Source organism: Gekko japonicus, unplaced genomic scaffold (genome assembly GCF_001447785.1).
Source record: "Gekko japonicus isolate JY-2015 unplaced genomic scaffold, Gekko_japonicus_V1.1 scaffold740, whole genome shotgun sequence".
NCBI lineage: Eukaryota > Metazoa > Chordata > Lepidosauria > Squamata > Gekkonidae > Gekko > Gekko japonicus.
Window position 1 is genome coordinate 650062 of NW_015172576.1, and position 62734 is coordinate 712795.

The window sequence follows — 62734 nt, forward strand, 5'->3', positions numbered from 1 at the left end:
TGCTATTTGAACTCTTGGACTATTTTGCAGCAACAGACTAACACAGCTACCTTGGGGAAGCTCCTGGATGGGGCTGGGAGTCCTTGCGGAGGCCACGTGGAGTAGCCTCGGCCAGGCAGAGGGGAAGGACGCCAACTTACCCTCCTGCTTCTTCCTCCTTCTGCAACAGAATGAGGCTGGAAGAAGGGGGCGGCCGAAAGAAGGGGCGGGGCTTCATCGTGTGCCCCGCCTCCCTGCACCTCACCCGGGGGAACTGCGATCCCCCGCGATCCCCCCCCCCCCGAAATGACCTCTGCATTATCTGATCTGGCTCCTCAGTGATGCAGTGGGCTGGGGAGGGGAGGGGAGTCGGCATGGGGGGGGATGGCCTTAATTGGTACCCCTGGCTGAGCTACCACTGATTGGATGGTAAGAATGTTTTGTGTATTGGAACTGTAAAAATCTGAGAATTCTCAGTATGATATTTGCCTATAAGTAGGGCAGGACTATATGTTCCAAGGCAAACATGGGGTTCTCGGCTTTGAGTTTGCCTAGTAAAGCTAATTCAGGGTGGAATTAGCAGACTGAAGGGGGGGGTTAGCCCTGTTTTCATCTCTGGTTCTCCTCTGCACAAGCATTCAGATTAGCTGGCAGACGCGCGTTTAGGAAAGGTGTTTGGAACTGTTATTCTGCCTCTCTGTTATTCTGCATCCTCAGATGTTAATTTCAAGCATCCAGAATAATCACCCGCAGGCAACAGAAGCAAACTCTTTAATCTGATGTGAGTGGTTCAAAGTGGCCCCAAAGGAGTTCGCACCAAGCCCTGTAACATATGGAAATGATCAGAGGATCATTTCTCATTCATCAGATTATCACACAGGTGTGTCAGGGGACTCTTGAAAGCGGTTTTAAAAATTGATTGCTGCTTTTCTCCTCTAGGGGGCACTCTTCCACAATGCTGGTGTTCTGAATATCCCTCTGCAGATTTGATTATTATTACCTGCTGTAATTCCATAAACGAAATTCAAAGGAGGATCCAACAGTAAAGAGCAGTAATTTTTTTTTAGTGATTTTCTGGAATCTTTCACCACTTTACTTAACGAAAAATGGGTCTGATAATAAAAAATCAGCCCCCCACAGCCATAAAGTGAACATATTGTCAATATGCCTTTATTTGATCGGTATGTGATTTTATTGTGTTTTGGGATGTTTTGATTATAGTTATTTATATTGCATTTTACATGTTGTATAAAGCTGTGAATGCCGTACAAAGAACAGTTGATCATAAAATTGGGTAGTCATTGGCATACCGACGTCAGTCATGGAAGTTCTCCCATTAGCTCTTGTGTTCTCATTCACTGCCATACCTAATTGTCATTGATGTGTCTATGGCTCATGTCTTTAAAAAAGCGTCAGCATTACCAGCCACCACAATATCTATCAACAACAGCTTCCATGGGTTAATTATATGCTGAATGAAGATATATTTCCTTTTGTTTGTCTTGAAGCTGATGGGAATCGGTTCAGTGGGATGACTGCCCAAATTTTAGCATTTCAAGAGAACAAAACACATTCTCTCTATTCAGTTCACACTGCTTATAATAATGTGAAATTCTGTTTAGGGATGCTCAAACACCTGCTGGTTTGGCTCACATCCTGTTTATCAGCTGCAAACAGGGAGCCAGTTTTTCAATGGACATTTCATCTATTTGTTGACCTGTTCATGGCTGTTCAGCCAGGTGCCTCACCATCTTCCATCTTAGCAGTGCAGTGTAGCACAGCTGGCTTCTTGTGCATGTGCATTCTCACACAGCCCGATTGAGTTCTACTTCCTCCTTTGGCTGCACCACTACTTATGTCTGCGGGACTAGACAGTGAAATTGGCTACAAATCTGTCCTGAATAAACATGGTGCCTTTTTAAAAGCCTACCATTTGGTATTTATCTAAGTAATCCTAAGCATCATTAATGGCTTTCGATCTATTTGGATCGTGCAATTTTGAAAGGAAAAAATGGATGCAAAACTGTTTGGGAGGCACTTGAGTAGTTTGGTACCAAAGAGACTGGGTGATCTTCACAGTCAAACATAATAAATTTGACTGACCACATTTGCAGCAAAATTTGCCATATCCCTATTTTATAACATTGTTATATTGTTCCCTTTGTTCCCAAGCCACAAATTCCTTAAAAAGCTTTTCCCCCCCCAATAAGGAAGATATTCCGCCTTCTCAATCATTTTAGATTCTCTTTTTAATGCCTTCTCTATTTCTCCTTCTGAAGGTGGGGACACATGCCCTGCATGCTGTATTGAAAATGTGGGAATACCATAAAGACGTCTAGTGGCATGATCATGTATGAGTGGGGGTTTCCTTGGTCACTGAAGTGGCACATTCAGGCAGTATTTCCACTACACAATTGAAAAACATGGCCCATATCAATGTTGGAATGTTCCACCACATATATATATTTTACCTAGGAGATTTGAGGCATTTGGTCCTGTTCACTTAGAAACAACCCTGAGGTGCATATTAAAATTCAGGAGACCTGGCCCAAATTAGGGATGGAATGTTCCACCTGGAGTTGGCAACTCCTAGTACTTTAGTATTTTTACAATAAGAGGTTCTATAACTTTAAAATTAAGCAGGATACTATCAGCTGCAATCAATGTGGCTTCATAAAGCTGTCCCAATAGGCCGGATACTTTGAGGCATGTTTGGTCCTATTCACATAGAAGCAACCCTAGAGGTGCATATTAAAACTTAGGAGACCTAGCGCATGAGTCAGTATATACTGGTGGGTTTATGGTCCATATATTATGCTATGTATTTATATTCTTTATTCTAAGGAGTTACTCTCTTTTACAGAGAAGTTGAATAGCATCATCCTGTTAAGAAACTGGTATGAGACTTCCTGTGTTGGTAAGATACAACAAAGCTAGTGGAGGTGATGGTATTCCAGCTGAGCTATTCAAAGTCTTAGAAGATGATGCTGTTAAAGTGCTGCACGCAATTTGCCAGCAAATTTGGAAAACGCAACAGTGGCCACAGGATTGGAAAAGGTCAGTATACATTCCAATCCCAAAGAAGGGCAATGCCAAGGAATGCTCAAACTATCGCACAATTGCACTCATATCACACGCTAGCAAGGTCATGCTCAAGATCCTACAAGCTAGGCTTCAACAGTACGTGGATAGAGAACTACCAGAAGTACAAGCTGGGTTTCGAAGAGGTAGAGGAACTAGAGATCAAATTGCCAACATTCGCTGGATTATGGAAAAAGCAAGAGAGTACCAGAAAAATATCTACTTCTGCTTCATTGACTATGCTAAAGCCTTTGACTGTGTGGATCACAACAAACTATGGCAGGTCCTTAAAGAGATGGGAGTACCAGACCACCTCACATGTCTCTTGAGAAACCTGTATAAGGGCCAAGAAGCGACAGTTAGAACCGGATATGGAACAACTGATTGGTTCAGCATAGGAAAAGGAGTACGACAAGGATGTATATTGTCACCTTGCTTATTTAATATATATGCAGAGTACATCATGCGAAATGCTGGCCTAGATGAATCACAAGCAGGAATTAAGATTGCGGGGGAAAAGATCAACAACCTCAGATATGCAGACGATACCACTCTAATGGCAGAAAGTGAAGAGGACCTAAAGAGCCTCTTGCTCAGAGTAAAAGAGGAGAGCGCAAAAGTGGGCTTGAAGCTCAACATCAAAAAAACTAAGATCATGGCATCCGGCCCCATCACTCCTTGGCAAATAGAAGGGGAAGTCGTGGAAGTAGTGACAGACTTCACGTTCCTGGGATCCCAGATCACCGCAGACTGTGACTGCAGCCATGAAATTAAAAGACGCCTGCTCCTTGGGAGGAAAGCGATGGCGAACCTAAACAGCATGATAAAAAGTAGAGACATCACCCTGCCAACAAAAGTCCGCATGGTCAAAGCAATGGTATTCCCAGTAGTCATGTATGGCTGCGAGAGTTGGACTATAAGGAAGGCCGAGCGCCGAAGAATAGATTCTTTTGAACTATGGTGCTGGAGAAGACTCTTGAGAGTCCCTTGGACTGCAAGAAGAACAAATCAGTCAATCCTCAAAGAAATCAACCCTGACTGTTCCCTGGAAGGCCAGATAATGAAACTGAAGCTCAAATACTTTGGCCACCAAATGAGAAGGGAGCACTCACTGGAGAAGACCCTGATGCTGGGAAAGATTGAAGGTCAAAGAAGACGGGGACGGCAAAGGATGAGATGGTTAGACAGTGTCAATCCTGAGGAAGGACCAGGAGTCTGAAACACTATAAACTACCTAGGAAAAGTGTTGGATATCTTCTCTGGACTTGACTGTTTCCCTTCATGGATTTTGTGGATTTTTCATTCCCATATGTAATATTTGTTACTGATATTGCTAATTACATGCTGCTTTTCACTTTATTGAAGTCTCTTTTTGTACATTTATACTTGCGGGTATTTCAGCTCACAGTTGTTTTGCATGCGCAGAACCACCAAGGCGAATCAATCCAACCCCTCCAACAAAAGACTTCCTTTTAAAAATTTGACCTGAAAATGGCCTCCGTGAGATCCCAAACTCATCTAAACTCTAAAACAAGAGACCGTTTAAATGCCGGTTTTCTAAACACGCTAGCGGAGCTCCGCCTCTGCACACACCGCCAATGCATTAAAAAATGGCAGGCGAAAAGCAGAAGCCTTGGGCAGCTTTTGAGCGGGGAGGGGGTTTAAACTGGTAGTGGCTTGACACCGGAGGAGCGATCACACAGGGGGAAAATGCGGCTTTAAACCGGAGAGCTGGTAACAAAATACTCCGGGTTAAAGCGGTTTTGAGCCGGAAACCAATGGCTGGGGATGGGAGGCAGATGTTGACTGTGTGATCGTGCATATAAAATCCGTTGCTGAAGCGTGACAACACCAGATCAAACAGTGCGTCTGAATGCACCTTCTCTCTCTCTCTCTCTCTCTCTCTCTCTCTCTCTCTCTCTCTCTGTCGCACACTTATGAAAATGTATTTGTTACAGTGTGATAAAAAAGGAACCTTTTTGGTTCAGACATATATGAAAAGCACACATTGTATGACCACAGTTTAATAGACACCAGCATACATCTGTACCACATCGCAGTGGGGGAGTACACCCATGTAGTGTTTGGGCATCTGTTCTCTACAGTTAAACATGACGGGTTTATGTATTCTGAATAAAACTCAGAGAGAAGCTCAGAACCTATTTGGATCCTTGTGGGATATGTTAACAGTCATTCAAATAAATCACAACACAGTTCAAAGTCTCAAACAGAGGTAAGAACATAAGAAGTGCCCTGCCGGATCAGACCAGTGATACATCTAGTCCAACATCCTGTCTCACACAGAGGCCAACCAGTTCCTCTGGACAGCCAGCAACAGGGCATAGAAGCTGAGACCTTCCCCTGATGTAGCCTGCTGGCTCTGGGATTCAGAGGTTTAGTGCCTCTGAACATGGAGGTTCACCTCAGTCACTAGTGGCTAGTAGCCACTGATAGACATATCCTCAGGGCTTTTTTTGGCGGGGGGAGGTGCTGTAATACTTAAGAGGGGAATGAAGTTTTTGATCTGTATACTGAAAACTCATGAACTTTTAAACATTTTTAAAAGAACTTTATCGAAGAGGTTCCGGAACTCCGTTCTGGCACATTCCCCCAGAAAAGAAGCCCTGCCTATCCTCCATGGATCTATCTAATCTCCTTTTAAAGCTGTTTATTCCTGCGGCTATCACTACGTCCTCTGGCAGTGAATTCCACATTTTAATCACTCTCTGTCATTTTGTATCCAGATTGTACAATTCTCTGTTTTGTTGTGATTCAGCAGGTCAGCAGGACACTTCTAGAAGGTACCTGCTTATTGGTGGAAACAGGTGAGGAAAGCCAGTGGTTCATCTAGTCCAGCATCCTGGTTCACCACAGTAGCAACCAGAAGGCCTACGCGTAGGACACAAAACACCTTATACATGACAAGACGAAACAAAACAGCAGCAATAGCAGCCCTGATAAAATTGGAAATCATCTTAACCCAATAAGATTATTAGAATTCAGAGCATGCCATGTTGCTCAGATTTGTACCAGGGCTCTTTTTGTAGAAAAAGCCCAGCAGGAACTCATTAGCATAATAGGCCCCCCCCAACAGCAGGAACTCATTAGCATATTAGGCCGCACCCCCATGTTACCAGAAGTGTGCTCATCCAGCCACACCCACCTTTTGCTTCTTATTCTGTTTACCTTGTTTGTTGTCAAAACCCAGGGCTTTTTTGCAGCAGGAACTCCTTTGCATGTTAGGCCACACACCCCTAATGTAGCCAAACCTAATGAGTTTCTAATGTTGGGTGTGGCCTATTATGCTAATGAGTCCCTGCTGGGCGTGGCCAACTTGGAAGCCAGCCGGAACTCCATTCCTGTGCGTTCCTGCCCCAAAATAGCCCTGATAAGTGCCTATACAAAAAGAATCAGTTTACTTTTTTGTGTTTCATGTGATGAAAAAGGACATCAGCCACATTTCACAGGGAGAATAATAAACATTTGATCTCAGTTTCAGAAGAGAAATAAACATTTGATCTCGGTCTGGAAGAGAAAATCAAGGGGCATTTACTAAAATATAGAACAATGTTCAAGTCCAGTGGCACCTTTAAGCCCAACAAAGTTTTATTCAAGGTATGAGCTTTCGTGTGCGAGCACACTTTCTCAGATACATGGAAATGGAAGTTAGCAGTCCATGCACATAGGCAGAGGGTCAACAGCAAATTAGCATACAACATAATGAAGATGTTTTAACAGATGCAAAGACCTGATTTGCTAATTTGTTATGGCATTATAGCCTGGTAAGGTCCCTGTCTTCCCCAAACCCCACCATCCTCAGGCACACACACACACCCAAATCTCTAGGATTTTTCCAACCTGGAGCTGGCAAGCCTAAGTCTTTGGTCTACCAGGAGGACTGCCAATCCTGGGTTGGGAAGTACCCGAAGATTTGCGGGAGTGGACAGCCTGGGGGAGGGAGCAGTGGGCCATAGAGTCTACCAGGGCTATTTTTTAAAAAGTAAGAGGAGCCGGACCTCTCAAGAGGGAAATGAAGTTTTCAGTCTGTATACTGAAAACTCATGAACTTTAAAACATTTTTAAAAGAATTTTGTTGAAGTGGTACTGGAACTCTGTTCCGGTGTGTTCCCCCAGAAAAAAAAAAGAAGCCCTGGAGTCTACCCTTCAAAGCTGCCATTTTCTTCAGGGAAACTGATCTCTGTCACCTGAAGATCAGTTCTAATTCCAGGAAACATTCAGGCCCCACCTGGAGGGTGACAACCTGGCCTACCAGGTGTGTGTTGTGGCCCGCTTGGTCTTTTGCCTCCCCACTATTTTTGCAGTCCCAGGCAGGTAGCAGTTAAAAAAAAAAAAAAAGCTTTATCCAGGGCGTAGATGGCCTGGATTTGGTTCAGGACAAATGCTGTTCAGGCTTCTTTTGCTAGATATGTTGTAAGACTGCCCTGACATTTATTATATATCTTAAAGGTGCTCAATTGAAGTATTATGTATTTCATTTTCTTGGTCCAGGCTTAGATGACTGTCTTACCCACTGGCACCTTTCTCTTTCCACAGCTCCCTTTTTACACAGAGTGGCACAATGTCAGCCATTTCACCTTCAAAATCAACGAACAGAGTATTTCACAAGGGGAGATATAAGTTACACTTTTAGCCAGAATACCAAGGGGAGAAGTCAGTGAGCAGGCAGTGAACCAAACTGGCCCTTAGCAGACATACAACACACATCCTAGCCAGTTTTGAAACTGGACCAGAATCCTTTTTAACGGTTAGGAAATCTAGCACAGGCTTCTTCCAGTTCTTCCTTTTAATCTGAATGGGTGTAGAATGTCATCTGAGATTAATACTCCAGTCCCAGGAAACCTGTTGGTCAGACACAATACTGCCTTTTGACTGCTGCACATTTTAGAAACAGATTCAGGTGGGTAGCCATGTTGGTCTGAAGCGGCAGAACAAAGCTTGAGCCCAGTGGCACCTTTAAGACCCGCAAAGTTTTATTCAAGGCATAAGCTTTCATGTCCATGCACACTTCTTCAGATATATGTAAGCATTTTTGGCCTGGGGACTGTATTGCTAATTTTAAAAAAATCAGGCAGTGGATATATCGCCACAAAATGTACTTGCACGCCCCTGACTTTCACCCTCTTTCATTTTTTTGCGCGCTCCCTCCCTCCCTCCCTCCCTCCCTCTCACTCTCTCTCTCTCTCTCTGACACGGAACCATGTACATAAATTCACTATCACTGTACATAGCACATGTACACTACAGACTCAACCTGGTTATTCCATGGAAATCTGAGAAATGTCATTCTCTGATGCGAGCAGACGAGGAGCTCTAATCAAAAATTCTCAACACTCTCCCCGAACTACAGTTCCCACAGTTCTTTGAGAGTGAACTGGTACATAACAGACACAAAGTGATTAGGATGCATGCCCCTGGCGATCACATTCATGCACACTAAAGTACAATATGCCTTCTTCAGCTTGCATTCCATAGAGTGCAACAGATAAGAATGTGGCTTGATGGAAAGTGGATGCATATGTTTTCTCATGGTGGTAGAGAAAATCTTGAAACATACAAGGCTAAGGTACAGCCAGTGAGCTTCATGGTCAAGTGGCGACTTAAATCTCATGACCTTACTTTATGGGAAGTGAAGAGTCATGGCTCAGAAGTAGAGCATCTGCTTTGCACGCAGAAGCTCCCAGGATCATTCCTTAGCATCTTCAGTTTAAAAAGGATCAGGTGGCAGGTCACATGACAGACTTCTTGCCCGAGAGCTGCTGCCAGCCAGAATAGACAACAGTGACCTTTACGGATCAAAGGTTTGACTCCGCATAAGGCAGCCTGGTGTGTTTACAGCCATAATTTTCATTCCAGAAGGCCTTTAAATTTTGTGTTATATTTATTTTCTGCTCCCCGTTTTTCCTGGTTATTGTGATGCTTGTTCATATTGATCTGATTGGGCCGTGATTTCTTAATGCATTTCTAGATAGGGTTTTATTGATTTTCTTTCTTTTTTGGTATTTTTGTGTATGTGTGTGTGCGTGTGCCCATGCCTGGAAGTCATGGCGGTCTCTGGCGATTCCTACTGGGGCATGGAGGACGTTCAGAAGAAGTGGCTTCCAAGATCTGCCTGGCTATCCAGGTCAGGGCAGGTTTTATTGATCTTCTGACTGAACCGCCTTACCAAATATAGGAATTTATCAGGCCATCACAGTCATCTTTGGGGGCTTTGCTTCATGTGCCCAGAGCTACATGAGTGGAAACTCAAGCAAAGGGCCTTTTCAGTCATTGCGCAACAACTGTGGAATCCCTCCCCCTGATAGATTAGTCTGTCCTCCTCTATCATTATCTTCTGCCAGCAGGTAAAGACTTTTTTCTTTCATTTGCTCTTCCCTTATTGATTCCCCCTTCCTATTTCATTTTTTTAAATTATTTTGTGGGGATTTTTTAAAAGTTGGTTTAAATGTTTCTCACTGTTCGCCAACTTGAGGTGGTATGGGGCTGTGGCCCAGTGGCAGAAAATCAGCTTGGCATGCAGAAGGTCCCAGGTTCAATCCCCAGTATTTCCAGGTAAAAATGATCACTGCAGGCTGTGGAAGGTCAGTAATTCAGCAGTTCAAGACCCGGGTGCCGCAAGACAAAGTGAGCTGCCGTCTCTAGTTCCAGCTCCTGCCAACCTAGCAGTTCGAAAGCAAGTAATTGCAAGTAGATAAATAGGTACCACTTCGGTGGGAAGGTAACAGTGTTCCGTGCGCCTTGGTGTTTAGTCATTCCGGCCACATGACCACGGAAACGTTTTCGGACAGCGCTGGCTCTTCGGCTTTGAAATGGAGATGAGCACCGCAACCCTAGAGTCGGATTTGACTGGCTTTTGAACAAGGGAACCTTTAAATTTTACTAGGAGGTGATATGAAAGAACTCTGCCTGAGACCCTGGAGAGCTGCTGCCAGTCTGAGTAGACAATACTGACTTGGATAGGCCGAGGGTCTGATTCAGTACAAGGTGTTCACGTGAGGATCCTAATCGGGTAGAAATGCGGGATAGAAATGTTTTAAATGAATTAATTACCTTAAATAAAGACAAATTAAATAACCAAGCCTGAGCCTCCTATACTCTAACACATACCCCAAAAGCGACTCAGTGATTTCAATAGGTCTCTTAAGGTGTGAGTCCAGATTCAGTCTGTTCTCAGAACTAAATACCAGCACGGATCTACAGCTATTAAGGAAACTGCTTCCTTACTGAAAGTGGAATTGGCACTGGGAGATGAAACGTGATTCCGTGGACGCCTTTCATTCTGTGCCCTGCTACGCACTGTTCCTAACTCTCTCGGCAGATTGTTAAATCACGACCTTAGCCTCCATCACTCTCGGTAGCTGAGACATATGGGAGAGAGCTCCCATTCAGTGGAAGTTGCAGCCAAATGATAGGGAGACTAAATGTCACTAAGGAAAAAGTGGAGGATATGTATAGACTGAAGAAATAACATTGCATAACAAAATGTATTTCCAAAAGAGAGAAAAGACTCTATGCAATACAACAGTCCCAGTGCCTTTCGGACACTCTCTTTCTCCGATATTTGCCCTTGATAAAACACTATCCCTGGGGGGGCGGTGTATTCTGAGGACATGTGGGCTCTTGAAACATTTTGTTAGTGCGCAGTGTGCATGTATGCACTAGCCTTCCTGTCTCCTGCACTAATCTCTTGAGTGGGAAGATATTCATCTAGGTGCTAATGCACATAACATATGCAAAAGGCGAGTGGACTTCTTCCCTTCCGTGCTTCTGTTAACGCCTTTCGGGAACACATGAGAAGGGTAAAATTAATGAGTAACGGGGGCGGGGTCCACTGACAGAAAGAAAATTGTAAGTAGAAACTTCCTGTACATTGGGGTGCAGGTAACAAAGGTCCAAATAGGACATAGTTGTAGAGGTGCTTCTCTATGCATTCCCTAACCCCCCCCCCAAAAAAAGTGCAACTGGGATAAACCCCCCCCAAAAAAACCTATTAATTGGAGCTTTAAAAGGTCCCCAAAGGGAAACCAAAACGATCAAGGGGCTGGAAAGACCTTCCCTATGCAGAAATGCTAAGGGGGTTGAGACTCTTCAGTTTAGAAAAAAACATGATAGAGTACTTAAGGTTATGGCGGCAACAGGGCTGAGGGAGTTCAAGCAGTTGAGTAAGTCTCTCACTGGTTGCGAGACTCTGGCTGGCAACACTAAGCAGGGTCCAGGGTGAAGGATTCAGGGTCCAAATCTGGGTGAGAAGGTAGGGCTGCCGCCCAGGTTGACGTGGAGTCTTGGTGCCCCTCCTGCGAGTCAGAGGAAGTTCCTGGAGGTATCTCACCTGCCTTCTTCTGCAGCGGTGTTAGGTGCCCAGCTGCCTCCTCCTCTGAGTCTCCATCCTCTTCATCTGATGAAGAGGAGTCTGTACACTGGTCCATGGCAAATAGTAGAGCTTGGAGCACCCAAGGAAGTTGATGGGCCATAGATTCAGGGCAGGCCAAAGGAAGTACTTCTTCACTAAATGAGTAACTGGCAATCCTAAACTGAGTTACATTCTTCTAAACCCAGTGACTTCATTGGGTTTATAAGGGTATAACCCTTTTTAGGATTGCAGTGTAAATCGTGGAATCCACTGTCGATGTAGCAGTGGTTGCTAGCAACTAGTGGCTTTAAAAGGGGGCAGGACGGATTCACAAAGGATACCTCCATCAATGGCTATCAATCCCTATCTCTAAACGCAACTCCCATGTTCAGAGGTAGTATACCTCTGAATACACATTGTTGGTGGAAAACAACGCAGGGGGAGGCTCTAGCCTTTGGAACTTTTATGGCATCTGGTTGGCCATGGTGGGGAACAACATGCTGGACTAGATGGACCAGTGATCTGATCTAGTGGGGCTCTTCTTTGGTTCTCCTCTAACTGACTATTTCAATGTGGGTTTTTTCCCCAAATGTGTTTGTATTGTAGCTTTTCTATAATAATGATAACCAGATCTGCTTCTCTAACTTTTTCTATAATAATGATAACCAGATCTGCTGTTAGATTACATTTTCTATTAAGGGTTCTTGATTATTATTTTTTTAAGTATGGTTTGTTCACAGCACATGCCAATGCAGGGCAGGCAGTCTAGTGCCAAGCCAAGAAATAGAACATGTGGAAGAGTCAGTGAATGCCTTCAATGATGTGTAACGGGGTGGGGATGGGGGTGGAAGAAATGATTCCCGGTGTGAGAACAGGGGTCTTAAAATTACCCTTATTTTCATCTCAAAAATGTTGGAGGTTATGCAGCATCAGGAAAGCCAAGTTGCGCAACCACAAAGGATTGATTGTGAAAGACAATAAGGATCTTGTTTGAAAGCAATAACAAAAACCACCAAGGAACTGTTGTGGTCTCTCAGTCTCCCCCTTCAGATATCCTGATTGTTCCTTTGACACTCATCCATCTCATCTTCTCCAGGCAGCAAAGGTCACCAGCGAGCAAATTCCTTCCATTGTGGTGGTGGTGGTTGTTGTGCGATTCTTGTTTGCGTTTGTTTGTGGCTGGAATCAGACCAAACAGAAGTTGGGACACTGAGGGACCGACAGGGTTGTCCAGGACTCCATGCTTTGCCATTGCAGAACACAGTGAGAAAGGTGGGCTTATAGATAAACAGGCCAAAACTTGTTGGAAGTGAAGAACTTTGCACTGTCTCTCAGCCTTGGACTTCAGAGGGGGGCAACCTACTGAAATTGTACATCAACTAAATATGAATCACATAACAGAATATCTCATAAAAAGCCACTAGACCATGCTCTGATAGCCTTCTTCAGTGGCCTAAAACCAAATCGTGCACACTTAAAACAAACTGTAAAAATTAAGGGCCAGGCAGGTTTGTAGTAATTCAGTATGAGGGTAGTCTCCATGTGAAAATCAGGCCTTGTAGATAATTCTGAGCCAATCCACAAAGAAGGCAGTGTCTCTCTCCAGTTATTCTATCTCTGTCCAAGAATCCATCAATTCCATGTGTTCTACCAGCCAAATTCAGAAGGCTTTTGCATCTGTTTAGAGAACAGTTTAAGGACTGGCTTGCTCCCAATATAAACACTGAATTGTAACAAGAGGCTGATAACTTGGAAGACAATAGGAATATTCCTGTCCTGAGGAAGACTTTGACGAAACGCGCTTATATCCGGGAGCACGTAGTAACATCATGAGGATGCAACATCATGAGGATGGACTTCTCTTTATAATATTATAAGGATGTACTTCTCTGTAAGGTGACATAAGATTTATATATGGAGTGTAAAATGTTTTAGTAGATGTGTTAGCCAGCATACCACAGTGTTTGTTTGTTTGTACCACCTGGAGGTTGGCAGCCCTAATTGGGACTATTTTAATTGGTGGGATCTCTTGTGCTTAGTCAACATCTCTCTCACAGGCACATCTGTCCCGTACTTTCTACTCCAGCTCCTCCCGCCACTGAGAACTCAAAACCAGACCAGATGCAAGGATTACTCTCAGATCAGAAGGCCACCGCCTGCTTCTGTGTGTGTAAATAATTTCATCTGGATTAGTAAATTTTACTACAGGATGAGAGTTATTTATGTAGACTTCTATTCTACCTTTGTCTTCAAAGGGACTCAAGGCAGACTACAAACTAAAGCCAAGAAGGAACCATCATGGTTTTTTTAAAGATAAAACACAATGCACACCATTTAAAATCATAACACCACAGATCCCTACTAGAAACCAGCTGCCTGCAGCAGCACAGGCCCAAAAACAATTGCCTGAAGAGATGGGCTTTGCCAAGCTGTCGGTGTAGGAGTTTTTCTCATATGAGCCAGCAAGTCGTTATACACACCTGAAAGGTGTCACAACTGAAAAAGCTCTAGACTGAGCAGTGGTTGATTTAACCTGCTCCAAAGGTATAATCTTCAAAATATCCTGCTCAGATGAGTGAAGCTGTTGTGAAAGGAGGGGCATGAGATCCAGTGTGGTGTAGTGGTTAAGAGCGGCAGACTCTTAATCAGGAGATCTGGGTCTGCTTCCCCACTCCTTCACATGAAGCCTGCTGGGTGACCTTGGGCCAGTCACAGTTCTCACTGAACTCTCTCAGCCCCACCTGCCTCACAAGGTGACTGTTATGGGTAAAGGGAGGGAAGGCGATTGTAAGCCGCTCTGAGACTCCGTAGGGCACAGAAAAGAAGGGTATAAAATCTACTCTTCTTCTTCATCTCAGGAGAGATGGTCATGGTGGTATGTGGCTCCCCAAAACCTGTTATACTTCAAAGGTCTTTCATGGGTTGGAAACCCACAACAACACCTTGAATACCAACACCTTGAATTTAACCTGGAAACTAGTAAGCAATCAATGATGGGAGTGTACAACAGTTGTGCAATAGCTGTATTCGGTTGTGGCTCTGATAATAAGTGCACTGCAGCGTTCGAGCTTCAGTTTCCAGACAGTCTTGACAGATAATCCCATACAGAGAATGCTGCCATCTCACCTTGAGGTTACTGTTACATGGGTCAGTGGGTCAGATCATGCTTATTAAAATTCCAATTGCACATGTGCATATTATATATCTCCCTGAAGGTACCAATTTCATTCTAGGGTTCTGAAAAGAATGTAATGAAATGCAGTCTTGTAATGGAGGAAACACGAATCACAGTCATGATCATTTAAATTCCACTGTCCTTGGAAGACACAGGGGCCTTTCAGTATTTAGGAGGGCTGTAAGGAGTTGAGCTCCTCGAGATTGTCTTCTTATTTGTATTCTTGAATTCACTGCAATCTCTTTGGGATACTAAACACAACTCTTTGGCTGCAGGCTTCTCATTTTCAAGGATGTGCCAAAGAATCTCAATAAAATTAGTGAACATTTTCAGGTGGAATCTCTGTGAAACCAATCTCTCCACGGAGCTCGATAACAGCTCGAATTGAAAGCCTGAATTGTAGCTCTGATATTTAGAGACTCTTCGGGAGACACTTTCACCAAGTCGGCACGAACTAGATAAAGGGAGGAAAACCTTCTTGGTACAATCCAGTTCCTCCGCCATCATTTTTTTGATGGGCTTCAGGGAGTGTGTGAATCTGCCAAGTTCAAGCTCCCCATGTTCCCAGGCAGTGCGCCAGCAAGATGATTACATTCCTCCATGTGAAAGTGCTACAGTGAAGATAATTTTATATTGGATTTCCTTTTTATCTTGATCCATTTTCAGATGTCTTTCCCTCAGCAGGCTTATGAGACTGTAAAGCAAAAAATAAATATAAAAAATTCTGAGGTCACTCCAATATTTGCTGAATTATAACACCTGCCGGGGGGGACGGGACCCTTTCCTTTTTCTCCCTCCTCAGCCTCCTCCTGATGTCAGTGAACAAATTTGTTTTTGAACTGTGCTGTGTGCTAGCATTTTCTCCCCCGTCTGTCAAATTTGAACACAAAGATCTCTTGCAACTGCTTTGCAGTGGATCATGAAGACTAATATCAGTGGATCATGAAGACTTGGTGCTGGGGGGAGGTCAACAGTGGGAGGGCTTCTAGTGTCCTGGCCCCACTGGTGGACCTCCTGATGGCACTGGTATTTCTGACCACTGTGTGACACAGAGTGTTGGACTGGATGGGCCTTTGGCCTGATCCAACATTGGCGTCTCTTATGTTCTTATGTTCTTATGATATCAATAGTACTATCTGCCAGGCTAGGCATGCCTGCTCTTGCTTCCATATGGGAACCCTACCACTCTTTACAACCCCAAAATACTTGGTTAGCCATACAGTTCCACGATACAGGCAAGCAATTATGCTCACAAGATTAAATGCGCTACTGTCTGCAATCTCTGGAGGCTGTATATTAGGTACACCATTTTCAGATAGATAGTGCGGTTGTGGTTTAGGGAATCATAGACACTGTGAAGTGTGTTTTACTTGAATGTCCATGGTATAAGGAGGCTAGAGAGAAATGGACTGAGCCACTTACGCCCCAGTGAAACGAGCCTCCCCCAGACATTTTAGTTACTAAAATTTTACTGGATCCTAAACCAGCAAATACATTTTTTTCACCTAAATTCCTTGTTCAGGCCATGAGAGTTTGGGCAGCTCCTGACAAGACACTTTCTCTAACATACTATAGCCTGTCCTTTCTGGCTCGAATTCTACCTTTCTTTCTTTTATTCTTAGCTATGATAGATTGATGCTACTCAAGACCTGTAGGTCAGAGGAGGAAAGAAAGAAAGAAAGAAAGAAAGAAAGAAAGAAAGAAAGAAAGAAAGAAAGAAAGAAAGAAAGAAAGAAAGAAAGAAAAGATTTTCAATGACAGCAAAGCTGAGATGTCATGGTAGCTCCACTCCAAAAGCAACCTTGGAATAGCAAAAGATTGTCAATGAAGCAATGTTCAGTCAGAACCTGGTAGGCCCATGATCCTTTGCAGTGCCGCAAAGAGGCTGGACACAACAGTCACTCGTTCATTTATTCTACTGTAACTTAGCAATACATTTTCAACAGTATGATTCAGATTTGTAGTAATTCTGGAGCCCTAGACAAAAGTCAAGGATGCCCACTCCTTATGTCACCCAGCTAGGGTTGCCAACTCCTATTTGGGAAATTCCTGGAGTTTCAAGGGAAAGGGGACAGCAGAGTTGGGGGGGGGAGCTCCTTGGCGATGTGATTCCATACATTCCACCCTCCAAAGATCAGTTGTAATTCCAGGAGATCTCCAGGCCCTGTTTATTGTTGTCTTTTCTAGCACTGGCTTGTTCCCTGTAGGCCTATAATCAGATGTTGCTCCATTACGGTTATCTCCATGGCCCGAGTCTGCCCCCCTGTCACCAGATGCTATGTAAAGATGTCTTTTTGAACCCTCAGAACAAACTTTGAGTCCGGTGGCACCTTTAAGACCTCTGTTCTGCTGCTTCAGGCCAACACCACTACCCACCTGAATATTTTTGAATCCTGTGACACTTCTCATAAGTGCCTGCCTGGACATAATGGCATCCATATAGAGCAGATGGCAGACGCAAAGGAAAACATTTCTTCTAGCTCTTCAGTGTACATCTACAGCAGTAGATGTATCACCCTCTCAGCCTTCAAAGGAACAGTTTAGTGGCCACAGCTGTGGATGCCCTTTTCAAAACCAGAAGTGCTGCCCAAGCAAACACATGTTTTATTTAAAAGAACCAGCAGAGACCCCGAGGTACAGGACTGGGAGTTTGGAACACAACCCTGTTAGCAATAAATCCAGCTGAAGGAATATCTGATTAAAGTAAAGTAAAGGTTCCCTTGCTCGAAAGCCAGTCGAATCCGACCCTAGGGTTGCGGTGCTCATCTCTGTTTCAAAGCCAAAGAGCCAGCGCTGTCCGAAGACGTCTCCGTGGTCATGTGGCCGGCATGACTAAACACCAAGGCGCAAGGAATGCTGTTACCTTCCCACCGAAGTGGTCCCTATTTATCTACTTGCAATTTCTTGCTTCCGAACTGCTAGATGGGAGCTCACTCCATCATGCGGCACCCGGGTCTCGAACTGCTGAACTACTGACCTTCCACAGCCTGCAGTTCAGCATCTTAACCACTTGAGCCACCGCAGCTCCATAATATCCAATTAAGTGTACCTTTCTCATTGTGTAATTTAAACTGCCAATACATACAGTGGATTTCCCTAGAATCAACATCAAACCAATTCTCCTGTCTGCCCTGACCATAATAATCCCTAACCTGTCCAGAAGTTGTATATAGCAGCTGGAACAATTTTAATAATACACAAATAATAAAACACAAAGATTTCTCTCCAGAGCACAGTGACAGGAGTTGATGGAATAAGCAAGTTGCAAACCATGGGTTCCCAACTCATACTGTCAAAGTCTGGATGCTTTGTTAACAGTCAGTCCCCTCCTCCAACAGAGGGACAGTTTAATATAGAGAGAGAAAGATTCACAAACACCCTTCACATAATATCATCTCCCAAAATCATAAATATAAGACACTGTCTGGCCCAAAGTGACACAAAATGGATGCCAGCCAGAGGCAAGCCAGAGACAAGCCTGGGAAACATTTTTGGAAGGTGAAATCAGAGTGGCTGGCTTGCTAATGACCCTCTCCCCACCCTAAGGAGATGCATAATTTAGGAACAATGAGTCTCCCAAGAAACTATTACCTCACACTGTACTAATCCCAAAAAATGTCCCACCACTTTCCCCTTATCCAACATTTAATACTTTCACAAAACCTGGTAGCTTTTCCTATCTGTTACTCCGCAGGTCATCAAGAAACATTCAAACCTTTAGCATACCTCAGGAAATCTCGTCAGACTTCTCCCACATCATTGTTTAACCCTCTGAAAAAACCATCAAGGACGGCGGTCACACGGGCCGGAAAATGCGGCCCCTGGAGGAAAATAATGCGCAGCCACCTGATCACACGTCCCGGTCGAGGTCCCGTGGTCAGGGGGGAGATGCCGATCACACAAGTATCCTGCACCTCCACCGAGAGCAGCCAGGCCGATGAGAAAGGGAAAGGAAAGAGCCGTGGCCTCTGGGAGGGTCTCATGTGGCCCACTCGGGGCGGGGTCTGTGTTCTGCTTGCAAGGAGGGGAGGGGGATATTAACCTGCCAGATCCCCCCTTCCAGATCCCTGCTCCCCGTCAGCAGCCCTCCCTGGGACATGCAGCCCGCTCTCAGCCTGGCCTCTGCCGCTCACCGTGCATACACCCCCATCTGCATGTGAGTCCTCCCTTCTTTTCATGAAATGGTGGTCATTTTTCTGCTGCTTCCATGGACCTCTATGCTGGTAATTATAAGCCTCCCCAAAATTGCTTTCTCCCCAGTCCTCCCTGATTTCCTCTTAGCTAGTTTTGTGTGTGCAGAAAAGGGCAACTAGGATGATAAAAGGGTTGGAACACTTTCCCTATGAAGAAAGCTTAAAGTGCTTGGGGCTCTTTAGCTTGGAGAAGTGACAGCTGAGGGGTGACATGATCAAGGTTTATAAGATTAAGAGCACGTAGAGAAAGAAGTACTTTTCTCCCTTTCTCACAATAGAAGAACTCATGGGCACTCTATAAAATTACTGAGCAGTCAGGTTAGAACAGATAAAAGGAAATATGTCTTCACCCAAAGAGTGATTAACACATGAAATTCACTGCCACAGGAGGTGGTGGTTGCGGCTACAAGCATGGACGGCTTCAAGAGGGAATTAGATAAACCTATGGAGCAGAGTTCAATCAGTGGCTATTAGCCACAAGGTATAGATAGGAACTCTCAGTCCGGGGCAAGTGATGCACTGTATTCACGGTAAAAAGGGGGGGGGGCAACAGTCGGAGGCCTTCTAATGTCCTGGCCCTACTGATGGACCTCCTGATGGCACCTGGTATTTTTGGCCACTGTGTGACAGAGTGTTGTACTGGATGGGCCATTGGCCTGATCCAACACTGGCTTCTCTTATGTTCTTATGTTTAAGTGTGTTGCGTGTGTGTTTTGCTCTTTTTTTACTCTTTTTTAAAACTCTTTTAATAAATACCCTTTCCGGTCAAACATCTGACTGGTTTACTTCGAGTGTTCTCTAAGGGAAAAATCCCCATAGACATTGGTGGTGAGTGTTCTCTAAGGGGAAAATCCCCATAAACATTGGTGGAGATCCCAGTTACCCCCTCTCACAGCTGTTAGTTTTTCTTCAACTGCCATTCACCTGAATACTCCGAGCTCTCAGCACACATTGGAGGAATTGCACATACAAGCTTGCATGCCTTATATAAGCAGCCCCTTCCAATGAGCTCTTGTCATGAGAGAGACCACATGAAATACCCCTCACACGTACCTTGTGACTCTGGTGTAGCCCCAGTAGAGGCTAGAAGCATATGGGAAGCTAGGACCTGAGGCAGGTTTTACTGCTTTCTAAACTATGTGCAGTCAGCTGTGGATCTTTATATAAAACAAGGGGCCACACAATAAATCGGGTCTGATTTGGGGGTCACAGCATTGGTTGGCAAAGCATTTTAGAACTGTAGATTTTGAAATAGTCTATGTATTACTGGTATTTTCAGTTTTCAACCTAAATATGCCAATCAGTGGATCTGATTCCAGGACGATTTGCTAAAGGGCGTGGAGGGGGGGGGCACATATATTATTTAAGAACTAACCCAAAATTTCACAAGGGCGATTGTACTATCCGAAGCATGGTGTTCTGGAGCTCTGTTAACTAACTTCACCCTGAAACACACAGTAGACGCTGATATTGCAATCAGGCAGCCACAACAGATGCAACCGCTTTCACCCTTGGGCATCGATGTGTGTTTTGAAACCCTGGTCTACAGACAGGACAGGTCTGGTGGCTAGCCAATTGGGCTTGAAACAGTAAAAGGCGAATTCCTGCTTAAAATGCATGTCCTAGATGAGTTGACGTTGTGGAATGTTCAGGAAAAGAAAAGCCCTCTGACATCCTTGAAAGAATGGAAAAGCCTCTTTTCGGAGTGGTTAGAGAACTGGAGTAGAATCTGGGAGACCAAGGTTCACATTCCCATTCCGCCGTGGAAGCTTGCTGAGTGACCATGAGCCAGTCACTTTCGGTCTCAGCCGGTGCTCCCTCTAAGCTGAGTTAGTGTGAGCTAGCTCCCAGGTTTTTTTAGCCTCCGGCTCACACATTTCTGTCTTAGCTCAGGAAGGATGGCTCCAGAGCAAACTAATTTATGCAGTAGCCACATCACTCACTCATAGCTTTAATGCCATTCGCTCACAAAGTAGAATTTTTGCTCACAACACTCCACACGACCTCCCAGAGTTGTTGTGGTGAGAATAAAATGGAGGAGGGGAGACCAGTGTTCTAAGTTGCTTTAGGGAGAAAAGTGTCATCTAGAGATCTAAATAAATAAATAGACTAGAAGAGTTGAGAGCAGAGGAGATATCTGGAGATGGGGCTACACCATGTATTGCAACAGAATGGTATGATCTGTCAGTCTATGAAACCTAAGATAAATTATCTAATAGCAGCAAAGTAATTGACAGCTGCTCACTTTTATGCACTCCTGTCAAATTCTCAACAAGGAGTAGAACACTGTTGAGGGAAACCTGTCTAATTTTTCATGTCTGATCTGTAAACAGACATTTTAAAAAGGTAAATCATTGCAAGGGAACAAGCTAATAAGATTTCAGTTGTGTAGACAGTTTTCAGGCCCTGACCTGGATAGCCCAGGCTAGCTGGATCTCTCCAGATCTCATGGAGCTAAGCAGGGTCCTCCCTGGATAGTATTTGGATGGGAGACTTCCAAGGAATACCAGGGTCATGACACAGAGGCAGGCGATGGAATCTCTGGACATCTCTGGCCTTGAAAACTCTACAGGGTCATCGTAAGTCGGCTGTGACTTGACACCACATACCACCACCACCAGATAGTTTGGGAGGATATTCTAACTGGGAAAGTTTACTCATGTAATTCTCCTACACTTACTTTATAGCCCAAGTTCCTTATGAACCTTCCATTACTCCGTCTTTATTTCTGTGTGACGAACCTTCTTAGGTGTTTATTGTTGCGTGCATATATATATATATACACACACACACACACACATATATATACATATATACACACACACATATATATATATACACACATATATACACACACAGATATATATATATATATACACATACACACACACACACACACACACACTATCTTCAAAAGTAAAAAAAGGATCTAGGTGATCACCAAGTGGAGGATTCCTGGGGGGGGGCAGAAAGGGATGCCAGCCCCTCCCCCCTGCTGCCAACCTCCCCAAGAGCACATATGTTGGAATGATTCTTTTAAAAAATCTGGCAGTTTTACCGATGAACAAAATTATGAGGTAGCTAGATCAGACTCTGTGTGGTTACCATCCTCAAGGTGGGGCCTGGAGTTCTCCTAGAATAACAACTTATCTCCAGACTACAGAGATCAGTTCTCCCGGAGAAAATGGCAGCTTCAGAATGTGGACTCTATGGTGTATCATAGAGTCTGAGAGAAATGGAATTTCTAGAGTGGTATCACATCCCTACTGACTGAGCTCCTTCCCTTCCCCAAGCTCCGCCCTCCCCAGGCACAACCCCCCCAAACTCCATGAATTTTCCAACCCAGAGTTATAAACCATATTGTAGTTTCATATTTCTTCCAGACGTCTGCCCCGACTTGTGCCTTCTCTTTCTCCAGCCCAATGTAAGTGCATGCCTCTTAAAATTGTTTCCCTCAAGATATTGCTGGTCTGCATCTTACAGCATTTAAAAAATAAATAAGTAGAGCAACTACAGCAAAAGCTCAGCTATGCCAATAGTCTGATATTCAGATTCGCTGTTTACCTAACCCTCTGCCTCTTTCCACACAAACAACAAAAAGTGGTAAGCAAAACAGAAGGTGCCTTTGTATTAAAAATCCCCTGCCTCTGGTAAAATAGATGTTCGGTGGGAAAAGATAATAGTCTTGTATTCTCCTTGATATGCTAGTTTTATACATGCAGGGAAGTTCCCACCCACACCCACCCAGGGAAGCATTTGATCATGCAATCCCATTTTCAGTCTAAAGTAGTCAATATTATCATTTTATACTCTGGAAGACAAATGTGGGCTCATCCGTGGATACTTAAATTCATGGACTGGGCCCATACTAATTAAAAACAGATTGTTCTGCAAACCTGGGTGGACTCCCTAGGTTGGCCAAAAAAATCTGAAAACATTTTTAAATGTTTTAAGCCCCCCCCTCCCCCCCCCCAGCATTTTCTGTGCAGGTATAGTCAACACAACTATCTACTACCCTTCTCTCGGTGAGCCTGGTGGTGCAGACATCAGGACATAGTGTGGGGGACAGGGAGTCTCAGCATGGCAGTGAAGGCCAGGAGTCACACTGGGCTTGCCTGCATCAGCAGCTGCGACGGGCCAAAAGCCCGTCCCCCCCACAGCAGGCCCAAAGACAGAGGGCAGGAGCAGCACAGAGCCTGGGAGTGGTGGCAGCAATGATGGTGGGGGGGGGAGCCACAGTAGCCACAAAGGCTGGGAGCCTTGCCGGGCCTGGAATTAATGGCAATAAGCCCAGTGGTGGATGCCAGGAACTGCACCAAGCCTGGTGGTGATGGGAAAGGGGGTCTGGCTGGGAGCCCCAGCAGTAGTAACGGTATGAGCGAGAAAGAAGCTAAAAGGAGGAAGGGATCCCCTCAGAGTATCACAGGTCCTGACTTGTATATTCTAATTCTCAACCTGACCCAAACTGAGGATACTTTGATCTGGAGACTGGGGCTGTGAACAAACAAGACAGATCTTTCTACAGACCTTGAAAACACCCAGGTTTACAGGAAAACCTGAAATCTAAAAAATATACATTTTGGAGTGGTGTGTTGAAAAACCCAAAATGATAAATGTAGTACCTACAGTTTTAAGAAATGAATGCCCTCTGTGGCCATTGTTAGGCAACCACAACAGTTTTACAAGCATTCCACACCTGGTATCTGTCAGTGAACAGCAGGGGGAGGTGCAGGGCGTTTTCCAAGACCATTTTTCCCTTTGAGGGAGTACTCATTGGAGCCAGGCCTGGCGGCAACCGCTATAAAACTTATTACCCACCTTGTATGATTCACCTAGGCCTGGCTGCTTGCTACTGTTGAACAGTAGCCATCGTATGAAAGCCAGTGCTGCACGGTCCTTAGAGCTTCAGACTAGGGTCTGGGAAACAGAAGTTAAAATTACAGGTCTGCCATGAAAACTCACTAGGTGACCTTGGACCAGCCATGTACTTTCAGCCTAACCTACCTCACACAGTTGTTGTGTGGATAAAATAGAGAGAATAATGTAAGTTGTTTTGGTCCCTACTGTGGTGAAAGGTGGAAGATAAATTAATAAACATAGCTGAAGATGGAAGCAGATAAATAGGTTGGTGAATGGCTGAGGAAGAAATTAGGCAAATAAAGGGGAGTGGATATGGGGGTTGCCAGAAAGAGGAAATAGTGTGGGGAGGGGAATATAGGGCAAAGTGAGGTGCCCCTGCAAGTCATTGTAGGTTCCCTACCATGCAAGTGGACCTAGCCTAGCAACTAACACCACACAACCGGGCCATAGTTTTCCCAAGTACAGATTGCTTGGGGTGGGGTGTGTGGAGATGTGGAGCAGATAAAAGTAGGTTGGCTGTTGGGTGTGAAGGAAATAAGGAAGCAGAAAGGGGCTACAGGGGCTTTCAGGGAAGGAAAAGAAAATAGTGCAGGAAGGGAAAATGAGATATCCCCCATAAGTCCTTGAGGCTCCCCTGCTTGTGGAATACCTATGCATCCTTTGTAACAGGTATTTTCATGGGTTAGTACTATGAATATAAAGATGACAGGACTTTGCCATCCTGGGATAAATGCCCATGAAATGAAGCTAAGAATCCCCTCAAAGAGGCAGAACCACTGTGTGTGTGTAAGGTGCCATCAAGTAGTAAACTTATGGTGACCCCATTGGGTTTCCAAGGCAAGTGCCTACACACGTGGTTTGCCATTGCCTTTATCCGCAAAGTCCTACTTGGTGGTCTCCTGTCCAAGTACCAGCCCTGATTCACTTCTGAGATCTGACAAGATCAAGGTATACTACACCATTCCACATCTCCTGAAGAACCACTGGTTGACTATCATTCACATTTTAAATGGCCGAAATAGCGAGGCTTTCTGTAACCTCATCTTTTAAGGGCTCCCACACAGAACATGATTGGTTTCAATTTTATTTCCAGCCTTCTGAGAGCCTTCTTGATATGTCACTAAAGTCTCGTGAAGAGAGTTAAAAGTGGTTTAATATAAATTCCTTTCCATGGGGAACTGGAGTTCTGTGATAAAGATCCTTGGAATGCATGGAGCTGCCTTATACTGAACAAGACCATTGCTCCACCTAGGTCAGTATTGTCTTCTCAGACCAGCAGCAGCTCTCCAGGTTCTCAGGCAGAAGTCCTTCACACGTACCTACTGCATGGTTCTTTTAACCAGAGATCCCATGGATTGAACCTGGGACCTTCTGAATGCCAAGCAGATGCTCTACCAGTGGACGGCTTCAAAAGGGAATTAGATAAGCATATGGAGCAGAGGTCCATCAGTGGCTATTAGCCACAAGGTATAGATAGGGACTCTGGGGAAAGTGATGCTCTGTCTTCTTGGTGCTTGGGGGGGGGGTCAACAGTGGGAGGGCTTCTAATGTCCTGGCCCCACTGATGGACCTCCTGATGGCACTGGTATTTCTGGCCACTGTGTGACACACAGTGTTGGACTGGATGGGCTTTTGGCCTGATCCAACATTGGCGTCTCTTATGTTCTTATCCACAGCCCTTCCCTTTTAGACAATGCACCAGTGCTTGATATTAATGATAGTGTGGGACAGCTAACCTGGAGCCACTTTGAATGGCCAACTTGAAACATCTTAAGGGATCAGGGGCTCTCCCAGTGACTGTTCTCTTATAGCAGCCAAGTGATGAGTCACTTTCAGAGATTTCTTCCATTATCTTCACTGAAATTTCATTCATCTGAATAGGCTGGCAACCTAAACCACATAATTTAACCAGGTATACTTAATGGCGATATGTTGCTTGCACGATGACAGGGAAGCTCAACTCTTAACAGCAGACCCTGCATTTTTCTCTGGCACCATTTGTCTTTCTAGTTCAAATAAAAATAATTACAGTGATCTTACTCCACATTAACTTGTCGGTTTTATTAAACTGGCGGGTTGCAAAACAGTATAAAATGGAGAAGTGTCTTTGGGGGGAAAGAGCATTCTATACCAGTAGATTTAACGTAATACGTAAATCATTGGTGATTTCTTATTTTAAAGCTTTTTACAAAAATTATGCCACATATCTGTATAAATGCATATAGAACTTCAGCAATATATACAAACTAATCTTTACACATATACATAAATGTATTTTACAAATAATAAATAGTAATATTTAAGGCCAGTTACATGTTCTCACATATTTTTTTAAAAACCCTTCACCATTTGGTGACCAAGTGCTGTTTATATTTCACCTTGTAATTAAAATGTACAGTTCGTATCACATCTTATTTTGAAACGAAAACCTCAGGAAAACGGTAGCAAGTCAGAATTTTTACAAAAATAAACTATAGTTCATTCTTTCAGTGCACGGTAATCTAACTATAAACTTATCCAGCCTCAAACACAGTTGGGATATATTAAAGCATTCTTGATCACTGTCCATTTCTTCCACTGGAAGGATGCACCTTCCCTTGCGGTACACTGATTTTAATGATTTGCATTTTTGTGTGTGTACACAATTTGTGATTACTTTTTGCTAAAGCCACTGATGTTGACAGACTTCAAAACGAATTCTAAATAATTCATCAAACAGGCCAATATAATTGAAATATGGGTGTGCTTGTTTCGTAATCCAGATACATTTGCACAAATATACCTTCCAGTACTTGCTTACTTATATGATTTGTATTGTGATTCTCTTTGCAACTGTTTGTTTTTAATGAAGACTAGGGAATTATTTTCAGAACACTAGTAAGTTCTTCTAGCAAGAGCAGTGGGTAATGCCTCTTGCTTGTGTTCATAGCTTCTTAATTCAATGGTATTATGTCTGCATATATTCTGAACAAATGTACAGATAAAGCATTCTACTATTGTTTGCATTACTACAGACAAATAAAGTGATTTCAGGTTCTGCCATTTTTCTCATTGCTGACCAATAAATACTAATTATTCTCAAAATCAGGAATACCAGCATCAAAGAAGAGCCACTGTTCATTTGCAGCTGGAGATATAGAAGTAATAGTGAAGGTAAGCGTGATAAGAGACTGTGTAGTACATTTGTAACAGTTCCCACTATTTGACACTGGTAACGGAAAATCTGTTCCTGTAGTCTTTACAGACTGTTGTTTCTTGCTCCTTTTTAGCTGATAAAGCATTGCAATAATTGCATGTGCTTTTATATAAATGAAATATGAGCAAATAATTTGTTACCATATAAAGAGTACAAATTTATAAGTGACGGGAGATGTTGACTGAATTTAACCTGGAACCTTCAAAGTCCACAAACATTCTCTCTCTGTTTGCTCACTCCTATCTAGATTTCTGGCAAGCGCCTCATGCTACTAGAAGCATGATTATGACATAGATAGATTTCCCCATTCCTTTGATCAATTTAATAGAAGCCGTTGAACTTCAGACATCAAAGGATGTAAAAACTCAAATCAGCGGAACGGGATGTTCTTCAATAACAGAACTGTCCAATGATACAATGTTTCAGAGCTCTAGCCAGATTAAACACAGTCCAGACACATGCCCAAATATATAACTTTTAAACAAATTCTATGGATTTTTCATAAAAATCAGGAAACTTTTATTACAACATAGCATTATAAGTTAAATTAGTTCCCAGTGCCATGCCTGTCTTTGTTCGGGAGAGGCTTCTCATCTAGTTCATAAACTTGGCCAGTGAACTGTTTTGTGTCCTGCAACGACCCTAAAAACTACCAGCTCCAGGCCCGAGAATCCACGTGTGGGTGGCAGACTTCAGCATGAATTTCAACTGCTGGATCGAGAGTGCATCAGCTGCACATCTGAACATGGATGTTGTCCAGCCGTGCTGCAGTCCTTTCAATCAGATATCCAAGATGGTATGTGTACTGCCAGGTATGTTCTTAGGGGATAACTAGCCACATGAGCCTTGAGTTGAACGATGAAAGTCTCCTAGAGTAACTTAGAATGTTGACAGTATCACAGATTACTGATAAATTCTGTATTTCAAGGCCACAGTGGCAGTGGGGGGTTTCCCCTCTCCTCCCAAAACTGATCTTCGGTTCACTTGTTATTCGTCAAAGAACTCAAGCACTGATTTTTCTAGAAAGAAAACAAACATGCACACGTTTAGAATCCCAGTAGCCAACAGTGCTTTGTGTAAGATATTAGACTGATGTGACTGGGCTGTCTACAAGGAACTGCTCTTCTATGAAGGGGGGTTAGAGATCTCTAATAGATAGTTTTCAATGTCTTGACAAGCTACAGTTCCCAACAGTCATGATAGTTAGAAGGGTACAATTCTGTATTACAGATCTGTCCCTAATGCTCTGCTGTCAGAGCATATATGATAAAATATAACAGACTGCCCCCCCCCACCAAACACTGCCATAAAAACACCTTCCCCTGATTTTTTGAGCTTTGTGAGCACAATGTCTGCAACAGAAGCAAAGCATTCTGGGGACAGAGTGTTAGGGGCAGAACAACATGTCACACTGGCAAATGTGTGATTGTTGGTTAATACAAGTGCAGAGGCACAGGGAGAGCATCTGCAGGAGACAATAAGATGGAAGGGATACTTAAGCATTCCTATGCCTACCAGTTCTGTCCTGCACATATGCGCGCGCGCACACACACACACAGAGCAGCTGTCTCCTGCAACCAAGGCTTCTTTTGGACTTGAAATTCAGATGAAGAGTAGTTAAAAATTGGATTAGATCAGGGGTGGCCAAACTTGCTTAACATAAAAGCCATACAGAATAAACGTCAGATGTTTGAGAGCCACAAAACTTTCTCTCTTATATATAAAAGCCGAATGGTGGTGGCACTTCTCTAGAACATTCCACACGCTCCGGAATTGGTTGGCGCCCTGGTGTGTCACTCAGAATCTGTCCCTATCCACTGGCTGCATTGCTTGAGTCTTGCCTCCAACATTTTAAACAGTTTGCTGTTCCTTTCCCCCCCATAGCCAGTCAGAACACAGAGGTTATTTGCATATGCAGCCTCATTGGCCTTTGCCTCGGAACACAGAGGTCGTTTGCATATGTGACTTGATTGGCTTTTGCCTCTAACATTCTAAACAGTTTGCTGTTCTGAGGTAAAATGTGTCCAATCTCCAGGTGAGGGCTGGAGATCACTCAGAATTACAACTGCTTTCCAGATGGCAGAGATCAGTTTCCCTGGAGAAAATGGTGGGCTCTGTATCCTTATATGCTGCTGAGGTGGCCCCCGTATGACAGCCAATGTGACGTAGCAGTCAGGGCTTCAGAGCAGGGGAGAGGCTGCAGGTGTGTTGGGGATGGAAAGATGAAGAGTGAGGGGAAAATAAAGGTAGGTTGATTATCGGCTGGGAAGGAGATATGGTTGCCAACTCCAGGTGGGAAATTCCTGGAGATGTGAGGGATGGAGCCTGGAGAGGGTGAGGTTTCAGGTGTGGAACCTCGGACAGGTACAAAGCCATAGACTCTATCCTCCAAACCAACAATTCCCTTCTGGGGAACCATCGTTGCCAATCTCCAGGTGAGGGCTGGAGATCACTCAAAATTACAACTGTTCTTTAGGTAGCAGAGATCAGTTCCTCTGGAGAAAATGGTGGACTCAGTGTCATTATACCCTGCTGAGGTCACCACAGCAAATTGACACTGAGTATCCAAGGCCGGGGCACCCGCCCAGAGCCTCTTTCTAGGCTCACTGTATTTATTTCCACAACAGGCCTTTTTTTCCTAATGAACAAATATTACACACGTTTTTAATGGAAAATATGCAAATTTGGTTTTTATTAACATTAGACTGTGTGAAAGAGCCGCATGCAGCTCCCGAGCTGCAGTTTGACCACCCGTGGTCTAGATAATTGCTCGAGCCAGAATAATGACATGAGGGAGATGTAAGCCCTCCTTCCCTGCACACCATGGTCCCAATCCAAAACAGGCCTCTGCACATCTGGGAATTCGGGAACTCCCAGACCATGTCTATCAACCCAAACCAGGGATCAGAGCCTTGTGTAGTTAGGCCCTCATTGCTCAGTTCCGTTGTATGCAGCACCTACAATTCTTACCATGAATTTTCTTTGATAGCATTTTTCCCAAGGCATCTCACAAATTCTGCGACTCCTTCCCCTTTCTTGAGATGAGAAATTCCATTTCGGGAGCAGAACACCAACCTACACAGTACACAAAGAATTAATGGTGAGATATGCTGGAGAAGCTATTAAAACACAACACGAATAAGGATAGTGCTTTATCATTAATTAGTCTGTCTCTTGAAAAGTGACATTTTAAGAATGATTGCTTGTACCAAGGCTGTGACAGACAACCGTATTTGTAAAGTTTATTTACAAAGCAGATGGGTGCTTAGTAAACACATTCAGGAGCCTAAGACCAAAACTTGTCCAAGTTGTCTACAGTGTTAACTTTGTTCTTTTCATCTTAAGTTAACTGTTCTTTCATTCTGGAAGAAGAATTCCTAATAATTCCAAAGTGTGTACCCAAAAAAGATTGTCCTGTAAAATGTATTCCTTGCCTATTTCATTGCTTCATTTTTCTCTAGCACCCAGTGGTAAAATCTCTCTACAGCAAACAAGAAGAAAGGAAGAAAGGAAGGATTCAAGGCCTGGGCAATGTAAATACAATAAAGAACTACTAAAAATAGAAAGGAATCAAAGTACTGAAATTTAATAAAAGTATTCACAGGGCAATTCCAATAACCATAGAACATTAATTTACAGCCTCAATTATTTCATGGCATCAAAGGTTATCCTGGGTTATCACGTTTTCCAAAAAAATCATACTAAACCATTCCCTGCAATAATGAAGCAGTTTGAGACTTTGTCATTGATGAGAGAGAGCAGCTGGGCCATCTGTATACAAGAGAAAGTTTTTGGATGCATGAAAATTTCCAAGGTATGCAACAAAAATGTGCCTTTCCTCTTTCACACCCCCAAAAGGTTTGAAAACGTAAAATACAGACAAAATAAAGCCTGGAGGTGACATGACCCTGCACAGGCTAAATTGGAAAGCAGCAGGTTGCTCCTTGCTATCATTCAGGCTAGAGGCTAATTAGGGGTGTGCAAAAAAAAAAATGCCAGTATTTTTCGGCTTCAGGTAAATCAGTAGGTGCTGTGAACCGCCTGAACCTCCAAAAACCACATGGAGTGTCGTGGGAGGTTCAAAGATACCAGTAAAGTATTCGGATTGAGGCTATATTCGGTATTCCCGAATATATTCGGGCCTGATTTACACCACTAGACGGAAAGGAGACATGTTAAAATGCCTTCTTTCTCTCTGGTAGCCCCTACAGATTTCCCTGTCAATCTCACCACCAGTCAGCTCGGAGTGAAATTGACAAGGGAAAGCCTTCCCTTCTCTAGCTGACAGGTTGTAGCTGGACAAGGGCAGGCAGGGAACCTAGGCATGTTTAAAATGACTTTCTTTCCCTCCCCAAGACTGGTGAGGGATAGAAAGGCATTTAAACATGCCCCCCTCACTTCCTTGAGTTTCTCTGCAAAAGTGGAGAGGCTCAGGGAAGAAAGAGGACATGTTTGCATGCCTGCCTTGTTTCCCCAGCCTGCCCGCCACCAGGCATGTTTAAAATGCCTTTCTTTCCCTCCCCAATCTCGTGGAGGGAAAGAAAGGCATTTAAAGGCTGCTAGGTTTTAATGAGACCTTTTTCGGTATAGCAAAATGAACCCGAAAAAAAGATGGAAAATATCAGTTTGGGGGGGGGGGGGCTCAGCTATACTTATGTGATATAGCCAAATACACACCCCTAAGGCTAATAGTTGGAAGGGAAATGTCCTCTAAGCATTGCTGGAGGTAGGTGGGTAGGAGCAAGCTACTTACCTCCTGCCACCCTAACCATAAACAATTGCCTCATAGCTCTACAAGTAGGGTTGCCAGCAGGGATGGGGATGAACCAGGAAAATCAAGGCTCGTTTCACTTCGTAGTTAACTTCACAAATCTTCCCGTTTACCAAACAGGTTTGTTCTGTGAGGTTTGTGATGTGGTAGAATACCCCCCCTGCAGGCTAGAGACTCCAAACTCGCAGTGACTCTCCAGCTGCCTTTCCTCTACCAGTCCTCCAAGATTGATGAGGATTGGATTTAGGGAGGCTGAGTTACAGCCCCCCAAAGTAGGTACCCCTAGGAAAGTACTCTCTGGGGCAATCCACAGCCACAGGTTCAGGACTGTGTTGAATGGCCCCACTACAAGCTAGAGGCATCAAACTCACAGTGGACCTCCTCGGCATGCCCCTCTACCTGCCCTCCATATTTGGTGAGGATTGGCTTGGGGGGGAGTAGCAGCCCCCGAAAGTAGGTGCCATGAACCGCCTGAACCTCAAAAACCACATGGAGAGTCGAGGGAAGGTTCAGTTCATGAATGTCTGCTCATGAACCAGGCAATTTTCATCACAAATCTACATACATGAGCCGGTTCATGCCCATACCTAGGTGCCAGCCTCCAGGTGGTGCCTGGAGATCTCCTGGAATTACAACTCCAGACTACAAGGATCAGTTCCCCTGGAGGAAATCTCAGCTTTGAAAGGTTGTCTGCATGGCATTATACCCTGCTGAAGTCCCTCCCCTGCCCCAGTTTCATCTAATACCTCTCATTAAGCATAGTGGTTTACGTCAGCCCAGCATTCTCAAAAATGCCATCTGCGGACTCTTCCATCTGCACAATGACTAGAATCAAATAGTAAAGATTTGCTTGAGTGCACTACTGCAGGCTGCCGATGGAAGGGAGGGGAGATGGCATGGTACAAGGCCCCCCTATCAGAGGGAAGACCCCGGCACATACAGAATTAGCACCTCTGAGAAGACTAAATGGAGCCATCTTTTTCATGTGCTTTCTCTCCATGTGCAGGGAGTTCATCATGCTGAAAACTGTCCACAGATGACTTTCTGTACCCCTGCCCCAAGGCCCATTCTGCAACTAGCATTCGCTCCACTGTTTTACCAAACCCACGCTGGAACAGAAATCCCCCTCTACATTGCATGCCATTTTCACTTTCTTTGATTGCTGGATTTTATCGTAGCCTCCACACTGCATGCCGGTTTCACTTCCTTTGATCTCCCGGTTTTAGGGTATTGTCTGCATAGATTTATGGCCGTTCAGGGGTGACTCTGCAGTCAGTACGGTGTTGGCCAGGGGTATCTGGATGTGGTTTTGAGCCACATCTTTTTCTGTTCCAGTGTGGGTTTGGTAAGACAACAGAGTGAATGCCAGATGCAGATTGGGCCCAAGTCTCAAGTGGTACAACCCCAGAAAATCTTCACTGTCTACCATCTGTGTAAACTGGCTTTGTTTACAACAACGAGGGCAGTTAATGCCTTTCGTGAGGGAGCATCCTGTTCTTTTTACAGCTTCCTTGACTGGAAAAGAAAATCATACTATAAACTTTCCCTCCGTCATACAGCTGCAGTGACAGGAAACTTCTTTGCGTCAGTGCAGCCATTAAAAGATCCCCTGTGTAGAAAGGAACTTGTGAGCTCCCTTCTGCTCCTTCTTTGCTACTTCCTGGTACTCAAAAACAGCAGGGCTTTTTCTAAGAACTAGCTAGGAGCATATGAGACTGCCTTATACTGCTTTGTCAGCACAAAATATTTTAAATTAAATAAACAGAGGTTCAGTGCAGTGGCCAATCTAGAGAAGCACTGTCTACTCTGACAGGCTATGCCTCTTCAAGGCCGTAGGCAAAGGCCTTTTCTAGGTCAGGTACCCGAGATCCTTTAAAAAAAGAGATAGCAGCTTTGTACTATAATTCATCTGGTGGTGACTTCTATGGGGAAAGTGCAGCATGCCCTTGGCTCAGCGGCACCCTAAGTAAAATCAATGTTTCTACAAAGTAAACAATGTAAAAATGCATACAAACTCTGGAGAGTCTCAAGGCACAATCCCATCATCTCTCTCTCTCTCTCTTATAATTCCCTGCAGCAACAGCAAGCTTCCTTACTTTTTCTGAGTTTCTCCAGACTTGACTCTGACCCTCTGGATGGCAACCTCTGGCGTGCTCCACCAATCTTTCAGGTTAAATATAGAGTCTTTTTTCCATTCCAGCCTGACAATGAGTAGGTCTCCAATATCCACTGCAGTGTATATCAGAAAGGAAAAGGTTTGGTTTGTGGAGACCTCAGGCCTGTGAAAACAAATAAAACTTTAGCTTTGGGCCTTGCTTCTTTGAAATCATACAAAAGTTCCATTATCTCCCTTTAGCATATTCTTGGTTATTTCTTCTTTGTCAACGGATATGAAAAAAAACTAAGGCTAGCTAACAGAATATAGTGTGTATCTTTCCAAACACGTGTCGGAGAAGCCACATGTGTCACCAGTCACCAATTCTACCCTGTGCCTTTGTTCAGACATAACGTAAAACCAGGGTTGGTTTGTGAAATTATGATTTGGCTTGAAAAGAATCGCCTTTGCCTTTCACTTTGCTTCCCCCTGAGAAACACAGCTGGTATCTTAGCCAGACAGAGGTAAGAAAGACAGCCAGATGGCCAGGTTTGTACATTGATCAAAACCATTGTTAAGACTTCCCGTGGTCAACAAACCACCAACAAACCATGGCTTCAGATCATGGTCTGATGCAGGGCTTTTTTTGTAGAAAAAGCCCAGCAGGAACTCATTAGCATAATAGGCCACACCCAATAGCAGAAACTCATTAGCATATTGGGCCACACCCACATGTTACCAGAAGTGTGGTCATCCAGCCACACCCACCTTTTGCTTCTTGTTCTGTTTACCTTGTTTGTTGTCAAAACCCAGGGCTTTTTTGTAGCAGGAACTTCTTTGCATGTTAGGCCACACACCCCTAATTTAGCCAAACCTAATGAGTCTCTGCTATTGAGTGTGGCCTATTATGCTAATGAGTTCCTGCTGGGTGTGGCCAACTCAGGAGCCAGCCGGAACTCCGTTCCTGTGTGTTCCTGCCCAAAAATAGCCCTGGATGTATCCTATTTTCCCATAGTTAGTGAGGTTGCCTGCATTCAGGTGATCACACAAACCATTAAACAAGTCAGGATTTTGTGTACAATGTCCAAACTGAGCTAATGTGTTAACCATGGTTTCACGTGATATACAAATGTAGACATCTTGGCTTGTTCCTGACTCTGCCCTTGCCGCAAAGCAAACTGGGATACCAGCTGGGAGCTCCGCAGGAGAAGAGCAAAGGCAACGAAACTGGCAATTATCAAGGCAAAGCAGCATTTGAATGACTGCCTATGAACTGAATCTTGGTTTTTCAAATTAATAATACTTTAAACAAAATAGAAATTCACACACACTTTAATATCTCTGATGACTAACATTTTTATCTCAATTGGATGTTGGGGCAATCAGCCCTCTCAGGATGGAGACGTTTATGGAGGATTTGGAACCCAGCCATGAAAAGTCAAAACTACTGGTGGTCTACCAGTCCTGAAGGCATAATATGATGACCTCATAAACTAAATTCTTCCACCACCACCCCTCAATAAGAATAAATAAATAAATTGGGGGATATGAAGCATGGACGGCTTCAAAAGGGAATTAGATAAGCATATGGAGCAGAGGTCCATCAGTGGCTATTAGCCACAAGGTATAGATAGGGGCTCTGGGGCAAGTGATGCTCTGTCTTCTTGGTGCTTGGGGGGGGCAACAGTGGGAGGGCTTCTAATGTCCTGGCCCCACTGGTGGACCTCCTGATGGCACCTGGTATTTCTGACCACTGTGTGATACAGAGTGTTGGACTGGATGGGCCTTTGGCCTGATCCAACATTGGCATCTCTTACGTTCTTATGTTCTTATATTTCCCCACACAAAAAGAGTGACACACGATAAGACCCTTGATACTAATTTGCTGTTACCCAATCCACAATTCTCACACAAGGAAGGGCCTCCAAACAATTCTAAACTTTTGTTATAATACCTGATTGTCTTACTGGTGATTACTTCTTGACCTTGTTTATTTAACTAAAGGGGGAGGAGCCTGGCTTGTGCATTTCTCCTCACTTGGAAGTGCAATAACAAGGACTGCACAACTCTCACATTCTTCTTTCTTTGGTCCTTTGGTATATCATGTGCAAAGCCTATGTGAGGACCTTGCAAAAAAAATTCTCCCCTCATCACAATTTAGGAAGGCAAACTGGTGTCTATATTGCCATCTTTTCCAATGAAGTATGTAGAAGTAAGCTCCTAATTCTGTTCCCAAAGGCCACACCTCTCCAAGTAAAGAAGCAGCTTCCACACATGTGTCATTCTTAATCTTCAATCCAAAAGTAAGAAAGTTACTCTGAACACCGGCAACTTCTGACTAGGATGAACCACAACTTGGAGGAAAATGCTAAAATCTCACTGAGTTTTATTTTAAAATTTTAAATTGGATTTGTTCCTCCTAGGTTCCAGACGATTAAATTCTTCTGCCAAATAATACAAAGATATTTGCTTATGCCGATACTCACAGCGTGACTGGCATGTCCTTGCTTTCCCCCTCGGTGCCATACAGAGAGATAAGGAAGTCCTGGTTTGTCTTAGTCATGTTTTCCTTAGCAAAAAAATGAATCTTCACTTGGTAGTGAAAGACTGAGTGCAGAAAAGGATGGAGAGGGAGCAGACACACAAAGAGAGAAAGACGGACAGAATTATTGGCAGTGCTTACAAAGAGATAAAGAAATCTAGCCACTTTAAAAGGTTCGACATCCATCTACTAGCCTTATTCAGGCAGACTAATACTTTTGCACGGAAGTCCATCAGTTGTGAAGTATCAGCCAATATAAACAAATCCATTATACAGTTTAACCAAAGACAGCAGACCTGAATTATACTCCAATCTTATACTCTAAGCAGGTTCTCTGGAGAGGCTACATATACATTTCCTAAATAAATTTTAAATACATGCTTAACAGTATTTTCACTTTATCTTGTTTATCTCCCCAACAGGAACCCCAGTAGCATAAACATCACCCTCCCATTGTATCTTCACAACAACAAACCTGTGAGGTAGGCTAAGCTATGAGAGAGCGACTGACCTATGGTCCTCCAGCAAGCTTCCATGGCAAAACGGGGATATGAACCTGAGTCTCACAGTCCAACACTCTAACCACAACATCACACTTGCTCTTGTACTGGGAGGGAGTTATTGACTGACCTATGGTCCTCCAGCAAACTTCCATGGCAAAACGGGGATCTGAACCTGAGTCTCCCAGTCCAACACTCTAACCACATCACACTTGCTCTTGTACTGGGAGGGAGTTATAATGTCATGTTCTGTGATGTGTCACAGAGGTGATAAGAGTCAGTATCCCCCAGTCCAGGTACTTAATTTGCTAGCGAAACGAGTCTTAGGTATGCTAGGTTAGTTAACAGAATTGTATTGCAGTAGATGGTATTTGGGGTGCTCTCATAATGGTCGTCTCTCAAGCTGGTTTCATGAACAGATTTGGCACAATTATGTCCTTTTTTTTTGTCTCTCCACAACTTATTACAAATGCAGGACTGAAGAGGCCATTTCCAGCAATTTGCTTACTCAATCCAGTGCCACCAAAGAATATCCACACAGCAGCTTTTTGGAGGCAAAGTTTTGTAAACTGTGTTTCCAGAATGGACTTTCCTGCACACATGCAAATCAGACCGCCACGTATGTAAACAAAACTTCAGCATGCCAGACTCATTTCCTTGGTATTACCATCTGAAATACACTGGACTGCTCTGTAGACACTTCTCTTTTTCCTTAATCAAGCCTTTCCTGATGCTTGTTGCGCATCCTCACCCAAGGCTCAGAGTGGCACAACACTGATTATAACGTGAAAGCACATTATTGAATTTCTTCCTCTATTAGCACTGAGAATTTTTTTATTTCAAGTAAACGTTTATCTCCCATGTGTTTGTCACTTAAACTGCCTCTCTAACTATACCTAGCTTTTGAAACTAGGGTTGCCAATGGCTGCTTGGAAAATTCCTAGAGATGGGGGGGAAGGGCAGTGCCTGGGGAGGATGGAGCTTGGGAGGAGGAGCTCGGCAGGGACGTGATGCCAAAGCATGCCCTCCAAAGCTGCCATTTTCTCCAGGGGAGCTGGCCTCTTTAGCCTGGAGATCAGCTGTAATTCCAGAATTCCAGGCCACACCTGGAAGTTGGGAACCTTATTTGCAGGGCTATTTTTGGGCAGGAACGCGCAGGAACTGAGTTCCGGCTGGCTCTTGAGTTGGCCACACCCAGCAGGAACTCATTAGCATAATAGGCCACACCCCACAGCAGAAACTCATTAGGATTGGCTACATTAGAGGTGTGTGGCCTAACATTCAAAGGAGTTCCTGCTACAAAAAAAGGCCCAGGGTTTTGACAGCAAACAAGGTAAACAGAATAAGGAGCAAACGGTGGGTGTGGCTGGATGACCACACTTCTGGTAACATCGGGGTGCGGCCTAATATGCTAATGAGCTGTGCTATCAGGGGTGTGGCCTAATATGCTATTGAGTTTCTGCTGTTGGGTGTGACCTATTATGCTAATGAGTTTCTGCTGGGCTTTTTCTACAAAAAAACCCTGCTTATTTGGAAATCAAAAGCTTTCTTAGGGGTGGGGTGGGAAGGGTACGATTCAGCTGGAAGACCTCCTTGTACAAGCTACTTTAATACGAATGAGATCCATGCAAAAATACTCCCACGCTTTTCTAAAAATGCCTATTCATTTCACAAGTCGCTTGTGCTCAAAGCCAACTGTGTCCTCCATGTTATAAAAATGAAATAGTCTTTGCTGATATTTTTGAATACATCGCCAAGTTGCCGTTTTCATTATCCAGCCATCTTCTTACCTTTGTAAGGTGCCCTCTCCCCTGTCTTCAGGTACATTGTGGCTGACCTCTTGGTTCTCACTTTGTTGACTTTGTAGCCCAGGTTGTTGCAGCGGTTCTTTCTGCAGCTCAAGCAGAGCCCCTTTTCAAATGCTTCTTTGGACTTGCAGCGGTAGGCCATGATTGGTTTCTCTTCGTGCATGAGGGAATCGATGAAGAGGTGGATGGAGCGTTCGTGAGAGCATTTCAGCAGCTGATCCGCCTCTTTGAAGAAGAGGAAACAGTAGGTTTACATTTCCCAACATAGGGCTGCAGTTCAGTACTGGCAGTGTATTTAAGGAAGGGGTTTCTTCTTTTAGCAAGTCCAGTTTTCATGCCAAACTAAGCATTTTAATGGGGTAGAACAGTTGCCTGAAAAACACCTTGTTTGGGAGACTGTAATCTTACTCGGCACCATTGGGATGGAGCTGGCCACTCCGCTCAGAAAACTCTGAAGCCGCCCTGACCTAGATAGCCCAGGGAAGCCCAACCTCATCAGATCTCAGAAGCTAAGCAGGGTTGACTCTGGCAAGTCTTTGGATGGGAGACCTCCTTGGAATACCAGAGCCGGGAGGCAGGGGCAGGTTTTATTCAGCCACCTGTCTGAATATCCTCCTGGCCCCCAGAAGGGGGTCACCAGAGGCCGTCATGACTTCCAGGTACACACACACACATCCACATAAAAATAAACAGGAAAAGAAGAAAAAGAAAACTCTGAAGCCTTCCTCCAGCCTTCACAATCTTGTGGAGGAGCCACTTAAGTTGGAGAAAGGGCTCCCTTAGGCCAGAAGAGGTTATCCAAGGTTGCTAAGCACAGCAGCTGGATCCAACCCTACTGCTTCCCCCTGGCTGCTGGGGCTTCCTCCATATTCTCCTGACTGGCCCACAGAGTCAAATGTGTGATCCACCCTGACCTACACAGTGAATGGGATGTTGTCTTAACAGTATGTAATCAGTTAGGTCCGGCTACATGACATCACAGAGGATCACTGAAGGCAATGAAAACAAATTAGCAAACATTTCAAAGTACAGAAAGAAGGACGTCTTTTGGCAATGTGAGAAACTGGACGTCAGAGAGGGCTGTCAGCCTCTAGGTGGGGCCTGGGGAATCCCAGAGCTACAGGCTACAGAGATTTCCAGGGGCGCTTTCACACATGCTTAATAATGCCATTTCAATCTACTTCAGCGACCATTTGCAAGTGGATTCTGCCATTTCACACAGTAAAATCCAGCTGCAAAGGGCACTGAAAGTGTGTTATTTAGTGTGTGTGAAAGCATCCCCAGACTACAGAGGTCCCCTGGAGAAAATGGCTGTTTTGGAGGGAAATTCTATTTAGATCAGCTCTAATTTAAGGATACATATGGCTACCTACTACAAAGAAAAATGTATGAACTATAACTGGCACAAATACCAAAGTAAATTATCAACTTGTATACGGCCCTCAGTTTGGAAGACCTGAACAAGGCTGTTAACGACAGGACATTATGGAGGTAATTAATTCATAGGGTTGCCATAAGTTGGAAGAGACTTGATGGCACTTAACATACCATATTTTACCCCAGGGCCCACAACCCACTGAACATTCACAGAAAAAAAATATTATTTATTTGTTTATGATGCGTAAGAGGGAAAAAGTGATGGATTGCTGATTGTCTTTTAGTTGCAAAATACGGCAAGTTCCTATTTGCAACTGACATGTTGGAGATATGTGAGTCTAGTGCATAGCACCTCTGGAAACACAGTGTGATGCACCTTAGTTTGAAGATATTAATGGCTACATGACCTCACAGAGGGCAACCGTAAGCAAGGGCAAGTGAAGGCAATGAAAAGAAATCAGCACACATTTATGACATTATTGTTGTTGTTTAATCCAGTGTTCTTTCCAAAGGGCTGTAAATTAGCTGAGAAACCAAAGATATTCAGGTCAGCTCGGAATCAGCGTGAACAGAAATTTTTATACACAGTGGATTCAAAGCAGAAAAGAAAAAAACTGTTCTGCTTTTGTAAAGCATCTAAAATGGAGAAATAATTTTCGGTAGAGCACATGTAATTTAGAAAACAGAAGCGGCCACCAGATTTCAATTATATTTATGCCATTCAGACATGAAAAATTACCTTGAAACCCTTGAAACCCCTTTTCTGCAAGCCTCCGCAGTGTTTCTGTTACTTTACAACCTGGTTGGAAGCTACCTCCATTAGGGTAGATGTCAATGTGCCCCACAGGCTTCTGTATCCCAATGCTGCGGTCTGGAGACCCCCTGGTATAAGTGTGCACGACATCTACAAAGGCAGCATCATCTGGTGAAAGGCGTCTGGTTTCATTGGCATATTCAAAGTTAGGTCCTGCAGGATCTAAACCTTTATGGGAAGATGGGGGCAGAAAATAAAACGATGTTACCAGTGCTTAGAAGCTGATTCTATACACTATTGATCATTTGTTTACTTAAATATTTATACTACACTTTTCCTTTGTGGTTCATGGTGGCTTAAAATTCCAAATTTAAAAATAATATCAAGTACCATAAAAGCTCAACCACCCCCTCCCCAAAATCGTGGCAGCCTACACCCCCATTAAAAGCTTTAGTGAATGAAATGGCCTCTCAGTAGCTCCTAATATCTCATGATGGTGCCTTCCTCAGCTCCTACTGAAAAAGTATAGGCTCTGATAGATGCCACCTGGGTTATCTTAAGCAGGAGAACCACCCATAGGGGGCCATCTGAGGACCACGGTCGACATAAGAGAAGCCAATGTTGGATCAGGCCAATGGCCCAGCTATCCAACACTCTGTCACACAGTGGCCAAAAATACCAGGTGCCATCAGAAGGTCCACCAGTGGGGTCAAAACACTAGAAGCCCTCCCACTGTTGCCCCCCTCCGAAGCACCAAGAATACAGAGCATCACTTGCCCCAGACCAAGACTTCCTATCTATACCTTGTGGCTAATAGCCACTGATGGACCTCTGCTCCATCTGGGGAAGGATGGCTCTTCAGATGTGTAGGCCCATGAAGGGCTTTAACAGTCACCTTGAACTGAATTAAAAAACAAAATGGCTGCCAATGTAGCTGTTTTAAAATAGGTGAGATCATCCTTCCTGTTTCTTCCTGTTGGTTAGCCATTAAAAATAACAGTGCTGCCTATAATCACAAGTGATTATTAAAAGCACAGCCAATACTCCATTAAAGTCAATGGCAAAACTTTCCCATTTATATTTATGAATTTTTACTGAATGTATCTCTTAATAGATAACTGTAAGTAAACCTGAAAGCTAGTGTTTATCACATTCTTAACTCACATGGAAATCCATGGAACATTGAACTACTTTGCTTACAAAAACTGGCCAGCAAATACAACTGGGAATTAGTGTGGTAGGTTTATCAAAGCTATACTTGCATGAAAAATTCGCTGAAGCAGTGGACTAGAGAGATTTCTCTACATTTAGGCCAAGGAGAAACAAATGGCTTAAAGCATTAAAATCAAAGTTTCTCACACAAACCTACAAAAGTTACAAAACCAAGAAATAATGACACAAAATGCATAATCGCTGGAACAAAAAGCAGACCACAAACAGGTAATCAAAATGGTTCATAACAGTTTTTTAAATCTTTAATCTTTTTTCTCAAATGTCAAGTAGCTCTTAGAGTTATAAAAGATTCAATTTCCAGCATTTGTACATGCTCTGCATAATTGTTTTCTGAAGGCCCCTGATTCCTAAGATGTCATTAAGTTCCTAAATGACAAATACCCATCTGAAATAAAAGTTCAGAATTGCCATCCATTTTTTGCATCTATTTTTGCTTATGCTGTGTACCAGAACTTAATTTTACACAAAATGCAATCCTCAAGCCACACAGTGGGGAAAAAAGATTATTCAAACCAAGGCGTTCAGGATTTTTTTTTTAAGTATAGCTCTTCAAAACAGAACACTTCCACAGCATCCTGCATTAACAACACAGGCTGGGAGGCACACTTTATCCTCTGTGCCATTATAAGGCAATTGCCAGTACAGTTCGTTCCACTCTAGATTCTTGTTAGGAAAAAGATGTAACAATTAGGGATGCCAGCCTCCAGGTGGGACCTGGGGACCCAATAGAATTATAGCTCATCTCCAGTCTGGAGGAAATTGGTGCTTTGGAGGGTGGACTCTATGGCATTGTTTCCTACTGAGGTCCCTTGTCCTCCCTGGCTCCACCCTCCAGGAGCTTCCCAACCTGGATCAGGCAACCCTATCCCCCCTCCATCTCCCACCAGTGGCCTGGGGGGACCTGGCAACCCTATGCAACACGGAATCATGGCTCCTATCTCCCTATCCCAATGGCGTCGGGATTTGTTTACCAGTAATTCTGCTGATCTTCTTATTGGCCAATTTTCCAGCAATACCAGCAACATGAGCGCCGAGGCTGTATCCCAGCAAATGGACATTGCTCAGGGAGTAGGCAAATTGCTCCTGTGAATGAGCATTTTTAAATTTATTTTAATCTCCACAAGTAGTTTCAATTTCACATGCCATAAAATAGCTAAACCTTGATTTACAAAGTTTGTGTTAGATCAAAAATGAGACGCAAGTGAACTTACTACACATCCACTCAACTTATATATATATATATATATATATACTAGAAATAAGGCCCGTTGTGGAAATAAATACAACAAGATCTAGAAAGAGGCTCTGGGAGAGTGCTCTGGCTTTGGGCAAACAGTGTTAGTCTGCTTTTAAAACATGAACCTGGGACCTGCACACCACCAGAATACAGCAGGTTCCATATGCAACTGACATTCCAACTGCCTTGAGGGGGGGGGGAGTTTGAGGTGTGGAATGGAGTGAAGTCCAATCAGCTTCCATATGCAAAAGACCAGGTTGTCGCAGCAGTTGTGGTGTGGGCGGGACCCGGGCTTTGCCTTCTGATTGGTGGCGATATATGCTGAGGAGCAGTGCCATCAGCCATACACTAAGGGAGTGCATTTTAGAATTAGAACTTTGGCACCCACTATTCAATTATATATAAGGAGAGAGGAGAGATGAGCACACGCACACACATAATATCACAGAAACTAAAGCAGCAGGGTTCAGAAAGAGCTGCGTTATGTGATTGTGCCAATTCTCCAGTATACATATTCCACGGAACAAAATTATGCGTCCTACCTCTGTAACTCTGTTAATTGTGCACTGCGCATTGTTTCTTTATGATGCTTACCTCTATCCAGTTAACAAACTTGGCAACATCCTTCCCCACCAGCTCTGTGTTACTAGCTGATATTGTATAGTGTTGGCTTGCTCGATCTAGCCAGTCAACAATGATGACATTAGAGTCCGGCTCCGTTTTATACAGCGCCTTCACTAGCTTGGCTATCCAGCTCTCGTACAAAGGAATTACCTTCAAGAAAGGAGAATAAACCATATTGTTCTGTCCACGCCAAGGATGAAAATGAATAGACAAGGTACATATACACAGATCAGGGCCAACTTTAACGAAGTTTCTAAATGGAAACACTGCTGAACAGCCGACATGACTGAGATATAGTAGGGCTTTAATGATCACTACCTATGTGTGGTTATTATGTTGAGTGAACAATGGGCAATGTGCAGATTTACCATGCACGTACAGCTTTTCCAGGGTTCTCATTCATGTGTATCAAGGCTATACACCTTGGGTAAATACAACTATTACCCCGCTCACATAACATGGCAACTGAACATACTGGAAGAATTTCCCGTAGCATGTGCTCCCATTACTTGAAGTTGGTTAGCTCCCCGCATACATGGTTATAATGTCTCAAAAGCCTAGCAGTATAGCATAGTAGCATTCCGGCAACATTCAAGTTCACAGGATACAGACTTTGCAATGGTTATGAAACACCTGTTTCATAAGGCTTCTTCAGAGCAGAACACACGTAAGACTCAGTGAATCCTTTCCTACTCAGCATTCATCTCTGCATGCTGTCTCTCTGCATAATGCTCACTCTCAGTGAAATCTTCTCTTATTCCACTTTCTCTCTGTATGCTTTCTCTCAAAGCTGTAGGGTTGGCTTCTAGCATAAAGAGCTTTTAATAAACATCTGGAGCCATGTTCATGAAGGAAACAGCTATTGGTAACTAATAGCCATTGGATAGACCTACATTTTACCCACAGCTGGCTGTTTGTACATGTTCATGAAGGAAACAGCTATTGGTGACTAATAGCCTACATTTTACCCACAGCTGGCTGTTTGTCATTCTGCCTCTATCTTTCCTTTCCAGAGGAGCTTAAAATCTGAGCCATGTCACCACCTGCCAGGGGCTAGGAGCATCCACAGAAGAACCATTTTTGAAGGCCAGCCCTTGAGTTCATCTGCAGCTATATCTGTCGCCTCCCTTTGGAGGGAAGAACCTGAAACCTGGACTCAACATCAGTTGCCAAGGGCCAGGAGAGAATGAACGTACAACCATCACCTATCCCTAATATCTTACATGGACTGTTATCGCTCTAAACCTCTTGGGGAGTCAATCTTGCCTGGGAAATGTGATATAAGCAGAACAAATGGAAACTACCTCCAAAGGCAACATATGCTGGAAACAAACAAAAAAGAATTACCATTTCCTTGCCTGTGAACTTTTGGGGGTATCTGGCTAATGACACTGGGCTGGACCAAATGGCCCTTTGAAATGATTCCACAAAACCAATTTTTATTTGGCTGGACAGATGGTGAAAACAGTAATTTTAAAAAGAACTTTAAATCAAAGATCACAATTGTTCTACAGAGCAAAAGGAAGTATGGTTTATTTTTATAAAAAGTGCCAAAAGGCACAGACAATGCCAGGCATTTCTCACACACACGCACACCCCACCAGCCAGAAACACATCTCATCACAAAGATTCAGAGTAAGAAAAGTAATTATGCAGCAATAATTAGGCAGCAGAATGGTCAGGCCATTCTGGGAGCTACTACTGAAGTAACCGGAGAACTACCCTATCCTCTCACCGTCCATCCATGGATCACCACAAAGGTTTTACTTGAATGGTTGAAGCGGCATTGTGTCATGCTATTTTCTTGCCCAGGAACTAAGAAGCAGGTATCTTCATAAGGCTGTTCAGGTTTCCTTAAAGAAAATTTGCTCTCAATGCCACTGAAGTCTCTCTCTTCTCCTGTAGTATCTCCTGAAGTGAAGACAGAATATTAACCATGAAAACTAAAATAGCTTGAAAGAAAAGAAACATAGGACTAGCACACTATTCGCTGGCATTATACCCACAGAATTATAGCTGAGGTCAAAAACTAGCCTTTTGGATGGGTAGTTAGAAGGGTGTGGGGCTACCTTCCCATCCCCCCTGGATTGCTGTGTCCCATGCGCATAACTATTGATTATTTGACACACTCTTTATGCTTCTGAATTGGCAACAAGAGTGCTGTGGTAGCACCCTTAACATCTGGGCTGAGGCCAGCAACCATCTTAATGTATAAGAACAACAAAAGCAAAAGATCTAAGCATACAAATGAATGGGCTGACTACCAAAGTATGTGTTGCAATGGTTATAGCAGTGATCCCCCTATTTGGTGCCCAAAAGGTGCCGTGGTGGCTTCTCTGGTGTATTTGGCGCCCACTAGCTTGTTCTCCAAAGCATCTCTTCCCCATAGCAAAGAACCAATCCCAGCTTTTCTCCACCTCATTTGAGCAGGAAGTGCTTCAAAAGAGCCTGTGAGACCCTGTCTTTGTGCCTACCAGCAGTAACCATTCAGAAACAACTGCTTCCATGACAGACATTTTGTGACACCCCACTACCTATTCTCAAAAAGTTGGGGACCACTGCCATAGACAGGCTACCTACTGACTTGAAGCAAGTTATAAAGAATGTTCATGATTCATATAAACTAAGAGAATATGCTGAGATGTATCTGTAGCTTGGTGAGATGCAGGAAAGGGGAGGGGAGGGGAAGACACCTAGGTGCAAAGGAGTGTTCTGTACAGTTAACAGTTGTGTAGAAGAGGGAATTGGCATAGATGTAGCCAGGAGTGGCCGCTTCATGTGTGCATATCTCCACTGGATGCAATGCTCATTGTCTCAGACCCTCCCACAATCCTACATAAGAGACAGCAGTGATCCGACAAACTTGGACTTTTCCCAAGTCCCAGGTAAAGAATACATAGCTAAACAGATGCACGGAATTGAGAATTCAAAGCTCCCTGTGGGTTTTTTCCCCCTCCTGAAGATGATATTGAAACCATACTCCCTCTCCCCCTTTAGACCACGCATGTCCCGATTCCACCGTTCTCAGTGTTTGCCTTGGTGACATCTAGTTCTATCATTCTTGCTATGTTTTGATGAGTAGTGATGCCATTAATTATAATGGCATTTAGAGTAATAGGCTCCACTCCTGCTGAGTTCCAGCCCAGTGCCCTTTTGACTGCTTGATAAAAGGCAAAGAGCTGGAACATGAATTAAACATCTTGTGCTTGGAGAGAACTTGGTTAGGCCACCAATACGACATAAACCGCAAATGGCATACACACCTTTTGTGATTTATCCCATCTCCCATGGCAGCCATTTTGCAGTGATGCCCACTACCTGTTCTCAAATTTTCAAAAAAGTCCCCATAGGCTCAACAAGGTTGGGGACCACCAGGCAATGTTCCCTCTAAGCTATGGAGTCTTGTGCGCAAAAATTCTACTTTGTGAGCTACTGGCATTAAAGTTGTGAGCAAGCGATTTGGCTACTGCATAAATTAGTTTGCTCTGGAGCCATTCTTTCTGAGCTAAGACAAAAATGTGTGAGCTGGAGGCTAAAAAACTGTGAGCTAGCTCACACTAACTCAACTTAGAGGGAACACTGCCAGCAGGTAACAGTGTGGGACTGGGACCAGAGAAACCAGAGTATAAATCCTCACTCAGTCATGATGAAGCACAGTGAGGACTTTGGGCTCCTCACCACCTCTTGGCCTAATTTACCTCACCCCCACACTCAATCCTGATTTAATCCCATCAAAATCTGCAAGCTTAGAGCATGTCATTATTGTTAGACTGTACATAAAGGTACAATCTAACAATAACATGCTCTGAGCTTGCTGATTTTGGTAATAGGAACATCAACAAGAGTCCTATTTTTTTGCACTGAAGACCACACAAGGAAAAATTTGCTGTAACATGTTCAAAATACGAGGAACATTGTTAGGGTGTAACAAAAAAACCCCCAACAAATCCTGAAACCATGAGATCTGAAGGGTTTTTAACAAAATCCAGCACCACAGAAGCACTTCAGAAGAACGAGAAGAATGCTCATGCCCGATACATATTTCTGATGGAACACATTTTAATTCTAACCAAGGACAAATTTCATTTCAGGAGAAAATCAAGGTTGTCTGCATAATTATTAGCTTTTTATGATGCTTGGTCATACATGCTGCATTGCTTTCTTCAAGAGTAGCACTTTGTCGTCCCCCCCATACAAGTGAAAGACAGACAGTCACCTATAGGGGATAAAGGCATGCCCTCAGACACCATTGACGCGGATGAACCAGAACTAAGACAGTTCCACCCCTTCACCTGTGTCTCTCCACCTCATTCCTCCTCTCCCACCCACCCCCATGAGTTCTATTTCTTGCCATGACCCGGAATTCAGTGAGAAATGGGTTTTGTACATATAAAGTAAAATGACCTTGTGATTGGTTTACTTTAGTAAATTACGTGAAACGATTACACTAACAAGCACAGTTAGAAGTGCATTGTACTCTTTGGTGCAGGTATCTAGAGGCAGCTAAATGTTCTAACTTAAGTGCCTGATGTAATCACAGATGTATGCTTTATTCTTTGCTCAATAGGAAAGGCCATGAGCGGCTATAACTAACTCAGACCTTACTCTCCACCTATTAAATATTTATTCGCTTTTTCGTCACACAGTGAAAAGTCAACATGGTTGTGTTGTTTGTCTAATTGTGGACTCAACTCTTTTCCATCAGCATTTCGCAATGTTCTGGGAATCTGTTTGCAAACTAGTCTTCAGAATCAGCAGATGGTGTGGGAGGGAGAGTACAGTCTTTGCATACAGTTGATTATTTTTTTATACAAGATTCGAAGGATATGGGATATTATCTTTGGTACCATCCTTCCGTTTAGTGTAAGGTATGTACATAACCCACTGCATCAACAGACCTGTAAATCCACTGAACTTGGAAGCATTAAGTTGGTATTAAGTCAGGCTGCCACTCAGTCTAACTAATGTAAGAAAGCCTCTAGCCCCAACAGATAGTTCTATTATATGGTGAGTCTTAATTGCGAAGAAGACAACAACGCAAGGGTGGGGGGAGACATTTCTGTTTAAAAGTCAATCCTGGCAATGTTTACAAGATAAATCTGGCACTCAAGACTGTATTCTCTTGTTTGAAATCAATAGAATTTTGGCTCTCACTGACTTAGGTGCAAAGGTGCCAACTGGGTTAAGAGGTATGCACGGAAAGCGGGCAGAAGGAAGCAATTAAACTCAGTTATTTTCACAGAAAGGAGTCTCAGATGTCAGAAGCAACTACTGCTTCCCCGCCTCTGAAGGGAAGTATTTCACGGAGGCCAGGTTCAGACACATCATATCATGCATTTATTAGGTCTAGCTCTAAATATATAATGAAGCTGATCGCCAATAGATTTAGGATGGACAAAAAGAACTTCTTTACTCAACAGAGTGATTAAAATGTGGAATTTGGTATCAAAGCATGTATAGAATCAGAGTCAGAAGGTACCTCCAGGGTCATCTAGTCCAGCCACCTGCACAATGCAGGAAATTCACAACTATTTGGTGATAGCCGCAATCATAGATGTCTCTAAAAGGCAATTGGATAAATTGATGGAGGGATAGGTCCTACTACTAGCCAAGGTGACTAATGGGAACCTCCATGTTCAAAGGCAGTAAACCTCTGAATACCAGGCAACACTGCGGGAAGGCCTTGGCCTCTATACCCTTCGGTTGGCCTTCCAGAATTCCTGCTTGGCCACTGTATGAGACAGGATGCTGAACTCGATGGACCACTATAATCTGATCCAACAAGGCTCTTCTGATACGTGTGTTGCCATATATATGAAATGTTCCATTTGTTTATTTTTGCATTCTATCTTTTGCACCATTATGTCCACCGCCCACTTTATAAAACTCCTTTCCAAGAAGTATACATTTATTCCTACACTTTGTACATCCCCAATTGTCAGCTGTAGGCTTTTTTGTTCCAGCAAACATTTTCAGGCTGAAGCTGTTAAATTACGCATTAGCATGTTTATATTCCTGGTTTTTTTAATGGTATTTTATTGCCTTCATCTGAACTCGGTGGCAACTTTTATTCTGGTCAGTTTGAATGATGACTTAGAGTACAGTTGCAACACAAAAATACTGTAAACAAATAAAATGTTCTCAATTCATTGCCAACTTTTAGGAAACATCATTGAAATTATACCCGAATGGAGTGTGTGATACAAATATTTATTTTACGCATCAAGAAAAGAAAAGCTCTTGTGACTGAATAGGTTAAGTTAAACATTAACTCTTTGCTGATTCATCAGTGAAAGGAAAGATAAAGTTCTGAATGAAATAAAAGAAGCTTTCAACTACCACATGGAATATATAGAGGAAAGTTATAATAAAGACTTCTGGCCTTGGAAGGTGCCTGTTCCAAATAGGAAAACAAACAAGAAAACCACACTGGCATTTTATTCATACCCTTTTCCTTTACAGTATTTAGCTCCAATGTCTTAAAATTATTTAAGCAACATATAAGTGTTACTAGTCTGTGCCTAGCAATATAGCTTGATCTTTTCAATGCCTCAGTGTTTCCTATGAATAGCTGCTTGCTAGCTGAACATACACTTGCTCTTATGTGGAATTGTATAAGATTCTTATTAAGAATTCCATAGCGCCTTTGGATTTATCAAATGCTTTATAAATATCAGGCTGTTAAATTAAGATCCACAAACACACTGTGAACCAAGTGAACAGATTACTTTTTGGACTACATTTTGAACTGTCCTCTCTTTGTAACATTGCTGGAGAAGATTCTTGACAGTCCCCTGGACTGCAAGGAGATCAAATCAGTCAATCCTAAAAGAAATCAACCCTGACTGTTCCCTGGAAGGCCAGATACTGAGAGCTCAAATACTTTGGCCACCAAATGAGAAGGGAGCACTCACTGGAGAAGACAGTGATGCTGGGAAAGATTGAAGGTCAAAGAAGAAGGGGACTGCAAAGGATGAGATGGTTAGACAGTGTTATCGAGGCAACGAACATGAAATTAAGCAAACTCCAGAGCACTATGGAAGACAGGAGGGCCTAGCATAATGTGGTCCATGGGGTCGCGAAAAGTCGGACTCGACTGTGCGACTGAACAACAACAACAACTCTTTGTAACATGCCCTACCCCACTTTTCTGTTGTGTATATAAATCAGCCTGGAGGATTTATAGTCCAATGCATCTGAAGAAGTGAGTAAATTTTGTTCGTCTTTAAAGTGTCATTAGGCTCCTGTTTTATTTAGATAATGAAGAGCAAGCCATTTCTTACCAAATCCAGTTATTTCCGGGAATAACAAGGCAAACAAAAAGCACTGGGAGAGCACAGAAAGGTGCCGATTTAAATTCAGGAAAGAAACATAACCTCTCTGCTCCCATACAACCAATGGCCATGAGAAATGAACACTGCTCCTGGTATGTTCACTGAACTGCACACATATGAAGTCAGTATATTAGTGTAATTTATATTTTTAAAATGCTAGCAATGAATTTAGTACTGAGTGAGCATTCAAAGCTCTTAATATAGATATAGCAAAATCCAACTCAGCTGAAGCCCCTACCCTCAGTTAAAGCCCCACAAGAAACTCACAGTTCAGTGGCCATTTTCAGTAGGAAATCAGCCGTTACTTACAGCTCTACTGTGTTTTCACATATCACAAAGCAGGTCCCTCCTTTGCTACCCTATCACCAAGGCCCAGGGCTTTACTCGGATGATATGGTAACATGGGAATACACTTGATCTTTGATAAAGGGGTGGTTTCCCCACTGCAATAATATTCAGGAGGAAGAGCTGGCAGGACCATAAGTAGCAGGAGGAAGACAGGGAGGGTTCAGTGTCCAAGCATGTTATCTCATCTGAATATGGATCTTCGCTTAACCAGAGCCAGGAAATTAGAAGGTGAGGTCACACACATTTTTGATCTGAACCGCTTTGGCTGTACTTCTATAGGGAGTAATATTATCTTCTAGTTTCTTCTAGTCCACAGTATTAATTTCTAGGGCGCAACAGGGCCCCAATGACATGTTGCAGAGGAATACTGCCAAAAATGGTATCCCTGCTGGTGATCATGGACAAATTTCACATTTTTATGCCCACGATTCCCTGCTAAAGACTATCCATCGTCTGATGCTGATTCCGGCACTGTTTGAGGGCTGGAGTTATGACAACCAGGAGGTCACATGGGACACATTTGTTTGTGGTTGGAACCACAAATATGCTGTATTTACATATCACACTGCTTTCTGTTCACTGACTGTAAGAAACCTCACTCCAGTCCAGTGCCATAAGGCCTTCAATGAACTTAATAGAAATCATGGAATTTCCTTGGAAACGGCTACCATCGGCATGGATCTGTGTAGCACAAGTGGAACTGTTCTGCTTAAAGGGTAACTTTACCTTTTCCTACTGAGTCTTCCATGCCCCTAAAGTTGTGCCCTGTGGATCAGAGGATCCCCAGGAATGTCATGTGGGCCTGCAGTAAGCAAAAGAGATCAGTGAAAATCACCATACCCTTCTTCTGCACACAGAAAACGGGGTTACTTAGTTAGGGCCCAAGCCACTTCTCTGCTATGAACACGGTTTGACACAGGCACCTTCTATGTGTAGCATCACAACAGGTGACTTGAACAGCTTTCTGAGCCTGTGTGTGTGTGTGTGTGTGCACAGTCCATTGTGTGGGTGTAGCAGCAAATATAAATTCACAAGGCAGAATATCAGTCTCTTTCCTTAACATAACCGCACCAAATGAGATTGAAATTTATGCTGAATTTTTAAAATCTGAAACAAAAATACATCTTAAATTACATTGCTGAAATCCTGCAGTCTAAGTTTTTAAACTAAACTGACATGCTAGGACACAGTTGACTTACTCACAAAATAACTCTAATTCCACAATCAAACGGTAGATTTACAGGGTGCTGCAAATGATAGGAAACAAAAAGCCCACCTAAGTACTGAACTATAACCTCCAGGTGGTAGCTGGAGATCTCCTAGGATCACATCTCCAGGCAACAGAGATCGCTTCACCTGGAGAAAAATGGCCACTTAAGAAGGTGGACTCTGTCATTATACCCCACTGAAACCCCTCAAACCCCACCCTCCTCAAGCTCCACCCCAAAAATCTCCAGGTATTTTCCAACCCAGAGAGTTGTCAACCCTAACTGCAACTAAGCCTTACCCTCCAGAAATGGATGATTGACTTGAATCCAAGTGAGAGGTTATCTACAAGAGGATAAATGGCATTTTCATGATTTCTTTATAAGAATCTTCCCCACAATTGTTTTCATTCCTGCATTTTAGTAATGCATGATCACGTAGCTTAGCTCCCTAAGGCCATGAAAAAATTACGTGCAAGATGCATCCATTTTTATACTTGTTCTGGTAACAAAAAGCAACAGCTAAAAGCCATATTTCTCTCGAAACAATACTTAAGCTGTGGGAGTATGGAAGCTACTGACAGTGCCATCTAAGCTGCTTACAACTTTCTAAGCCCACTGAAGTCAACCGCGTTGTGAGAGACACAGAAATCAGAAGCTGCTGTTGTTTTAGTTTTAAAAAGCCCTGTATCTTGTGTATTTTAGTGAGCCAAATTACTTACACCATTCCCACAATGCAGAATATATCATGTGGGAAATACTATCTTGGAACTGTTATCACAACAGAATTCAAGTGGGAAAATACGTGATTGAAGGCTGCAAAAACACACAAGAACAGCCCCAACCTAGATAGTCCAGGCAAGCCCGATCTCATCAGATCTCGGAAGCTGAGCAGGGCCGACGCTGGCAAGTACCTGGATGGAAGACCTCCAATGCATACCAGGCCTGGGAGGCAAAGGGGCAGGCTAACAAGCCACTCCTCTGAACATCTTCCATGCCCCAGCAGGAGTCACTAGAGGTCACCGTGACTTCCAGGCACAAGCACACACACAAAAATGTAAAAATACCAAAAAGAAAAAGAAAAAACAACAACACACACAAAGCTAGCATATCAAGGTGTCTATATTAGGCTGCGGTCACACACACTAAATAATCCACTTTCAACCTACTTTCAAACTGGATTTTTACTGGGTGAACTGGCAAAATCCAGTTAGAAAGTGCATTAAAAGTGGATTGAAAGTGGATTATTTAGCGTGTGAGACCGCAGCCATAGACGCTTATTTCAGTCTTGTTACTCTCCTTTTGTTTGCAGAGAACAGTTACCATTTGGCAACAGAGAATATTAGCATAAATCCAATTATTCCGAGTTTTAAGCCCATTTGACTAGAGAGCTCTAGGTTCAAGTCTTCCCAAGTCGTACTCAGCCTAGCCTGCTTCACATGATTATTGTGAAAATGAAATAGGATAACCTCAGATGCACTCTTGTGAGTGCAAAAAATAACTGAGAAAGATCACAATATTTTTCAGGTTTAGCATATACTACTGTTTTGTAGTTACTGTCAAACATTTAGGTGAGTCATGTTGTTCAAGATTTGCTTTTAAAAACACTCAAAATTATGACTTTAGATTCTAAAAAATACACCCTGAACACATTGTAATTAACTTTTTTTTTTTGCTTTCCCTAATGAAACACTGCATGGTGAATAACAGTAATCATACTTTGATATAGACAGGCATGAGAGTTCAGGGTTGATTTACACATAATTGGCCCATTAAGGTTTTCTGTATTGCAATCCAATATTACACTTTTATTTTTATTACTGATTACAGGTATCACTGGGACAAACCTACATTCACCTGCTTTCTCAGAAATACATCATCCAACATGAAGTATAGGAGGGTGGAGAAGGAATGATGGAAAATGGTTTGACTCTGGCTGGTATTTTTCTGTCCAGCCAGTTATACCTCCTGTGCTTAAAATGCTGTTTCACAACTCACAACCTCAGTATCTGAGGAAAACCCACAAGCTTCATTACATTTGGCTCAGATACCAAAAACTTTCTGGTTCCCAGCATCCAAGAAACCACAGTTTGCCTTTGCATATGAACCGGGCAAAATTACTCTTCCCTACAAACCAGGATTCTAAACCATGAATTAATCCCTCTAGTGTGTTCTCTTACCTACCAACTGTAACTTAATCATTTGGAATCCTAGTTTGTAGAATCCTCTGGATAAAGAGACTTCATTTAGCAACCATTTATTACTGTAGTATAACTACTGTAGTAGTAAAAGTACCACTCACAAGGACTTTGTCTCAGGCAGGCGTTAGAGCAAAGACTAAACACAGTCCTTCTGAAATGAAAGTCTAGAACTTTAAGATAAATTCATAAAATGCAACAGACATTTTGTCATACCCTAAGCACCCAAAGCCTGACCTAAAGATTCTTAGTCCACGACTCCACAGTAAAATCTACTATTGCTAGTCAACTGGACCTTATTTTGTCAAAGACTAGAAGCAGGTTATTGTATCTATGTGTAGGTTACTCCCAATTTTTACTTGGCAGCTAATGAAGATTTTTGGCTGCATAGACTGTTCAGAAGTTGATGGCCCTCTAAGTCAATGGCCTTACAAAGGTATAATTCTGCTTAAGGTAGCACTTCAGACTGTCCCCGATGCACACTTACTTGGGAGTAAGCCTCACTGAATGAAGTGGGCCTTGTCTTTTAGGTAGACTTTTATACAATAGGGCTGTCCATAACAAATACTGAATCATCTGGCCAGAAACAAACACAGCTAAGGTTTCATATTAAGGGACAATTTCTATGTAACATTTTTGCACATGGGGGCAGTTATACGTATCTATTCAAAAGCAGCATTTATGAAGCAATGTAAAAACTGTCTTACCGGGTCAATATCTTTATCCTTGTACATATATCACGAAGATGACCTAGGTACTGGTTTGATATGGAATGTAGTGGAGCTGAAATGTCTACTCACAAAGCCATTCCTATATTACTTTATTGTAAATGCATTTTTATTCAAGGGCATGTGCTAACAAGGGAACATGAGAACTGGGTCACCCCAGTAGCCAAAGACAACCCCTGCTGTCATACAAAGAGAACTTCCAACTAGACCCTCTGCCTCTGATTATGTACATATGACAGACAATGGCTTGGATCCACTGGAAGCATTCTACATGTTCTGGAGTCCTTGCACATGGAAATGTGGGGAGAAAAACCAACTCATGCTAGCACCCTGTACTAAGTTAATCATAGCATATCCCAAACTGCTTTTCCAATTGCACATGCTATTGTGCAAGCAATTTCTGGGAATTATAAGATATAAGGAGGAAAGTGTTCAGTATTGCACAAGATCTTGCCCAAGTGGCGCTGTGCTAAATCAGATTACGTTTCTGCTTGCGCACTTCTGGATCCAAGCCTATTTGTTTATCTCATCCAGGGGAAGCCATTATCAGCCAGTCAGAAATTCTCAATTACCTCTTCTTACCACACCCTGCATTTTAACATTTAGGTTGCAAACAGAAATTTGTTTGTTTACTTCATTCATAGCCTACCTTCTTCCCCAAACGGTGGTCTAAAACAGCTTACATTGTTCTCATATTTTAACATTTAGGTTGCAAACAGAAATGTGTTTCTTTACTTCATTCATACCCTACTTCTTCCCCAAATGGTGGTCTAAAACAGCTTACATTGTTCTCATCTTCTCCATTTTATCCTCACAACAACACTGTGGGGTAGGTTAGGCTAAAAGTGTGTGACCGGCCTAAGGTCACCCAGCTAGCTTCCATGGCAGAGTGGGGATTTGAACCAGGACCTCCTCCCAGATCCTAGTCCAACCACTACACCATACCGGCTCTCCACCAGTGAAACATCTGTGTGTGTTTGTTATTGCCTACCTCCGTGGAGCAACCCTAGTATTACCTTGGGAGTCTCTGATCCAAATCCTGTCCAAGGCTGACCTTGATTAGCTTCCAAGAACTGATAAGACTTGGCTAGCCTGGACTATCCAGCTCAGGGCACTGTACAAAATGGCACATCAAATAAGTATGCTGTCAACATGTGTGTGTGTGGGGGGGGGGATGTATTTAATCCATCATAAGCAAACCTGGACAATACCCTCAACCCTGTATGAATGCTGATGAAGTCTACAATGAGAAAAATTTTAGCCAGTATATATATATATGACTGGTAGTAACTGCACATTATCTGATGCCTTTGCAAAGGGAAAGGAATGCATCCTGCCACCAGATTCAGCCGCACCTTGCTGCAGCCACTGGTGAAACTGACAGCAGTGAGTCCACAGACCTCTAGGGAAAGTGACAGGATCTGTCTTGAGAATTCCATGAATTGGAAATAGCAAGTTCTAAATTTTAAAAAAATTGCTATTTTTCACCAAGCTTCTTGGACTGGGCAGAGCAGATCACCTTTAAAATATTTTTTCAACAGACATGGCTCTACGTAGCTGTTAACTACTCCTGGGAATTCTGCCAAAGCTTTTATCTCACTGCTTGAGCAAGAGTAGGAAGAAACCTAGTGAAAAACAGACTTGTCAGTTTCACTAGGCTTCTGAGGATCTGGCTGCTGAAATCCCAGCCATTAGGCTCATTTCACCATTTCTTTTTATTTGTGTGTACATGTAGGGGGGGCAGACAAACGCAGGTGCTGGAGACAGTCGCCAACAGTGCTACAAGTGCTACAAGTGGCAACTGCATTTGTTTTGCAAATGCAGTGGACCTCTGAATCAATACCTGATAAAAGTGGGATGGCAACAGGTCAAACATGGAAATCCAACCGTTTGCAATTAACTGTGGCTGCTTCAAGACAGGAACGTGCAGCAGCAGCAAGCAGGATGGAAACAAGGCGCCACTTGCCGTGCTGCTGCCCCCAGCCCCTACTCATCCTCTTGTCATGGCTACACATGGTGTCCAGGCCCCACAGACCATTAAGGGTCTTTCTTTTCCCCAGCCACACTGTACTGCAGTGTAAGGATATAGTACGGCTCAGGAAAGAAATGGGGGGGGGAGAGATCTTTAAAGGCTGAACTGGGGTGGAAATGCAAAGTTTAGCACCACCACTTTGAAGGCGGAGTTGAGCTCCACCACCCCTCCCAATGGAGGCTCTGCCCACAGTTTCCCCTTTAAACCTGAGAAAGTGAGTAAAGAGGAAGAAAACAGCAGCCAGACTAGTCAAGCACTAAGTGGGCTTGTCTAAGTGGGCATTGTCTTGATGTGCCCCTTTACTGTAGGGGCTTGGAAATGTCCCCTGTAGAAGTAGCCGCTGTCTGGATTCTCAGGAATGAGAACATGAACGTGGCCAGGAGGAGAAAAAAGGAACTGCGTTCAAGACACTCACAAGGGGAATACCTGATGAAGAAGAGTACTTCCTTTTTTAGCACAAAAGCAGCAGAAGGGGGGGGAAGGGTTAAGAATAGCCTTCCCTCCCCACTTCCACCTCACAAGGTGGAAGTTTGCAACCTCCATGCCTGCACTAGCAAAACAAGAGTTGCCAAGATATACCATGCAACTGTTTTCAGGGGATAGCCAAGTTGGTCTGCAGACAGTAGAACAGCTAGATCTGAGTCTGGGAGCAGTTTAGAGGCCAACAAGATTTTCAGGGTAGGAGCGTTCAAGAGTCAACATTCCCTTCATCAGATACAGCTGGTATCTGACAAAGCGAACTTTGACTCTGGAAAGCTCATACCTGGAGATATAAACTGCTCCTGGACCCCAATCTAACTGTGCAACTGAACACCACACCTTCTGAGAAAAAAAAATCCCTAGTTTTTTGGTAAAAAGGAAACGGGCAGTGTCCAGAAACCCAGCGCAGCAAACAAGGGGCTACCCTTGCAGTCAAACAGGGACACTCAAAGGAATATCTAATTGCACATTTTATCACATTGTACACCTGCCGGGGAGCTATACAACGCCACTGTGTGTAGGAGTGGAGGGGGGGGGGATTTATCACCGCCCTTCTTCACTGCATTTGCAACGAGGTGGTGAATCTTTCTCTGGCGGGTCTCTAACAGTTAAGCCTCCGAGGCGGAGACGCCTCTTCCTTTCACCGCCCTTGCGATACAAACGCAGGACGTTCCAGGCCTGCCTTCCAAAGCAGCTTGACACGCACGCTCCGGCAGGCAAACTCTTGGCTCGGCCTTTCCCCTCCCCGCACACCGCTTTTCTTCTCCGGGACTCGACCCAGCCGGGCTTCCCCCGCCACGGAAAGCCACACACACGCCTCCGCAGCCCGATCTCCCTCCCTCCCTCCTTCCCGGCTCCCACCAGCCCCTGAACCAGGGTGACCTTGGCCCGCGTTCCAGGAATTCCGAGGCGCAGGAGCCGAGGAGTTACTAGCGGTCACCGCCGCCGACGGCGGGCCCCTTCCCCGCCCAGGACACTCCTCCGGCGCGCATACCGAAGGCGCGGCCCTGCCCAGTCAGTGGCTCGGAGAAACAAATTTGGGGGGGGGGGGGGCATGTGGGGGGGGGGGGGGCGTGCGTGGGAGTTAGCGCGTTGCCACGAAAGCAGGCGTCCCGGGGAAGCGGCCGGAGCAAAAAGCACTCTAGTCGTCCAAGCTTTCGAGGAGTAGAGCGGAGGCCACGCCCAGCTCCTTCCCCCCCCCCTGGATTTTGCAGAATCGCTTTTCGCTCCGCAATGAAACAGCTGCCTAAAGCGCGTGCATTCACTGACTCCGAAGGACTGCGCTGCAATCAAACTCACTCTTGGACTGGGATATCCCGTCCTTTTGGCCGTTCAAGATGCCACGAGACTCGGAGAGTCCCGTTCATTTATGCGGCCAATAGGCTAACCACACCTTCCTCTCGGGGGGGGGGGACAAACTGGAGTCTGGAGACAAGACTAAGTTTTTGTGCGAGCAAAACTTTTTGCTGACGGTCCCCGAAGGGGTGAGCAAATGCCCTTTACACACACCCTTTCAGGCGCCTCCGAGCTTTCATGACTCTGCAAATTTCCCCCTTCCCCGTTCAGACAAAACAACAACAACCCGGGAAACCGTCTCGGGGGTGGGGGTGGAGGGAGCACCCGCTTGTCACAGACTTTCCCACTGGAGCCGGCGCGCACTAGTCTACTCCTCCCCCTTCGGCTAGGGCCCCTCCCCTTCACCCAGGCAAAACTCGCGCATCCTCCCTCCTTCCCTTTGTTCCCCCCCTTAGCTCCACCCCCTTCGCACGCGCCAGGACCACCTGTCTCCACGGCGTCCCACCTGCGACCCCAGCATGCTCCCCGAGCCGAGTAGGGCCCGGGGACCCCACCCCACGTGCTCCTCCCGCGCGCCAAGGCGGACAAGTCAGCGAAAAGCTGGCGGAGAGAGAGAGAGAGCGGCTCAGGAGCTGCAGGGACTGGGGAGGGGGTTGACAAGGTGCCCCTTCCGGCCACCGGGCGCATTCGAAGGTGGGCATTTGTCCCTTTAGCCGCGAACTCCGCCAAAGGGCCCCTCCGAACCAGTCCTCCACCTCAGCCCTAAGGACGCTGCTTGGGAATCCATTCCGCTCTGAGTAAGCACACGCTGACAGGGATCCTCTCTGTCCCCCCAATGGCTCCTTTTCGTGCTCCCTGGACTTTTCCCGCCTCCGTCTCTTCCCCCCCCCCTCGTCCCCGAGTCTCGCGCCCACCTGCTACCTCTTGCCCCTTCCCCTCCCTTCGGGTTGTTAAATCGCCGCCGGTCGGCAGCGCGTTCCCACAGCGACGCTTCTCTCTGCAGACCTGGCGCCTGGCCCAGTGGCTCTTCCGGAGGACGCGGAGCCGACTTACTCGGGACGGAGGCGGCTGTGGTCGCCGGCTCTCGGCACATAGCGACGAGGCAGTGGCTGGTGATCCAGAGGGCTGCCAGCAGCGCTCGCCCGCCCATGGCTCTCCACGCTCCGCAAAACCCGGCTGGAATGCAGGCGAGGAGACGAGGCGCGCGACTCGGGAAAGTTTCCCTTCGGTGTTAGTTTCTTCTGAAGTGCGAAAGTTGTGCTCGGGAGGAAAGGCTCCGCGTGGGCCCGCGGGAAGACAGCCTGTCTCTCCAATTAATTCCAGCCTTTCCGCTGCGCCTGGACCGTTCCCCTCGGGCGCCCTTTATGCGAATGGCAATATGCAAATGAAGCTCATCACCAATTGGCTCTAAAAATGAGCGGAGGAGGGGCTATAAATGAATTCTCCAGAGTTCGTTAGGTCGATTTGCCAAAAAAAGAAAAAAAGAAGAACACCTCCTTTTGGGTCACTCTGCAGACGCCCAGTTGTAACTGGGAAAAAAGCTCTAGAACTCTGCCTGGAAACTGCTGAGCGCAAAAATCACTTGTGCAAAATGATTTGAAAGGTCCACAGCTTGCAAAAGCTTCTAGGAAGCCTTTGCGTAAGGCGGGGAGGATTGTGCATTGACTTTCTTACACAGAGGACTTTCTTCTTTGCCCTTCTTTATTTAGCACATTTTTATCCTGCTCTGTGAGCTTCAAGTCAGAGTGGGGATTTGAACCCAAGCCTCCCAACCTTGTAGTCCAGCATATCAACCACTGCATTGCACAGGTTACTGTCATACACAATATTTGCATTTAACGTTGTTTTGTACTGCATTGTACCAGGCAAGCTGCCTACTGGCTAGCTGAATCGTGCACGGATTTTTCTGGCACTAAATCCAATTGAATTTAACAGGTCATTTCACTCTTTCTGAAAAATCATAGTACTTGGGAGCTTGCTTTGCATAACAACTGGAAAATATAGCAGTTCATGGTACTTAAGTTTTTCCAATGTGTTTTCTCCCTGGTCTGAGACATGCACTTTAAAGTCTAGGTGCACAAGCTAGCAGGAACTCCTGCTACCCTGCAATGTATGAAATATGTAGGAAGCTCTCCTACATTGACTCTGCTCTATCTTAGAAAGCAGAGGCGTGTCAGACTCGCTTGTTATGAGGTCGGGATCTGTCATAAATGTCACTTTGTCAGGCCGGGCCAGTGTGCTATAAAATGTAATGCCAGGGCACCAGAGATACAAACTTTATAATGTACAGTAGCTGGTAAGCACCAAGCTGCTATGTCCTCACTGCAAGGCTGCATTGACCAGGGGGTGTTCAGAGGAAAACCCACATGGGAGGAGGGCCAGCCAGGGCTATTTTTGGGCAGGAACGCACAGGAACAGAGTTCCAGCTGGCTCCCAAGTTGGCCACGCCCACCAGGAACTCATTAGCATAATAGGCCACACCCAACAGGAGAAACTCATTCGGATTGGCTACAATTAGGGGTGTGTGGCCTAACATGCAAAAAGCCCTGGGTTTTGACAACAAACAAGGTAAAGAGAATAAGAAGCAAAAGGTGGGTGTGGCTGGATGACCACACTTCTGGTAACATGGGGGTGTGGCCTATTATGCGAATGAGTTCCTGCTGGGCTTTTTCTACAAAAAAAGCCCTGGGGCCAGCCATGCAGTTTTGGCAGATCCCCCCCCCTCCTGGAGGGCGTGCAAGCCCCTTCCCCAGCTCAAAGCCTGGGCTCCATGGTAAAAACACAACACGGCTGGGTGTTGTGAGCACCCCCCTTCTTCTGAGTAGGATTGCCTGCTCTGGGTTGGGAAATACCCAGAGATTTTGGGGATGAGCCTGAGGGGTGTGGGGTTTGAGGAGGGGAGGGACTTCAGGCGGGTACAATGCCATAGATGTCCACCTTCAACAGCGGCCATTTTCTCCAGGGAAACTGATCTCTGTCACCTGGAGATCAGTTGTAACAGCGGGAGATCTCCAGCCACCGCCTGGAGGCTGGCAACACTACTCCCAAGCCACCGTGGAAGGGACCTGGGAAGACAAGTTGAACTAACCCCCCCCCACCTGCAGAAGTGGGGGTGGGGGTGGCCCAGGCACAAGGCCACATGCACAGTAGGACCCAGGCCAAGCAAAGCCCGATAGGCTGGAGACACCCTGCAGCAGTGGCCACCTCTGGCCAAGGCCAGCAGGCGAACGAGGGTGGGCGATACTGGGGGTTCAGGCCAGAGATCATCAACAAGCTGTGCCATCCCCATGCGGCAGTAGCCGCTGAGGGCCCCTGGATGT

The 62734-nt window shown here is 44.3% G+C and overlaps 1 protein-coding gene across 1 annotated transcript; it reads right to left on the reverse strand.

The window, feature by feature from the left end:
* Nucleotides 1-25712: 25712 nt before the first annotated feature.
* On the reverse strand, nucleotides 25713-60737 carry LPL (lipoprotein lipase). The gene is made up of 10 exons (XM_015421416.1): nucleotides 60468-60737; nucleotides 45529-45704; nucleotides 43764-43943; nucleotides 42904-43015; nucleotides 40685-40927; nucleotides 38551-38793; nucleotides 36205-36325; nucleotides 33720-33902; nucleotides 29823-29927; nucleotides 25713-27871 (listed from the first exon to the last, which is right to left on the reverse strand). Coding segments are annotated over exons 1-10 (1461 nt in total). The 5' UTR covers nucleotides 60565-60737; the 3' UTR covers nucleotides 25713-27870.
* Between the last annotated feature and the right edge of the window lie 1997 nt (nucleotides 60738-62734).

Bases quoted from the DNA above. Each gene is read 5' to 3' on its own strand.
- LPL (XM_015421416.1), bottom strand. From the start codon at position 60,564: ATGGGCGGGCGAGCGCTGCTGGCAGCCCTCTGGATCACCAGCCACTGC. The intron at 45,705-60,467 runs GTAAGTCGGCTC...TCTTCACTTCAG, and splicing joins CACAGCCGCCTCCGTCCCGA to GAGATACTACAGGAGAAGAG. The intron at 40,928-42,903 runs GTAAACAAATCC...CTTCCCATAAAG, and splicing joins GAAGATCAGCAGAATTACTG to GTTTAGATCCTGCAGGACCT.